General features: G+C 34.6%; 6 protein-coding genes and 1 long non-coding RNA gene across 10 annotated transcripts in view; 2 read left to right on the top strand and 5 right to left on the bottom strand.

Moving 5' to 3' along the window:
* Positions 1 to 1,596, top strand: part of LOC116028304 (protein DETOXIFICATION 43-like) — a 7,680-nt gene extending 6,084 nt beyond the window's left edge. For all 3 annotated transcript variants that reach the window (XM_031269964.1, XM_031269963.1, XM_031269965.1), the window contains exons 8-13: positions 1 to 26; positions 108 to 271; positions 447 to 518; positions 607 to 723; positions 822 to 917; positions 1,230 to 1,596. The exon at positions 1 to 26 is cut by the window's left edge and continues 75 nt beyond it. In XM_031269964.1, coding sequence (XP_031125824.1) covers positions 1 to 26; positions 108 to 271; positions 447 to 518; positions 607 to 723; positions 822 to 917; positions 1,230 to 1,424 — 670 coding nt within the window. In that variant the 3' untranslated portion in view covers positions 1,425 to 1,596. The remainder of the gene's footprint in view (positions 27 to 107; positions 272 to 446; positions 519 to 606; positions 724 to 821; positions 918 to 1,229) is intronic.
* A 1,713-nt stretch (positions 1,597 to 3,309) lies between these two features.
* On the bottom strand, positions 3,310 to 7,420 carry LOC116029284 (zinc finger CCCH domain-containing protein 30-like). The gene is made up of 2 exons (XM_031271208.1): positions 6,985 to 7,420; positions 3,310 to 6,026 (listed from the first exon to the last, which is right to left on the bottom strand). The coding sequence occupies exon 2, from the start codon at positions 6,013 to 6,015 to the stop codon at positions 3,823 to 3,825; it is 2,193 nt and encodes a 730-aa protein (XP_031127068.1). The 5' UTR covers positions 6,016 to 6,026; positions 6,985 to 7,420; the 3' UTR covers positions 3,310 to 3,822.
* A 13,967-nt stretch (positions 7,421 to 21,387) lies between these two features.
* LOC116030806 lies at positions 21,388 to 22,773 on the bottom strand. Its single transcript, XM_031273140.1, has 2 exons — positions 22,612 to 22,773; positions 21,388 to 22,034 (listed from the first exon to the last, which is right to left on the bottom strand). The coding sequence occupies exons 1-2, from the start codon at positions 22,669 to 22,671 to the stop codon at positions 21,615 to 21,617; spliced, it is 480 nt and encodes a 159-aa protein (XP_031129000.1). The 5' UTR covers positions 22,672 to 22,773; the 3' UTR covers positions 21,388 to 21,614.
* A 6,435-nt stretch (positions 22,774 to 29,208) lies between these two features.
* On the bottom strand, positions 29,209 to 37,465 carry LOC116028740 (carotenoid 9,10(9',10')-cleavage dioxygenase 1-like). The gene is made up of 14 exons (XM_031270550.1): positions 36,972 to 37,465; positions 35,499 to 35,569; positions 35,327 to 35,341; positions 34,109 to 34,220; positions 33,476 to 33,575; positions 33,321 to 33,383; positions 32,573 to 32,683; positions 31,953 to 32,137; positions 31,301 to 31,439; positions 31,080 to 31,194; positions 30,716 to 30,817; positions 30,377 to 30,628; positions 30,134 to 30,245; positions 29,209 to 29,416 (listed from the first exon to the last, which is right to left on the bottom strand). Exons 1-14 carry the CDS (start codon positions 37,359 to 37,361, stop codon positions 29,387 to 29,389), a joined length of 1,797 nt encoding a protein of 598 aa, XP_031126410.1. The 5' UTR covers positions 37,362 to 37,465; the 3' UTR covers positions 29,209 to 29,386.
* Positions 37,193 to 37,648, top strand: LOC116028742. The gene is made up of 2 exons (XR_004100202.1): positions 37,193 to 37,327; positions 37,477 to 37,648. It is a non-coding gene; the product is annotated as an uncharacterized LOC116028742 (long non-coding RNA).
* A 1,589-nt stretch (positions 37,649 to 39,237) lies between these two features.
* LOC116028741 (carotenoid 9,10(9',10')-cleavage dioxygenase 1-like) lies at positions 39,238 to 46,381 on the bottom strand. The gene is made up of 14 exons (XM_031270551.1): positions 45,900 to 46,381; positions 44,988 to 45,058; positions 44,808 to 44,822; positions 43,920 to 44,031; positions 43,383 to 43,482; positions 43,202 to 43,264; positions 42,433 to 42,543; positions 41,786 to 41,970; positions 41,153 to 41,291; positions 40,932 to 41,046; positions 40,550 to 40,651; positions 40,211 to 40,462; positions 39,946 to 40,057; positions 39,238 to 39,453 (listed from the first exon to the last, which is right to left on the bottom strand). The coding sequence occupies exons 1-14, from the start codon at positions 46,143 to 46,145 to the stop codon at positions 39,424 to 39,426; spliced, it is 1,653 nt and encodes a 550-aa protein (XP_031126411.1). The 5' UTR covers positions 46,146 to 46,381; the 3' UTR covers positions 39,238 to 39,423.
* A 7,373-nt stretch (positions 46,382 to 53,754) lies between these two features.
* On the bottom strand, positions 53,755 to 60,348 carry LOC116029953. Of its 2 annotated transcripts, none has more exons than XM_031272006.1 (13): positions 60,217 to 60,348; positions 59,745 to 60,084; positions 59,063 to 59,240; positions 58,929 to 58,978; positions 58,369 to 58,461; positions 58,195 to 58,283; positions 57,762 to 57,840; positions 57,560 to 57,642; positions 56,688 to 56,766; positions 55,890 to 56,607; positions 55,409 to 55,483; positions 54,700 to 55,312; positions 53,755 to 54,301 (listed from the first exon to the last, which is right to left on the bottom strand). In XM_031272006.1, exons 1-13 carry the CDS (start codon positions 60,246 to 60,248, stop codon positions 54,169 to 54,171), a joined length of 2,562 nt encoding a protein of 853 aa, XP_031127866.1. In that variant the 5' UTR covers positions 60,249 to 60,348; the 3' UTR covers positions 53,755 to 54,168. The 2 variants fall into 2 exon arrangements, with proteins under 2 accessions (XP_031127866.1, XP_031127867.1); XM_031272007.1 differs by having other exon boundaries at positions 54,700 to 55,306.
* Between the last annotated feature and the right edge of the window lie 11,741 nt (positions 60,349 to 72,089).

Genomic DNA, 72,089 nt, shown 5'->3' with positions numbered 1-72,089 from the left:
GCAGTTTAGTAGATTTCTCAAGAATGGTGAGTCTTGTTCATACTTATTGGAGTATTTTTATTTGAACCTACTGGTTTTCTAAAATGTTGTTGAAATTTATACCTTAGGGTTTTGGTTACTAGCAAGGGTGATAGCTGTGACCTTCTGTGTGACCTTGGGTGCTTCACTGGCTGCAAGACTTGGTGCAACAACCATGGCTGCCTTTCAGGTTTGCTTGCAGGTCTGGCTAACATCCTCTCTACTCGCCGATGGCCTGGCCGTTGCAGGACAGGTAAACAGCTAATTTATCAAACACATTTCTATAACCAGCTAATACTATCAGCTGGTCAAACCGACCAGCTAATACTATCAATTGGTCAGACCGACCAGCTAACACGATCAGCTTTAAACTATCAGCTAATTGTCAAACATCCTGTAAGTCCCGCTTCTTTCTACTCTATTTATAGGCAATTCTTGCATGTGCATTTGCTGAAAAAGACTACAAGAAGGCAAAGGCAACTGCAGCCAGGGTTCTGCAGGTATGATATAAAATCCTAGCTAGCTACATACAAACTCTGCATAATGCAGAGAAGGTGCAGATGTACTGAACCAGATTGTGTTATGCAGATGGGAGTTGTAATGGGATATGGGCTTGCCGCGGTGGTTGGAGTGGGATTGTACTTCGGGTCGGGAGTGTTTTCGAAGGACAAGAATGTTATTCGTCTCATAACCATAGGCGTGCCGGTATTCCAACAAACTCTAGGCTCACACATGATTTCTCAGTGTCTCTCTATAACACTTTTATGTCCCTTCTCTAATCTTGTTTTGGTACCCATTGCCAGTTTGTTGCAGGCACCCAGCCCATAAATTCACTGGCTTTTGTTCTTGATGGTGTTAACTTTGGAGCATCTGACTTTTCATACTCTGCATATTCAATGGTAAGCTTGCGTTACATACTGTTATGATCAAACGCTTACCATTAAGCCTCCTTATATACCGCAGCACCGGCCTCTGCCCAGCAATTCGCCTAGCCACCAATTACTGAACTTGACCCTTCATCGGCTTCTGCCCAACAAGTCCCCTAGCTATCAATTGTTGAATTTGACCCTTCATCGGTTTCTGCCCAACAATTCCCCTAACCATCAACTGCTAAACGTGACCCTTCACGGGCCTTCGTCCAACACATACCACTACTCTTATTCCTCACTTGAACTACCCACTAAGATGAAATGATGTTTATATGTATGCAGGTTCTGGTGGCAGTACTAACAGTTGTGACAGAGTTTTTGCTGTCAAAAAGCAATGGTTACATAGGAATATGGATAGCTTTGAGCATATTCATGGTTCTCCGTACAATAGCTGGTTTATGGAGGATGGGAACAGGGACAGGACCTTGGAGTTTTCTCAGGATCAAAAAACCTAACAAATTGGAATCCACTTCTTGAGTTCTACCCAGAATCCTCAGTCCTCCCTCTCACATGTTTTACCCACAGTATTTGTAGAAAATAAACACATAGGGTGTCTTTGGTTCGCTGGAAATCAGAATCGGAATGAGAATCAAATACTTGTAATGTTAATGTGTTTTAATGAAAGTATTTTGCATGTTTGATAGTATTACCATATTTGGTTATGTATGTGTAACCCTATAATAAGAATAAAAGTTTTAAAATTTTTTTAAAAAATCAAAGCAATTGATTTTAATATAATGGCATTCAAAGCACCAATATGAACCAAAAAAAATCAAAACAAAAATTTGAAAACATTAATTCAATTTAAAAATCATATTACTAATTAGATGGAATGATACTCATTTTTAATTACAAAAAGATGTTTTTAATTGACGTTTCTAATAGTTTAGGTGGAATGAGAATGATTATTAATAATTAAGGAAGGAAAATGAAACCCTTATTTAATAAGGGCATAGGTTTTCTCATTAATGGGGTATTCCAAACCCATAGTAACATTCACAAAACCTATCAACCAAACACTAACAATCACTTTTATACATATTCCTTATAACTAAACCCACCCAAACACTAACAATCACTTTTATACATATTCCTTATAACTAAACCCACCCAATCGAATCGGAATGAGAATCAAATACTTGTAATGTTTAATGTGTTTTAATGAAAGTATTGCATGTTTGATAGTATTACATATTGGTTATGTATGTGTAACCTATATAAAGAATAAAAGTTTAAAATTTTTTAAAAAATCAAGCAATTGATTTTAATATAATGGCATTCAAAGCACCAATATGAAAAAAAAATCAAAAAAAAATTGAAAACATTAATTCAATTTAAAAATCATATTCTAATTAGATGGAATGATACTCATTTTTAATTACAAAAAGAGTTTTAATTGACGTTTCTAATAGTTTAGGTGGAATGAGAATGATTATTAATAATTAAGGAAGGAAAATGAAACCTTATTTAATAAGGCATAGGTTTTCTCATTAATGGGGTATTCCAAACCCATAGTAACATCACAAAACCTATCAACAAACACTAACAATCACTTTTATACATATTCCTTATAACTAAACCCACCCAAACACTAACAATCACTTTTATACATATTCCTTATAACTAAACCCACCCAAACACTAACAATCACTTTTATACATATTCCTTATAACTAAACCCACCAACCAAACACACCCTAAGTTTATTATAATAGGCACTAAAGAAACACTAGTTCGGCACTCTGTTTTGTCCTTTCCCTAAAGAAAACCTGCAGAAGCTGATTGCTATTACCTCTATCATATCTCTATACACTCCAAAAACCAAACCATGAACTTTCCTTAAAAAAAGCAGAAGCCTCCAGATGATTGCTGCCCACCACTGAAAGCAAATACCAAACCCACAGAAAAGAGTACCTAATCAAATCCCACATTTCACTATCACAAATCTACAAGAAGGCTCTGTCAACAAAAACTATTGCTGTTGATTAAAGCCCTTAGTATCCCCCACCCACTCTGCAATGTCATTTGTTGCAGCATCCTTTGTGGTAGGGCAGACACCCTTTCAATCATAGACTCCATACACAGCATTCTATCATAGTCTAGCACCAAACATTAAAAGTAGGATTCAACTATTTCAGCAGAAGAACCCAAAACATACAATCAAATGACTTCTTACCTGCTCTAATACCAAACATATGTTTTATCTCACCGAAAAACTGATAGCGAGAGTACACATTTAAAGATAGGGATGCACATGATTTCCCAGCATGCAGTCTGGAAAGCATAATCACAATCTCAAACAGCCAGTCTAGAAGAAGAATTCAAGCAAGCACAGAAAGTAACTTAACAGACAAAATAAGTGAGAAAAAAAATAAATGGAATGAAATAATAATAATAACAATAACTTAGTTCAGTTTTACATCAAGCAAAAATTAATGCTCCCTTTCCCCGCACTAAAAAGCCCCAAAACAAGAACTAAGTGCCTTTATTCAATCTTCATCCCTTGAATTACATTATCAGAGCAATATTGCCAAGGAAAATGAGGCATCAAGATACAAAAGCTTTTAGCCTAATAGTTACAAGGGAGAATATGAAAGACAAGGGAGAATATTAATCCTAGAATTGTAAATTGCAGAGTTACACCTTACCATAACTTGACTGGGTTTCTTTGATACAGCCCAGTCAACAATTTGAGAAGTCTGTTGTAAACAAATAGATGCTGAAATTCAATAATACTTTCAGAGAGTTTTGCCCGCTTATACCCATCATGTTACTTCCAGCTTGCATTCCTTTCCACCAGCCAAAAAAGGCCCAAAATAATACTGTATAAATCCCTAAAAAAAATTGTCTAAAGCGAAAAATGAATCATCTTGTCACTAGGCTACAAGCTGATCAAGTTGCATCTGCTCAAGCCAAGCTCCTAAAACAGAATGATCAATGGAATCAGTTTGAGAATTGGATTTCAAACCCTCACCGGATGGCACAGCCCCTGAAGTTCGGGCTGTCAACTTGTCTTTCATCTCAGGTGGTGATTCCTTTACAAGAGATTGCACCCAAGACAGGTCAGGCTCATCTCCATTGCTATTGAGCTTTTCAAAGGAAGATGACTTTCTCAGGCGACCAAGTTCATCTCCATTTACAGACCAATCAATCCTTGTATTGGGAGAACCCCAATTTGACCATGAGTTACTCACTGGCGAGCCAATCATTGAGGCATTTCTAGAACCAAGATCCCGGGAACTGAGGCTACGTATCTGTTGATTCTGCTTCTCACGCTGAGCAAATGCAGAAAGTTGGGAACTCATAGGGGATTTTGGCTCCATAGTTCTTGGTGACATTATACCAGGTGATGATATGGCAAATGAAGCTTGTAAAAGAGGATGCTCAACATTTTTGGGAGAGAACACATTACCATTGGTTGGGGAGAGCATGTTCTGCTGCTGCTGAAACTGATTGAAAACAGCTGATTTATGTGAAGGTGAGAAAACACCAGAAGCCGCTGCTTGATCAGAATATCGAGGGGAAGAGGTGATCTCAGCAGAAAATAGCTCTTCAAGATTTGAAGGGGTTAGTGTTTTAGAACAGCCAGAACGACTGAAAGTTGTAGAATTAGGACGTGACTGTGAAAAATAAGCCAAGTCATTTAGAAGTAGTTGCTGGCCATCAAAATCCTGCAGCATGTTCAGATCCTCAAGAGGAATATCTCGTGCATTGAGTGATGACCTCAGGCGACTTGACTGGAGGTTGCTTCCAGGGAGATGAAGAGTCGGAACATTTGGTTGAGGCCAAGCCATAGATGAATTAGGCATTCCATTGGCAGTTGGAGACATGGGTTGATTGAATGCAGGAGACATAACAGAATGTGATGATGGTGAACCAGGCATAAGGCTCAATGCACCAGCCATGTCCATAACACTTGCTGTTGCAGCAGCAGATCTAGGTGATGGAACTGCAGAACCAGTAGAAACATACAATGGACGAAGCTCTTCAGGAGTATGGGCAAAAAAGCAAACTCGCCTATCACAGCTTATGTCATCCTTACATAATCGTGTTCGATACTGAGCTGGATGAAGCCAGCACTCAAACACTCCATGAGCATATTCACACATATCACCCCGCCTGCAGGCACCCTTACGAAAATCAGGACAAGGCACACAGCTGTAGTGGTATTTCCTAGGATCTCTTCTGCGTGCATTTTCTCCAGGGTGCACAAAAGGGCACTCAGTCCAATCATGAGAGTAGGCTCTAGAACAAGGCCTCACCTTGAATGAGAACATTCGGAACTCATCCGTTGAATATATGCTGTTCTTAATGTTTGGAAGGGATGGGTCAATAGGATATTCCTTCTTTTCTGGAGCAGAATTTGCAGGAACATCACTGAATTCTGATGCCATAGGAGAAGATACCAAGTCTGAAGGTGAACATGGGGACCCATTTTCTGGTGAGGAAGAGAGTACCGGCGAGGAAGTACTTGTAGTTATGGACACCTGCAAATGGCATTCACCAACAGGTCCATCAGACATATTGTTCAATAGCAGTTCTTCAAGAGATGCTCTAGCACCTGGAAGCTTCAGCGGAACAACAATTACATCAGCTGGTCTCTGGCCATTAACATCCTCAATATTGGGATCAGCCCCAGCTGATAGCAGCAACTTAACAACTTCAGTGGCATTGATGGAGCCACCAGAGGCAGCACAGTGAAGAGCAGTGCACCTGTCTGGGCCACAAGTTTGATTGACATCAACTCCTGGCTGAGAAATGATCAATTTCAAGACATCAACACTACCATATGTTGCAGCAACCATCAAGGGAGTCCTTTCCTCATTGACAATCTGTTTAGAGCCTTTCTTGCGAACTAACCAAAGTCCAACTTCATCAACTGCAGAAGGCTCATGCTCAATTGATCTTTTAAAAGCCTCTACATCGTTGTTAGAGGCAAGTTCAAGAAAACTTGAAAAACAATCATCAGTCACAACAGTAAGTTGGTTTGAGTCCATACTCAATTTTGTATCAGAATTAGATTGGTTGGTAGATGAGCTAGAATTGGACTGGTCTGGACCACTGCACATGCTTCAGTCAACTGCAAACCAATGAAACAGGTGTCAGAGACTCAGGGTTCCTAATGCACAAATATAAAATAAACCAATCCAAAAATCAGATATCTAGAAACATGTTGCTTTCCATTTACAAATTTCTTACTTAAACAGAACCATAATGAAATTCACAAACATTTTGTACAAACAAATAGACTATTTGCATTCCTCTAGAAATTGAAAGCCAGCCAAATATAACATGGCTCTACCTAAACAATGCATACTCAAAGGGGCAGAAATCATAAAAAGCAGATTTAGATAATAATACATAGATAGCCTAGAACTGGATATCACCTCATCAAAAAGTCAACAATACACAAAAGTCTACATACACATAAATACCATACCCACCAATTAATCCCCCCTTATTCTGATCTGAACACCTCCATTTAAATTCTTTAAAACACTCAACAAACGAATTTATACCAAAATATCAACTGAAGAATAAATTTTTATAAAAAGAATAATTCATTGAAAAGATAAGCCATAAGACATCAACAAGAATCGTATCGTATACGTGAAACATATATATTCTAAAGCGTAGTCACTATCCCGACGATTCGCAGAACATATTTACAAAAATCGCATCTTTAGAATACACAACTGCCTCAACACGTATATACATACACAATCAGAAACAAAACCCACTATACAAAAAAGGGGAAAATAAAAAAAATAAAAAAATAAAAAAAAACTTGCTAAATACGAGGTATCAAACTAGGAAATCAAATTAACAACCCAAAATTCACATTTTCATATAAACCTACATATATCTCAGTCTTCACAAAAATAAATACACGCAAATAAAATCACAGCGTCTAAGTTTACACAAGTATATTATGCAAAATCATCAAGTAAAGCAAAGTCAACTCAGAAGCTAGGCACAAAGCTTACGGAAAGCAGATCAACGAAGGAAGCGATCAGATTATCCGGAACTGAACTTACCGAAGGATAAAAACGGAAGCTTTTCAAAGATCAACAGCGGCATAGAGAGAGAGAGAAGGAACGGAGAGTAATGCGACAGCGTTTAGGCAGCGCTCTCATTCATCGACGATTGGCAGATACGTACGCATATCTAGAGAGAGAAACCCGAGTATAGCCAATCGGAGATTCGCTTCCCATATGGATCAACTCCTCTGTTACTCCAACTTCGACAACGACAGGGGGGAAAGGGGGAAATAGCAATAAAATATAAATTCGAGCATGCAATATACGTATATAACAATGTCGATTATGTAAGTATAGGCGGAGAGAGAGAGAGAAGGGGGTTTGTAGTGAAAGAGAGCGACAGAGAGAGGGAGTAGAGACTAGAGAGATCGGAGATGAAATGCAAATGGAATGTAAATGTAAATGGAAATGCAAATTGAGATGCGTGTGGAAATTCACGCGAAATGAAGTTGAAATTTGAGTCAAATGCGAGGAGATATTTGAAGTGGATGCCGCGAACAGGGGCCGGTTAGAGGGTTACCGGTTGAGCAGGTGAGAAGCTCTAGGAAACCGATTAGGCGGGTGAACGAATGCGGAACTGAGGGATAGAATGAAGTAGATTGGAATAGGAAAGTTGGAATCCGCCACGTGGAGACCGGTCACCCGAAGAGTGTTTAAATCGCGGTGTCAAATCCAAAACAGAAAAAGAGAATCGGATTGCTTTTTTATACAACTCCTTATATTTTCCCAAATTTTCATTTCACTTTGAAATAATATTTTCCTATTTCATTTTTCCGCCTAAAATTTTGTACCTTATTCCTTAAATATTAACTTATATATATATATATACACCGTATAAAAGTAAAAATCCTCATAATTCATTTTCCGCCAAAACTTTTGAAGTCAATTAATTAAATATTTTATTGGTAAAATAAGTAATAAAACTTATTTGGTAAAAAAAAATGTAAAATGCAAATTAACTAATATTCGGTATCTATTAATTGGTAATATTATTTCTATATTTATGCATTAATGCAATAACATAATATTGGAGTTAATTCCATTTTTGGTCCTAGATTTATAGGTGACATTCCACTTTTAGTCCTTTTTTTCAAAACATCTACTTTTGGTCCTAGTATTATTGTGGCATGACCATTTTTGGTCCTCCGTCAAGAAAACCATTGAAATGCCGTTAAATACAATGACATTTTGATCTTTTTTATACAAAGTATGTTGACCCGCTATATTTTTTATGTTTATTTTTTGAAAAAAAAAAATCAAAATCGAAGACTGAAATGCTCTTGTATTTGGCGAAATTTAAACTGTTTTGTTGATGGAGGACCAAAAATGGTCATGCCACAATAATATTAGGATCAAAAGTGGATGTTTAAAAAATAAAAAGACTAAAAGTGGAATGCCACCTATAAATCTAGGACCAAAAATGGAATTAACTCCATAATATTGTGTACAAAAGATATATTAATCTATACTATATATCAAAATAAAATCCTCCTAATTCATTTTTCCCACCAAAACTTTTGTAGTCAATTAATTAAATACTTTATTAGTAAAATAATTAATAAAACTTATTTGGTAAGAAAATGTAAAATGGAAATTAACTAATATCTATTACGGAGTAATTGGTAATATTGTTTTTATATTAACGTATTAACATAATAACAAAATATCGTATACAAAATATATAATAATCTATATTATATCTAGAAGTAAAATCTTCCTATTTTATTTTCCCGTCCAAACTTTTATAGTCAATTAATTAAATATTTTATTGGTCAAATAATTAATAAAACTTATTTGGTAAAAAAATGTAAAAATGTAAATTAACTAATATCTATTAATTGGTAATATTATTTTTACATTAATGTATTAACGTAATAATATAATACCATACAAAAAAGACATATTAATCTATACTATATATAAAAGTAAAATTCTTCTATTTCATTTTCCCGCTCAAACTCTTATAGTCAATTAATTAAATATTTTTTTGGTCAAATAATTACTAAAACTTATTTGGTAATAAAATTTAAAATGAAAATTAACTAATACGAAGTATCTATTAATTGGTAATATTATTTTTATAAAAAAATTTAAAATAAAAATTAACTAATATCTATTAATTGGTAATATTATTTTTATATTCACGTATTAACGTAATAACAAAATACCGTATAGAAAAGACATATTAATCTATATCTATATTATATATAAAAGTAAAATTTTCTTATTGCATTTTCACGCTCAAACTTTTGTATTCAATTAATTGAATATTTTATTGATCAAATAATTACTAAAACTTATTTGGTAAGAAAAATGAAAATGAAAATTAACTAATACTATGTATCTATTAATTTGTAATATTTTTTTTATATTCACGTATTAACGTAATAACATAATATCTTGTAGAAAGATTTATTAATATGGGAAAAGGGTCAAATAAGCCCTCCAACTTTACCTAAGGAGTCAATTAGGCTCCTGAACATTTTAAAGTAGCAATTAAACCCATCAACATTATATTTTGATGCAAAAAAGTCCATAAGCCTATTAATGACCTGTGATCACAGGTCACTAGGATTCCGGGCAAATTTTCAGCACCCATATTCCGGCACAAAAGTCAAGGGCGACCGTTCGACGGTCGCCGGTGACTCACTGGAGAAGGCAACCACTGGGTTTTGTGCCGGAATATAGCCTGAGTGTGCCGAAAATTTGCCCGGAATCTTAATGACCTGTGATCACAGGTCACTAGGATTCCGGGCAAATTTTCAGCACCCATATTCCGGCACAAAAGTCAAGGGCGACCGTTCGACGGTCGCCGGTGACTCACTGGAGAAGGCAACCACTGGGTTTTGTGCCGGAATATAGCCTGAGTGTGCCGAAAATTTGCCCGGAATCTTAATGACCTGTGATCACAGGTCACTAGGATTCCGGGCAAATTTTCAGCACCCATATTCCGGCACAAAAGTCAAGGGCGACCGTTCGACGGTCGCCGGTGACTCACTGGAGAAGGCAACCACTGGGTTTTGTGCCGGAATATAGCCTGAGTGTGCCGAAAATTTGCCCGGAATCTTAATGACCTGTGATCACAGGTCATTAACAGGTTTATGGACTTTTTTGCATCAAAATACAATGTTGATGGGTTTAATTGCTACTTTAAAATGTTCAGGGGCCTAATTGACTCCTTAGGTAAAGTTGGAGGGCTTATTTGACCCTTTTCCCTATTAATATATACTACATATAAAATTAAAATCCTTCTATTTCAATTTCCGCCCAAATTTTTGTAATCAATTAATTAAATATTTTATTTGTCAAATAATTAATAAAACTTATTTGCTAAGAAAATGTAAAATGAAAATTAACTAATATCTATTAATTGATAATATTATTTTTATATTCACATATTTACGTAATAACAAAATACCGTATACAAAACAACAAATTAATCTATACTACATATAAAAGTAAAATCCTCATAATTCATTTTCTCACCAAAACTTTTGTAGTCAATTAATTAAATATTTTAATGGTTAAATAATTAGTAAAAATTATTTGGTAAGAAAATTTAAAATGAAAATTAACTACTATCTATTAATGGGTAATATTGTTTTTATATTCACGTATTAACGTAATAATATAATACCGTATAGAAAAGACATATTAATATATACTATATATAAAAGTAAAATCCTCCTATTTCATTTTCATGCCCAAACTTTTGTAGTGAATTAATTAAATATTTTATTGGTCAAATAATTAATAAACCGTATTTAGTAATAAAATGTAAAACTGAAATTAACTAATATTTGTTAATTGGTAAGATTGTTTTGATATTTACGTATTAACGTAATAACATAATATCGTTTGGAAAAGACATATTAATTATGTAATAACATAATACTATTTGGTAATATTATGTATGATATAATTGGTCTTCTATTTTGACCAATTTCCATATGGAGGGTATATATTTTGTTTACGTTTTTTTATTTCCGTGTATATGGTAGAAAACAAGAATGGAAATCAAGAGTATTTGGATTCTTATTATATTTTCATCAATTATTCAACTCTATACGCTAGGGGATCACGAATTAATATAAGCAATTTATAATATAAGCAATTGATATATATGCTAGGGGCTCACGGTCATTACCCAAAATTGAAATTCGTGTAATATGTAATAATCTTATAATTGATTAATTATATTCATAAATACTAATATTTAATATATAATAATAATTTTAGTATATTCGAATTGATATTCCTATTAAAGAAAAATAATTAATTTACACAATGAAGAGTAAATAATATAAGTAAAATACATTTTTTTTATAAAAAAAGTGTAAATAAAATGGGATAGAGAGTGTAATAATAAGTACATACATGACATAATTTTATTTTTTCCGTAATGAAATGAAACAATAAATATAGAATATATTCCTTCTTAATTGGTGTCTATTAAAAATATCAATAAATAAAATAGAATAAGGAACGAAAATCAATTTTGAGGAAATATATTTAATATTTAATAATTATATAATATTTAATAAATTTAGTATACAGTAATAAAATAATTAATCTATATAAATATATAGAGTAAATGGCCAAGCACATTGTGCTCAGATGACATATAGTGCCTCTGACCCTTCGTGCTTTAACAGGTTGAGAAAGTATAGATGAACAGATACTACAATGTAATAGAGTCAGTAGTGTTCAGTATCAGATTTTTTTTTATATAATTTCATCTTTAATTTTATTAACTAAACATATAATAAAAAGAATTATCCGTATATAGCACGGGTAATTGGACAATTATTTGCTCTAATTCATTAGAAAACATAATCGATCCAACCAATTTCATCAATTGCACTATATAATACTGCAACAAATGATTAGATATTCAAGAGTCAACTCTGTCCTCTTCACTCTGTGGAAGTTCGGATATTGAAAGTTGAAACCCTAGCTCCGCCGAGGGAAAATGAAAAATCTCCGCATCATTATCTTTGTCACTTTGATCTCTCTAATATGGATAGTACTTGTACGATGGGCTCATTCTATTCTTGCCATCAGCTAATAGATTTAGAGGGGCATTGGATTTGGCTGTCGTGATGGACTTCGTTGACTCGGGTCGTGGCTTGGTTGTGGCTACCGGTGCTAATGCATCTGATTTGATCCGAAACATTGTTGTAGAGTGAGGTGTCGATTTTGGCTGCTAATTAGTTGAGGTTTTGAGGTTATAAACAATGTTCGAGGATTGGAGTAATCTGGGTAAGCGGTGACTTCTTCCCAGGAATTAATTTCGATAGAGCAGTGCGACAAAAATTAATCAATGAGCTTCCTGATTTCAATTCGGCGCAAGTAGCTTCAATTTCAATTTGGTGGAGAAACTTTAATTTGGCAGATTGTGAAATTGCAGCATGTTCTCAATTTTACTTTGATTTGGTGAAGGGATTGTTTGCTTTTGATTTCAATTGTTTGATTAAGGGAAAAAAATGTTTAGTAGTTAATTTTAATTGCCTAGGTACTTGATGATTTTGTCATGAATGTTTTGTATTAAGTGATTTAATGTTGGCAAATCATTGCTCGTCCCAGGGCAATTTAACACCATCCATTTCAACAGGACGAAAACCAAATCCCTCTATTGTGGTTATTGATCATTCTAGCTATGATGTCTCTAAAACTGAGAGAGAAAGAGAGAAAGATAAGCCTACAAATTTAGATTTAACAAAGGGTAAAAAAGGAAATATAATAAAAAATCTATTCCTAATAATTCAAGAATAAGTTAATACCTAAGGAGGGTTAGGAATCTCTATCAGGAACAGAAGTGTTTACCAAACAAAGGAACCTATTACTGGGAATGCTATGTCATTTCAGGCCTATTCCGCGAACCAAACAACCTATTACATTTTCATTTTATTTCAACTACTGTTTCATTCGACATTATACATACAATAGTCTTATTACACACTTTAGTCTTATTACAATACCACTACTAAATTATAATTCTAATTCAACTACGGTTTCATTGAACAATATACACTCAAATATGTGAAATTGTTATTCAGTTTCATTTTATATACATTGTAGTTTCATTACAATACAACTACGATATCATTTTGATATAAATACAGTTTCATTTGACAATATACACTCAATATATGAGACATGTTATTTAGTTTCTTTTTATACATACTATATATAGTTTCATTTCAGCAAATCTAAAGTATCATCTCTATTCAACTACACTTCTATTTGACAATATATACTCAATATGTGAGATATGTTATTCAGTTTCATTTTATACATATTACAGTTTCATTTCAACACACCCAAAGTATCATTTCAATTCAATTACAATTTCATTTGATAATATAAACACAATATGCAACACAGTTTCATTTAAGATACACTGTAGTTTCATTTTGTAATTATGAACACACAAAAATACAAGATTTGTTAAAAATTGTTGCCGTTTCTTCACTTAAAGAAACAACGTCGTTTTCGGACCATGGTCCACGATATAATAACCAGATTAAAAAAATTACCGTTAAAATAACTCTGGAAGCAATGAAAATTTAAATGATGCTGTTGGGTCGTGGTGGATAATTGATTATTAAATTAATTGTTTTAATTGGACTAATTAGACAAGTATTTATTTAATTGAGTTAATTAAATGACCCAATACAAAGCCCCATAGCTTCATGGGCACACAGTGAGCTGGTCATACTGGCTCGTGCATTCATGAAGACGAAATAGTTCGGCTTCATAGTAGTAAATTTTTTTGAGTACTATCTTGAGCTATTGCATTTGCGATGACGATGGGTTGCTGACACCTTGCCCCCTCTCTGAAAAAAATTAAATGACCCAATAAATAACTAATTGGTCTAATTACTTAATTAAGAGTAATTGTTTAATGGATTGTTCGGCCCAAATTAAAGAAATATTTAATTGAGTTGGATCGAGCTATTTGGATTAATTGGACTCTTAATTGACAGGTTTCTACTTCATTTGGTCCATCAAGAATATATGTGGACTATATGATTTTAAGAATTATGGATAATTTCAATTGATTTAGAGATAGGATGGATCATGAATGTAGTCCTGATGGTGTAGATACATTTCTCATGATATTTAATTCAAATAATTTTGAGGATTACCCAAAAGGATAAAGTTTGTTAGAGTTTTCTTACATTCACCATTATAAATAGTGGGTTCATTTTTGAGGAAATAGAGCTCTAAAGATTTGTATACCGAAGCTTTGCCGGAATCTTGTCAGGAACACGCCGTTTAAGAACCGGAAACCATTCTTTGAAGATCAAGCTACATATAAGCCCTTCATTGAATAACAAGGTACTTAACTCTGAATGTCATTCAGCAAGAAACTAGGATGATTCGACATACTTCTAGTAGAGAATCAGAGAACTTCTCACATCTAGAGATTGTACCCCTTCTTATTTGACATATACTTGTAACCGATACTTTGAATTTAATATATACAATTCAAATTTTTGCATTTACAACTCATTGATTCGAATTAAATTCTTACTTATCCAATTACAATTTAAAAGAAAAATAAAAACAATGAAATTGAGATGTTCTATCAACTAGTCAACTAGAATAAATGTTATATGTCAAATGAGATTTTTAAAAAAAATTAAAAATTAAAATAGAGACATTTTATTGGAATAAACGCCCCTCTCAACCCTCATACAGTAGGACCTGTAAATTGAAAACAGATTGGTTGATTCAAGTATAAGGACCAATAAATGGACACTTTCATTATTTGGCATGCGACATTAATAATTTTAATTTGTATGGAAATGGTGAAAGTATCTACTAATCTATTAAATAAATAAAAGTTAATAATTTTAAAGTTATAATAGAAATAAAAGTTGTGTTAATGTAATAAATTGTATTAATAACTTGTACCTTATATGTTTTATCTTATACTAATATAAATAAATTTTAATGTTACATCTCATCTTTTAAGTTTTTCTTTAACACCGTTAAATTTAATTGTTAAATTATAATTAATTGAAATTAGAACTATGTTTGTATTGGTTGCATTGACAACTTATACATTGTGCTTTCTTTCATTCTTATACCTTTACAAATAATTTCTGATTTTACAATTTTATTCTTAGTTTTATCTACACCATTTCAACCTTAAGGATTTATTAAAATTTTAAAAAACCTTTCAATGGATTTTGTTGATATTTATTTTCTAATTGTAATTTTTTTAAACTGCATAATTTTTTATAATGTTGGTATACATAAAACTTTTAACTTTCAAATTTAATATTTTTTTCTTTTATTTATTTGAGTTTCAACAAAATGAAGTAATTCATTATTCAATTACATATGATTATATATATATATATATATATATATATATATATATATTGATAGTGTAAATTGTTGAATGTTAAATATGATTGATAAATATTTCAATTACTTAATATATTATTCCATTTATATGAATATTTTGTTAGAATAAAATATGATAAATAGATATATAATTTTAAAATAAATTAACAGTTCAATTACCAATTGTATTTGAAGCTATAGCAATTTTTATTTATTTATTTTGATTATGTAATTATACAATTTATTTTTAATATTGGACATTTATTTAATTGCAAAAGGCGCTTCATTTAACTAGTGTTAAAATACAGGGTAATATATATTATCAACATAGGCATCTTATTTCAAAAAACATAGGCATCTTATTTCTAGGTCAAATAAATTTAAAGGGAAATTACCATTTCGGTCCCTCAATTGTTTTATCAACTGTCGACGTAGTCCATAGTTTTTAATTTCAATTAATTTGATCATTGAATTGTTTAAAATTTCGTAAATTAAACCCTTCAAGGATCAAATTGACAAAATGTTAAAAATGAGGAAATCACCATTTTTGTCTCTCAAAAGGGTTTAATTGACAAAATTTTAAACAATTTGAGAATCAAATTAGTTGAAATTTTAAACTAGAGACTACATTAACAGTTGATAAAGAATTGAAGGACCAAAATTATGATTTTTCCCAAATCTAATTTGTTCAATGTAGAACAATTTATTCTTTTTAATCCATTTTGGCTCTGTTTGGTAAATAATTAGCCTATCAGCCAATTTTGGTCTATTTGACCACTATTAGTTGTTTGACTTGGTTAAAAAATCAATATAAGTGTTTGGTTAATAAGCTTTTTGTAACTCTAAAATAAAATTCAAAAGGATATTCAAAGCAACATTTTCAATTAGCTTTTTGAAAAAATAAATTATACTAACAGCTATCAACTAACAACTAATTTACCAAATACATTTCTACAATCAGCTAATGTTATCAACTAATCATACCTTCTAACCCAATCAGCTAACAACCATTTACCAAATAGTGGGTTCGTTTTTGTTCCGAGATGCAATTAATTATATTAGAGTAAAGCTGGAACCTAAATATAATAGAGTAAAACGAGAAAGAAAAAAATAAAATATAATAAAGAGACAATGACATAATGAGAGATAGATTTTTTCTTCTTTTTTTTAGGCATTTAGATTTCATCACTATAATGATACCTCTATTCCTTTTTATAAATGTAAGAAACCTAATCTACCTCACCAAAAAAAAAAAGAAAAGAAAAGAAAAGAAACATAATCTAAAAAGACATAATTAAGATAGTAGTACGATTAGAAGACGTAGAAAAGCTCTATAACGGAGGTAATTGGGTCCAAATTCATTTGGACTTAAGTTATTGTATTCTATCACAATAAAAATGTAATAAATATTTTTTTGTCCAAATATAATGCATAAAAATTCAACAAAGAGAAAAATATATAATTCAAAATTTAAGTTAAAAGTGACATTTTTAGTGCATATTTAAATACAAAATATTCATCAAACTTTTGATGTCAATTCATTCTAAAATATTGTTTTCAATTACAATTAAGACCAATCTATGGACTATTGGATTCTAAAAAAAATTATCAAATATAAAAATAACAAATTATATATAAAATATTCTTTTAAAAATTGGCCCCCAAAAATTGGGGGTCTTGTGCCATCACCTTGGCTGCACGTGACTCGGGCTTTGAGTGGTCACAAGATCGAACCCCGAGAAAGTATAAAATAGATACTATCAGTATTATGTTATGTAATAAGAATGTTATCGTACCATAAATAGAAATGGGATGATGACATTTTTTGTAAATATTTAAAACAAAATGTCTAATTTATAAAATATATAAAAATGTTAAAATAAGACAAGCAAATAGGAGTATATATAGTTAATATGGTTTCATTTTTAAAAAAAAATACAATAGAAGAAAATAAAAAAGACTATAAATTACACATATCATGGCAAAGTTTTGCCAACAAGATCTTCAAACAAAAGAGGGTATAGCTCCGTAGGTGGAGACTCAAAAAGGTGTAACCCAAGCTGAGTAATTTTAAAACTAGATGTCATTCAATCAATACATCTAGTTAATTCCGTTTTTATTAGTAAACATAACATGTAAAATTGAATGAATAGGGTAAATAAACAACATTTAGGTGGAAATTAAAAGTGCCACTTGATAGAGTAAAATACGAGTCAAATATACTGTATTTATACTGAATCGGGTACAAGTAGGAATACCCTATACGAAACCGGGCTACGTGACAGTGGGTCAGAGGTTCCCGGTCTCTTTAGCTATTGTAGTAGAAGAAATAGCCAAAAGTCCTTTAGGTTGCAATAAATGCGCCTTTTATAGGGGCTCCAGTGAAGGATTCCGGTCTGACGGCATGTGGGACGCATGGCGAGCATGCACCGGTCAGTGTGTCGGCCCAATCCGCCCACGGGTAAGTGCGCGGGTTTAGGAGGTTCATGGTTCGAATCACCACGGGGGCCTATACCGAGTCCGGGACACAACACTGCCCGGTCTGGACTGACTGGGAAGGGGGTCCTGAAGGGTCAAGACCGCCTCTTATTGTAGAAAATAGTCCGGGAGACCGGGAGTCGTAGACCGGAAATTTATCCCTATCACCACTCGTTATAATTTTAAAATACGCTTACTTCAGTTTTTCGATTGTCTTTTCTATAATTTTTAATTTCTCCACTTTTTTAGTCTTCACTTTTCTAATTGAAAAAAAAAAAATACACACACAAAGTAAATACGTTTTGTGTTTTCCTTTCCGTCAGTTCTTCATTTTTTTTTGAAAAAGAAAAACAAAAGAAAAATTTCTCCAATTAATAAACACATTACATTTTACACTAATATGTTTTTTTCAAACAAAAAAAAAAAAGATTTGTGAATTGGTAAACCTACTTCATCTAAACTACAAAAGATTAGAAGACAAATAAAATTAACTTTTTGTAGTTGTAATGCAAAGGGCAAACCAAAAGGGGATGGATATGGGGATGGAAGGTTATAAATGTTGAAGCTAAGGTCCCCATGCAAACTCACAATCTCTCTTTGGTGGACAGTGACATTCAAATCAGCTTCCTTATCTAGCTCCCCTTAAAGGGAACCAAAGGGATGGGGCTAAGATCAATCATGCGCACTTCTGGACATGATGCGTTGTATGTTCTTTTAAAACTTTAACATCCCATACTAAATGGGAAATCATTCGATGCATTTTGTCTACTGTAGTTTTAGCTAGCAAAGCAAGTACAATTGCCTCTTCTATCCAAATACGTTGTATGTATATGAATGTCCATCTTAACCCAAAACTAATGGATTGACTCGATAATAACAATTTTTTTTAGAGTTAGGATAAAACTTTTTTTTAACACGATATATAAACTCGATGAACAATGATCAGTGATAAAGTTTACTACTTTTATGGTGTATTAATTGGCTAATTTTGAATTAAAAGTACTTTAATTGTGTTTAATGGGACCAATATCTTGTTTTGAAGGTAAAAAATATCATATATATCAACGGCAATTTGAAGCAAAATGGACAAAAATAAGAGAAATGCTAAATAATGAAATCGTCACAAGTTGTGTCACTCCGTGAAGGAGCTCGTGATAGCAGAACTTTGGTATCACACACCAAGTCACGCACGATGTGAAGAGGTTTGTGAGGAGGTAGGCCCGGTTTTGGGCAAGGGCAGGCTGAGCCCTTGCTCCTTGCCCAGGGCCTATGCTGGGGCCCACCCACCCCAACCCTTATATATATATATACACTAATTTTTCTTATGCGCGATGCGCAAAAAATAGGTGCCCAATATTAGTATTTTATATTAAAATTTTAAATTTATTTAAATTTTAATATAGTAAATAATAATAATAATAATAATAATGTAAAATATTTTTATAAATTGTATATTTATATTTTTAAAAATAACTAACATATCACTCTAATAGTTTATGTGTATATTTTTATATTATTATTGGAGAAGATAAGAAAATATATGGTGGATGCATGTGCATAGTAACAATAGTGGAAAAGATAACGGAAGTTATAATAGTAGGGGTATATTTGTCCAAAATATTATGTAGTACAACTTTTATAACATAATGTAAAAAAAAAACTTAATGAAAAAAAACGGACATAAATAAAGGGTATAACATTCATTCACATTTATTATGTTTTTAGATAAAAGTAAATTATATACACAAATTTTAAATAAAAACCCAGTTACTTAGTAGGTCATGCAATTTGTTGTTAACACTATTTTTTTCTATACTCAATAAGAGTAATTTAACCACACTTTCAATAATTTTTCTCTACCCTCTAGAAGAGTAATTTAATACTTATATTTATTTCACTTTAATAAATTTCCCCCTACACTCTAGAAGTGTAATTTAATATTTATATTTATAACATGTATTTTTTCATGAGCATTATAATGACTTATGAATTGAAAATATTATTTAATTATTTGATTAATTATTTTATATGAAATATATGTTGTGATCCAGTTCTTGAAAAAACAAATTAAAAGATAGTTTTGTTTTTTTTTTTTTTTAACATGAATCATCTAGTCAATGTCATATCAATATAAAAAAATATGTGATTTATAATGTTTTTCTATTCGAATCATTTTATCCAATTAATTATGTGTGAGATGTCAACTGGTCGCAATCTCCATCGACCAGAGAAGCTGACCAAGTTGGTTGCTTTCTCCTCTACTGGAGAAGGCAACCAAGTTGGTCGTCTTATTTGGTAGAACGTGATCGGCGACCGTTAACAGTCGCCGATTGTTGATATTTGACATAACTTGTCGGAATTTTGTTAGAATTTTAACGGAGGTTTGTCGGACCCTTATTGACCTTCAATTACAGGTCGCCAACATGTTAGTGGTTTCATTGCTAAAAAATACCGAGTAATATGTTTGTAGATGTAATTGCAATTTTCAAAAGTTCAATGGCCTAATTGACTTCTTACCTAAAGTTTGAGGGTGCATTTGATCTTTTTCCCTTATTATTATACAAAAATTGTGTTAGACCTCTCATAGATCCTTGTCTGGGAAACAAGTTGGATTATGATAAAAATGCAATACTTATATTTTAAAATATAGTACTTATACTTGAAAATGTAATATTAATCAGGAATAAAGTGTTTGTGTTTGTTACTTATAAAAAAATATTAATACTTTAAAGAAAAATGTAATACTTTAATATTTTTGATTTAAAAGTGTTACATTTTTTCTCAACCTTATAAATAACAAATATACTCGACCAATCTCACAGATAAAGATCAGATAAAAATTTATAAGACGATCTCATAAGAGTAACTTTTATTATTATTATTATTATTATTATTATTATTATTATTATTACAAAATATAGGATACAAAGTGTGAAATTGTATAAATATAAAAAATTAATACCAGACTTTATCTGGCGATTAATTTGACAGATGACATAATTAACAAGATAATATCTACTGAAGCACAAAGAGTTCAAACCCACTCCCCTCCATGTGAGAGTTTAAACCGAATGCCACTAGACCACAAGATAACATCAATAGTAAGACGATTAAAAAAAACAACCTTTTTATATATATTAAAATAATCGATAGGACCCAACTGATATTAACTCAGCATACAAATTTGGTAACAAGGTTTAGAGTTTTTTTTTTTTTTTTTTTTGAAACAAGGTTTAGAGTTAATTAGCTCATACACATAACAAAAAACACACTTACACAACAAAAATTATCCCGTGGGTGATGGTTTCTTTCAATTCTTTGTCAACCAAAAAAAAAGAAAAAAGAAAAATTATGAGATTAAAATATCTCTTTTAATTATTCTTCTAACGACTCCTAATCTCAATAAACCTTTCAAACACAGCCACCTAAAATCACAAACTACCTATTTTATTGAAATCAACAAGAAATTTTACGAGCACTACAAATTGAAACCCACTGCTTCTAATCTAACTGTACTTTAGTCGATTTTGAAGTAATTTAAAAAAAAAAGAAGAATTAAGAAGACCCAATATATATAGTTTAGTAATTAAGACTGGAATTAGTCCAAACAAAACATACATAATTAGGTCGCTTCACTCCATAGTTGATTCGTCAACTGAATAAAGCTCATGAATAGCCTGACTTAAAGATCGAGGTCTAACCGTGAGCTGATTGCTGAAATCGACCAAATTGAGATTACCTAAATTAAATAAAAACAAAATACATACATACATACATATAATATTGCATTATCCTCTTCCTTTTTCCTTTCCTTTCACACAAGACTTCACGAAGCTCTTGAAACCCTTCTTGGGCGACTTGTGCGCCGCCGCAGGCGGCGGCGGAGCGGTGGTCGTGGTGGTGTGCATGGTGGCCTCTTTAGTGGTCTTGAGAGCCTCCAATTCTTGGTGGAGGTGCATGCAGAGTTTGGCCACGCGCTCTTCTACGTTCACCAGCCTTTCAATCAGGGTGCCTTTCGCCTCTGCCTCCATTATCACATCATCAATCGGACGGCAATGCTTCTCCAAGCTTTTCGGAGAAAACTCAGCGGATGACGACGCCGCCGCCGCCTGCCCTTCGCTGCTTGTCGCCGTAGACGACGACGCTGTGGAGCTCTTCGCCGGGGATTGATTCCCGCCGCCGCCTCTCATTGCCTCCACTTGTTTAAGCTGTCGTATTATTATGTTGATTAGTTTTTTTTAAAAAACAATTGACTGAATAAATTAACTCAATAATTAATAAATAAATAATAAATACAAGATATTAAGTAAGAAAGATAAATCTTTGTATTAATGATTTGGAGTTAATGACTGATTTGGTCCCAGATTATAACAAAATTATTGATTTAGTCCTCGATTATCTTTTTTACCAAATTAATTCCTTAATTTCAAAAATTTTACCCAATTTTACTTTTGTTATCATCGTATGACTCAAATTAATTAGCATTTTACAGCTCAAATTGATGAGAATACGAAATTAGATAAGATATTCAAAATTGAAGATTTTTTTGAGTACTACAAACTCTGTTACAGTGTAGTATTTGTTCATAGCTACTTTTTCAATTTGATGAGAATGATAATCGATGACTGAATCAATAATTTTAGTATAGTCAACAGACTAAATCAATCATTAATTCAATGATTCGTGAGAGTATAAGATATGTAATTTCAATACCAAATGACCCTCCAATATATCAATTACCAATACCTATAAAACGTTGGATTATTTTGGGTAGGGTGTACTTACGATGTTGTCAAGGCGTTGGAGTCTACATAGAATTGGTTCTTCTACGACCAAAGTTGTCATCGCTTAATTAGCAGCTTCAATTCGTTACGTTGTTGATCTTTTCTTCAGTTCTGATCTGTGTTTGTTGAGTATACACGGCGAGGATGGGGTGGAGAGGGTGGTTTCCCAAGAAGATAAATAAGGGAGGTGGTCATTCAATTCCATCAATGGCGGCTTATTGAATTTCGAGAAGGTAACTTACATGTGGCGGTTGGCAGGTGATGACGATTGATGCAGCATGGGGAATTGGGGATGATGCATGCTTTCTTGGTTACACAATCTAAGGACACGTTATCATTCACATGCACTGGCTTGGCTCAACCCACGTAGTACATTAATTCATTAATAAATATAATCTGAAAAAATTGCACTTTTCGTCCATAAGTTATAAAATAATGGTAGATATTGTCCTTAAGTTGGGCTAAGTGTTGGCCATACTCTAAGTTATCATTGACGTTGCACTTTTCGTCCATATACTAATAAAACATTAATTAGGGAAAAAATTTACAATTCTAGTATAATTCAGGGACGAAAAATGAGCACGACAAAAAATACTACATTAATGATAACTTAGGCACGAAAAGTGAGCATGCCCGATATTATCCTTATTTAGAGGGAATTCTATCAATGATAGGAATCAAAACTAAAAAAAAAAATTAAAAATTAAACGTAGGAATCACCGTAAGTAAAAACCAATGGTGGACGAACTCTAATTGGTGTCAATAGATGAAGAAAACAATGGCGAGTTTTTTTTCTATTTTCTACTGGTGTAACACCCCCAATTTCGACTAATAGAACCTAGTTTTAACTTTCAATTTAATTTAATATATAAAAAGAGACTTAATTAAATATCAAGGTCTAAACCCAAAGGGAAAGAATTCAAAATAGAGGGGATGCTACCACCGCAGACACTAACACCAAGGTGCCTACAAGGCTAAAGTATCTAAAATCCTAAAACATAATAGTCATCAACAACATGGACACACAAGCCTGGTGTCCTAAGCACCATAAAAAACATCATAGTAATAATAATACTACAAGTCAAAAGGAATCCATAGTCACTAAAGCTAAACAATAGGAGGGATCTAAAGGGGAGCTAGAACAAAAGAGATATACACATCTAACTCCACTATGCGCTCTCATCAATCAAATATCCACGCCTGAAAGGGGTTAATAAAACAAGTAGAAAACAAACCTGTTAGCATGAAATGCTATGTATAAACCACTCAACCCCGTAAAATAATTATAGAATAGGTTTTGAAAATAGGTGGTTTAGCATGAAAGCACAAAGATAACATAATCATCAAGTAACAAGTATTATCAAGAAGAGAATTCAATAGACAATATGTATAGAGTATGGGTAAATACATGTATATAAGTATAGTAGTAACTTACACCCATATGAATAAGAATGTAAGAATATAAATAAGAAGATAACATGCTCAATAGACAACCCACACTTTTATAAGGGAAAGACCATAGTCACATATAAATCTTTATACTATCACATGGATAATTCTTGCAAAGGATAGTAATAGTAATTCTCAAAACATACTCATTATATTCTTATAAAAATAGGTTTATACATAAGTATATCTCATAAACATGGTAAGGGTAAACCCCTCAAATTCATTTGGTAATGAATATCACTCTCAAAAGAATAATCATACTTTAATATAAATTATAATACTGGAGGATCTAATCATTCATTCCCATCATTCTAGAGAAGAAGAGAATCTCGAATAACTCTGTAGGGGACCCAGCCCCGAAGAACATCTCCCAAATCAATCAATCTCATCAATTATTTCATTTATATCAATCTAGAGAGGAAGATTTCATTAGCAATACATGCATGATTCTGTAGGGGACCCAGTCCCAAAAAACATCTCCCTAAGGGAAGAAGAGTTTCACCAAAGGTGAAAGACTCCGTAGGGGACCAAGTCTCGAAGAACATCTCCTTACCATTTCTGTACTGAAATCAATGCATCAAGAAGAAAAAAAGCGTTAATGAATCACCTTGCTTTTGGAGTTTGCATATTTAATTCTTCCCCAAGAGTAAAATGAAAAATTTAAGAAGCAAATTAAACTCTTTTATTCCAAAAGACCCCACACCGCTTGAAATGTTCAGAACAAATCCTCATGAGAACTAAAGAACTACATAATTAATACAAATGAAACTTTCATAATTTTATGATTTCATGAAGCTTTTGCTGCATAAACCTGGCTTTAATCCACATACAGATTGCCATGGAGCAACATAGCCAACATTATGTAGAATAGAAATACTTACTCCACTGGAATCAATGCCATTGTCAGACTCATTCAAGCTTGAAATTGATTCTTTGATGGTCACCAACTGCATCTAATTGGCTAGCATATGTTGTGATGACTGTAACGAAAATGATTCTCGAAATTCAATAGAAAAAGGAAAATACAACGAAAAATATCCACGAAGGATAATAACACAGGAAAATAAAACCTACAAAAAGTTGAATAAACCTGAAAAAACCAACGGATGAAAATCGGACGATCTCAGGATGGTTGGAAGCACGAGTCGTGTTGCCACTATCCTTAAAACCTTATTTACCGCTTCTCGAGGTGCTGGAGCGTTGCGGTCTAGGTTTCCCAGGATAAAACGTACTACGATCCTACGTTTGAGCACACAAACTTGGATCCAGCGAACTAGGGCGTGGAATGAACGCAGGTGGCTAGAAGGAATTATGAGCAGTGTTTTGAGGGAGAAAACCAGTGTATTTCGTGAGTTCTTGGTGTGTTTCTTCGTGTCTTCAAAAACTGCTGCTCACCTACGAATATATAGTAGAGGAGAGTGGATCATAACATTAATCATGGCATTGATAATCCATTAGTAACCTCCACCCACTAGCAGAAAATTAATTCTGCCACTAACCAATATTTACACCCACTACCAAGTCCATTATTCACAAAATAACTTTGAAAATAATGATTGGAATTAATCAATTTAATTCTGTAATACCAAGAGTCATTTTTGAATTTTGAACGGACACAATAGGTGAAACGTCGCGTTCGAGAGGTCACTGGAGTCGCAGTGCGAGACATGGTCTAGTCTGCGAACCATCGAGACATCGCCCGTGCCGCGAGACATCAAGTAGTGCATGCTTCAAGACATCGGACGCGCGACAGCGCACTCGCACGCGAACGACCTCTCGCTGCCGCGAGACATCAAGTAGTGCATGCTTCAAGACATCGGACGCGCGACAGCGCACTCGCACGCGAACGACCTCTCGCGAGAGGTCGACTCTGCTTCTGATCTCATGTGGTTCTGAGATGGAAAACTTGTTCGAAAATATGGCATAGCTTAGCCCGCAGGTGCCGGTGTACACGAGTCAAGCCTTTTCAAGCTCAGTTTGGGATTTGATTTGCACCCCCTGCGCGCGAGAGAGAGCCTCTATGCCATACAAGTCAATTAGCCTAAAAAAAGCTCTTGTATTTATAGTGGGGCAAATCTTCCTTCCAAACCAATGTGGGACAAAGCTACATAAGCTTTTCCTCACTTCAAATTTCATCTCAAATGGGTTTACTTTGAGAACCAATTTCTCATTCACCCATTATCCATTTTGAGCATACAATATATGGATCTCTTCGTCTCACTACGAAGAACCCGAATCCACTTTGACCCGACCCAAATCGGTTGTGAACCCCACTTAAAATTGTACCACAAAATGGCCACTTAAATGCCATTTTAGTGCTATTTTTCCAACAATGACTTCATCAACCTTATGGAGTATTGAAGCAAACATAGAAGACGAGGGAGTGGCAACAATTGGTTGAGCCTCACCAACCAAGATCTTTGATTCCTAAGACATTTAATTGGCCAATATTGCTTTCCTCCTCAACTGATTCTATCAAGATAAGTGGCGGCTCATATTATATACTTAATAACAACAATGTTTATGGTTCAGTCCCCTTTGTTCTGTCAAGTGAAAAAAAAAAAGTAGTATAATTGTAGCTTCATACAAATCAGATTTCAAGATTGATTCTTCCATGGTGGGGGAATTTGTGAGCTTTCAAGTGTTTTTTTGGTTTGGCGAATTAGATTGAAGATAATGTGCATCATTGACTCCCTTTAATTTAGTCCTCTCTTGAATATAAGTGAAAGAGATATACCGATGCTATGATTTTGCCCATTCTCTATCACTTCTTTTGGTATATTTTCAACATTCAATTTGTGCAAGTAATGCATACTCATTCTTCTTAGGCTTTTCATGTTTGCAACTCATATAACGTAACAAAGCCAACATTTTAAAATTCAATATAATTATGAAACTGAAACAATAATCACCCAAAAATAACAATAATATTGTTGACCTATTTTAGATTCAAATATGTGGTTTTTGCAAACTAGCACAAATAAACTAATTGCATATAAAACACTACCAACAAAAAAAAGCAGACAAGCAATGAACACGACTACAATGACAAACCTATCAAAAAACGAATTAACAAAACTTAAAGTAATTCTAATCAAAAGTAGTATTTGCTACCTAATAAATATTTAGATAATTGTTATTAGAAAAGTACAAACATTAATTTTGATGCTAACTATAATAAGCTTATCATATATAATCTTACATTGATATACTTGGAATTACTTATTTAAATATAAACATTGAACATTAATTAAATCTACAATGTCCATCGAAAGCTAGTACAAAAATAAATTTTAGTAACACATTGTCATCAATCACTAGCTCCAGCTTTTATATGTGAATGGGATCTCGTAAGCACTGAAAATTACAACAGCCTCGAAAGGGTTTTCATCTACTGCTCTTTCCCTACGGCGAAAAGGTTCATCTCTTAGATATGTTTGTAATATTTTATTTTTCGAAGTTCGTTTTTTTTAGACTGGTTTATTCGTTCTGATTCTCTCATATATGGGCAATTCCGTGAGAAAGTTTTGATCTTTGAGATATGATTGATTGGCAATAAATAGTTATAAGAAAAAATAGAAAAAAAGATTGAGTCTTGACTCCTGTATTCTAATATGCTCAAATTGAATATTTTTGGATTGAATTTCTGTGAGTGTACTTGTTAACCATTGGATTTTAATGCCTCTATGATTTTGAACTCTTGGCAAAATTATACTCCGTAACTGATTACCCACAAAGCACGTAGGAGGAGATAAATGTCCACTTTAGGCATAATCCACACACTGCTGCTGCCAAGTTTCAAACTTGGTCTCTTCTCCCAAATCCTGCATACTAAACCACTAAGCTAAGCCGGTATGGACGGTGTCTTGATCTTCTGATGACATGAATAGTGGGATCATTTAATATACGTAATTAGTTGAGAATTTGTAGCATTAGTTGTCAACTTTCCAGGTTTTAATTCCCTCTGTTTTTGCAATTTGCTAAGTAATGTTGTTATTTGATCATTCATGACTCCTGGGAGAATAATGCAAGAATGCCTGCTATGGTTAAACGTTAAAGCCATCCAATAGAGACTGGAGAGCCAAGTATCATACAATCGACTGTGTAAATGCAACCCTGGTGGTGTGGTTTTGGCAGCAATGGTACAACTTCCTTTAGGCACGAAGGAAATGAGCCTATTACTGATGGGACAATCTAGTCTCGGGGAAATGCAAAAGAGTAATACGGTAATGGCTCCCATTTTGGTATACTTACTGCTCTGCTGTTCCCAAATGGAACTTGTGGGTCATTCAATTGTAAGCTAGTTGTTGCTAGTTGTGGTACATAGATTAAAACTTAATGGTAAGTTGGGGATAAGTGGAGGGTGTTGAAACCAATAATTGCAAGGGATTAGTCACTGTATTGGACGGTGAAAATCTTAGGTACACCCAATAAAATGTAGGGTTTTTTTACTGAAATGTGAAAAAATGTAGTGTAGGAGACAAAAATAAGAAGTATCTTTTTTTTTTTTTTGACAAAAATAGGAAAAACGAGTTTGGGAAATGCGTGTAGCTTCAGAAATGCATTTCCCAAACTCGAATGACCTTTTATTAATGACGCATGGTCGCCTTCTCCTGCGTATGATCTGCGTATTTAAAAAAAAAGATCATTCGAGTTTGAGAAATGCGTTTCTGAAGCCACACACATTTTCCAAACTCGTTTTTCCTATTTTTATCCCAAAAGAAAAAAAAAACCTTCCAATTTTTGTCTCCTACACTATATTTTGTCACATTTAAGTCAAAAATCCAAAAATGTAGAGGGATCTCTCCAGCATCATCTTTATGGTTGTATGGTTTATCCTACTTACACAATTGCGGTGCTCGGGCAATTCATTCTTGGCTTTGGTTACTTACGTGCGTGGGAGATCTGAAGAAAGGAACGGATGGTTTCAGATTGTTGTTCAGTTGGCCATCTATATCTATTTCCTTGACATCTTACCATTCTGTGTATAAAGATTCAAATCTGTTGTTATGTGAGCCTGTGCGTTTGTAACCTTCATCAGCCAATACTGTGTGCCAGTTGACAAAGGCAATGTGAATATGCCTGATCTCAAACATATATACTATTTCATTTTAATATACTTATGTACTATAACTATAATTAGAGACCATTTCTCTTAGTGTAAAGATATTAAAATGTTGAAAATGAAATCTGGAGTGTTGGGATATCTCTGCATATTAATAATCAGTAGCCATTTGCATTTTACAACAGGCACTTTAATTTGGATACATAAATGAAGTGCAGAAGGTGCCTTTGCCTATATATGTTTCTACTGCATTGACATAATCTCAGGTTTGTGCTTGTCTTTGAAGTTGTTCCTGAAAAATGAATGTATCATGATTTTAGCAAAACACCCTAACTTGAAGTTGTACATAAAATGTCTGCAATCTTAGGGTAACGAGGGAAACCCGCAGGCACTACCCCTGCCTTGCGACCCTAGTCTGCACAGGATTACAAGGAGGTAAACCAGCCTACGTTGCCCATAGCGGTTCAAACTGAGAAGGCTGAGATTCAAACTCGTGACATTGTGGTTACAAGTCTATATCTTTAGCCATCTTGGCTAGGGTAACCCCCAAATGTCTGCAGTCTTAGGGTAACGAGGGAAACCCACAGCCACTACCCTTGCCTTATGACCCTAGTCGGCAAAGAACCACAATAAAGTAAACCAGCCTAGGTTGCCCATAGCTGACATATTCAAACCAAAAAGGCTGGGATTCGAACTTGTGACATTGTGGTTACAAGTCTATATCCTCAGTCATCTTGGCTAGGGTAATCCCCAAATGTCTTCAGTCTTAGGGTGATGAGGGAAACCCGCAGCCACTACCCCTACCTTGCACCATAGTTGGCAAAGGACCACAAAGAGATAAACCAACCTAGGTTGTCAATAGCTAGCCGGTTCACACAAAAAATGTTAGGATTCAAACTCGTAACATTGTGGTTACAAGTCTATATCTTTAGCCAACTTGGTTAGGATAACCCCAAATGTCTGTAGTCTTACTCTTAGGCAAAGATGTGAAATAAAGCAGAGAGCTGACCTCATTCACAAAGAAGGCATGGAATCCGTAAGGAACTCTGTTGGGCAATTCAACAACAGCAACTGGATCAGCTGACATTGTTTTTGCATCAATTACATTCACTGCTGATTTCCTGATACAAGTTATGAGATAACATAACTGATTTGGTCAAGATGGTTTACACTTCAAAAACACAAGACCAGTGCCATTGTTGGTGGTTTAGTCAAATGCAAATGCAAAAAGAGGTGGATGAGGTGAATGTACCCGGTGTTCTCATCATGCACAAACAATATCAAGTAGCCATCATCTTCATCACATGTGGAACTCGCCTCCCGGGGAACAAAGATAGCCTCTGAACCAAATCGCCCCGGTCCTAAGTCGAAGATGCCTTTGATATTCCCTCCAACTTCAAGCTTTGTTTTCCCTGTCTCTGGCTCAGCATGCAAGTCAAATTTGACAATCCCTTTCACCTTGGCAAGGTCACTCAACATGGTTGCGTATACATATCGTTGCTTCCTACATTTCAACAACACTGGATTGAGAGCTCTCTTCTAAAAACTAGTTTGTTTGAACTCTCAGAAAATAACAAGGATGGTAGTATACCTGCCAATGTAATTCTCATTCACTCGTGGAAAATCAACTGCAGATTCTGATAATTTTTTCTGGGAAGCAAGACCTGTTTTCATGTTAAACCTCATTTCGTACCTGACAAGTATGGCCGAAATTAGGGACAGAGGAAGTAATAAATAGGATCGGGATTTATCACAAGTGTTAGGACCAAGTCCAGCACTAGGTGGCTAGGGGTCGAGATTGTTATGCGGAAGCCTGAAGGGCCAAGTCCTGTACCTTGCCTCTTGAAAATGTGACGGTATAAAGAAATAAAGTTATGTCTTCGCTACAAGTTATAGCTTTTGGCATAGTTGTAAGAACTTGATTCTAACAAAAAGCTCAGACAGAGTTCACGTACAGTTCGTTTACGAAATCAAGGGAGTCTTTGACAGTTCCACTAGCCATGTCTAAATCTGGGTTTTGGATGCGGCAGCTAATCATAACAACTTCATCTCCCTCCTCCCATGCATTGGCTAGTAAACAAGTACCAAAAAGGAAAAGACAGGGAAAGCTAAAATGCTGAGTTTATTGTGTGTAATATTATGCTTACATGTAAGTACATAGATTGCAAACTCTCACCATTGTGAAATATGAAGCAGTTGGGAAGCTCAAACCATTTGATCAGGAGTTCATTCTTCGCATAGTGTGGGAGGACTCCAAAACGCGCCTTTTTGGTAGCATCAAATTTGTACGCAAATTGCTTTTTTGTCACCATTTCCTAAACTTATAATGAAACTAAATCAGAAAACTTAACTCTGTAGCTAGTAGCGAAGAAACAACTTTATTTTTTTATATACCGCCACACAGTTTTGAGAGACAGGGTGCTTGACTTAACCCTTGATGCTTCCGCCTAACAATTCCCTAGTCACTGAGTGCAGGACTTGGCCCTTTATCGGCCTTAGCTCTGATACCTCTTATTAGAAATAAGCGCTTATCACTACAACAAAAGTTATAGCTAGTACCGAAGGTGCAACTTTATTTCCTTATACCGCCGCACGTTTTTGAGAGGCAGGGTGTGGGTTGAGCCCGAACTTGGCCCTTCATGCTTCTACCCAACAATCTCCCTAACAACCGGGTGTTGAACTTAGCCTTTTACCGGCCTCCGCCCGACAGTGTGTGTGTTACTTTCCAGATTTGATACTCCTTTTTTCATTAAAACTCAACCAACATTGATGTCACAAAGAATCACATTGAAAAAGAGAAAAAAAAAATCAGAAAACTGGCAAACCACCTTTGGCTGGAAGTAAAGAGGCAGATCCATGAAAATTGCATAGTTTTCAGTAATAGCAAAATCATGCATCATTATAGATGCTGGTATTGTTATTGGAACTGGATCATGCATTAACCCATCCTTTGATATAACTCTGTATGTCACAAACGGGGCTTTTAGCGCATAACCGAAGGTAAACATCTCTCCTGCATCCAAAAATTACAAAGTGAAGCCAAGACAAATATTTTTTCAGAAAATAAATATATGCAGTTCATCATGTATCAATTTTGTATCCCTGATTGAGTTTTCAGAATGTTAATTCTAAGATCGCTAATTATTTTGGCATAAACATTCAAATGGACTGTTTTGGAATCAAGCACTTACTAATGCACTAAAAGCTATAGCTCATAACGAAAGCGTAACTATATTTTCTTATAGATGCCCTTTTCCGGCCTCCACCCGACAATTCCCTTAGCCACCAATTGCTGGACTCAGCCAGTTATCGGCCTTTACCCAACAGACTGCTCATAGCATTAACCCCCAAGACTAATGTTTACATAATACTATGATATAATCATCTTCTCGGTTAACTTATATTTATAAGCAATGTATAATTAGCATTAATGTGGCATTATTCTTACCAGTTACTGGGTCAACCTTTGGATGAGCAGTGAATGCATGTTCCAATCTTTTGTCATAATCCAACATGCCAAGTGTTTGTAGATCACCGTCCTCCAAAACCTTAATTGCATCTATAGAGTATGAGAAGCCACCATTAACACTGTTAGAAGAAACCAAATAAAAATAAAAATAAAAAAACAGCAAAAAGCTTATTATGTGCTTCTATCAGGGGCTTCTTAACCACAAGAACAAACATACAACAGAGAAAGCTAATACAGTGTTGGCATTGCCAAGCCTAGAGTATGTTTAAGAAACAAGAAAACATTTAGATTGTTGGGTGGAGGCCGGTGAAAGGCCAAATCCAGCAATTAGTGGCTAAAGGGATTATTGGACGAAGGTGAGTGAAGGGTCAAGTTCAACACCTGCCTCTGGAAAATGTGATGGCGGTATAAGGAAATAAAGTTGCACCTTTGTTCTGAGCTATAACTTTTGGCATAATAATAAGTGTTTGATCCTAACAAGCGATATCTGAGCTGGGGAGAGAGGATTGTTGGACGGAAACGAAGTGCCAAGTCCAACAATTGGTGGTAGTGATAAACACTTGATCCTAACAAGTGGTATCTAAGCAAGAGTAAAAGTTGTGCTAGGAGGAAAATTTCTTAGGCAGAAACCGGTGAAGAGCCAAGTCCAACACCATTGGTAAGGGCTTAATCCTAACACAATAAAAGATAGCGTTGAATATGGAAGAAAGGAGGCGTGACGACTTACATGGTTTATCTGCCTCGTGAAGTGCCAAAAGCCTCCCACCATGATATATTAGAGCTGTATTGGCTGAAAGAAAGTGAAAAATTCTTGCAATGAGAAATAAAGAAAAGCTATGTTGGACCAAACTGCATGCAAACCCACCATGACCCCCCACATACCTGTTCCATCTCCATAAGAATTATCAAGTACTTTTAGCTTGATTCTCAGCATTTCCAGGTAGACTGTGAGTAGTCCAAACATCCCTTTTAGATCCCCAATCTGCAGATGTTGTATCAAACAAAATAGGCAAAAACTTGTGTGAGACGGATCTTTATTCGTGAGACGGGTTGAGTCAATATGAAATGTAATACTTATACTAGCAAATGCAATACTAAATCATGAACAAAATATTACAGTACATTTTATCTTGATCCGACTCGTCTCACAGATAATGGTCTCACACAAGTGTGACCCAACAAAATATATAGCATGTATGACTTGATAGTGGTCATATTTGGTAATATAGTAAGCTTATCAATCATTTTTTTTTATTTGACCACTATTAATTGTTTGACTTGGTTAAACAATCAATACAAGTATTTCATTAATTAGCTTTTTGTAACAGTTTATTGCTCCAATAAAATTCAAAAAGTTGTTCAAAGTATTGTTTTTTCGATCAACTTTTTGATAAAGTCATTTTGCATGCAATAAGATATCAGTTAACAGCCAATTTATAAAACACATTAGCTCACTAACTCAATCAGTTAACAACTAGCTATCAGCTAATAGATGTAACCGAGATGCATGCTCGCCTTCATAAACATCGCTCTTCCAAAAAACTCTTCTTGTTTAAGACGTGATGTCTTCACAAATCGTGACACATACGTTGCTTTTCCATCTTTAATGCGCAAGCCATGGATCATCCTGCAAATCGGAAATTCATCCGTTAAGCATCCATATATTAAAAATATAAGAGAAAACATATGAGTTTATAACAATTACTAGTTTTTCTTATGCGATGCGCAAAAAATAGGTGCCTAATATTATTATTTTATATTTTAAATTTATTTAAATTTTAAAATAGTAAATAATAATAATAATAATAATAATAATAATAATAATGTAAAATATTTTTATAAATTAGATATTTACATTTTAAAAAATAATTAACATATAACTCTAATATTTAATGTGTATATATTATTATTATTGAAGAAGATAAGAAAATATATGGTGGATGCATGTGCATAGTAACAATAGTGGAAAAGATAACGGAAGTTATAACGTTAGGGGTATATTTGTCCAAAATATTATGTAGTACAACTTTTATAGCATAATGTACAAAAAAAAAAACTTAACGGAAAAAACGGACATAAATGAGGGGTATAACATTCATTCACATTTATTATGTTTTTAGATTATACAATGAATCATGATTCACACACCGCTATGTGAACCATTATCTAATACAATTGTCAAATTAAACTTGTAGTATGTAATGCAATCATTACGGTCCACACAGTTGTGTGGATCACGGTCCAAAAACACATTAAGTACGTTATTCTAACTCATAAAATACATTATTCCAACACATCAAGTACATTATTCTACCTCATAAAATACATTATTCAAACATATAAAGTATATTATTATAACTCATAAAATACATCATCTTACCTCAGAAATTTCATTATTTTAACACATAAAATACATTATATATTATTCTAACTTATAAAATACATTATCTTACCCAAAAAAATTTTATTATTTAACACATATAAAGTACATTATTCTAACTCATAAAATACATTATTTTATCCCAAAATGTTCATTATTCTAACATGTGCATGGAATAATGAATTTTTTAACATTAAAACTACGTTGTATTGGACCGTAGTACACACAATAATTGACATTATAGCCTAATTAAGTGATATTGACCCAAACAACTACACTTCTTCTCCATAAACAAATTAAATGAATTAAAATGTGCTTCGAATAAGCTAAGGAGTATGAAGAAAAGAACTTACCCATCTCCATCAAACCTGCAAAAATGGAGAACAAGGATAAGCTTTGGAACAGACAATAAAAATTTGATCTGTTTATCAGTGAGAATACAATATATTGATTTTCATGAATACTTCGTTTTTCCAAAAGCTTAGGAATATTATTGAGAATATATTTGACTACAAAGAACCATACCAATGATATCCAGCCACAGGAGCAAATTTTGGGTTGGAACCAACCCTCACAAACTCACCATTCAGGCATTCCTACAATGAAAAGACATACGTTGTACTAATTACTCAGTATATAATATTCACATTACATTGTCATTTGAAGTAGTGAGGGACAAGAGGAAGGCAAAAAACAGTGGGAAAAATGACTGAAATGATCTAAAATGGAGAAGAAGAGATCAAAATATGACAGTATTCAAAATTGTACAATATAGGAAAATGGAAAATTTGTAATTTATACATCTCCATCATAGGTCAATTATCAATGTCACTTCTGAATTATTAATACTATAAATATTGTCCATCAATTTCAAAACGGTACATATATCGTCCTTCCCGTAGTGTAAATGTTGCGATTCACGGTACATATATTGTTCCTTCCGTAGTGTAAATGTTGCGATTCACGGTACATATATTGCCCCTCCCGTAGTGTAAATGTTGCGACTCACGGTACATATATTGTCCCTCCCGTAGTGTAAATGTTGCGATTCACGGTACATATATTGTTCCTCCCGTAGTGTAAATGTTGCGATTCACGGTACATATATTGTCCCTCCAGTATGGTACAGAAGAGACAATATATATACCGTTTTGAATCACTAAAAATTCATGAGTGACATTGATATATAATTGACATATTATAGAGGGATATAAATTACAATTTTTTCTAGGGAAAAACTCATTTGAGACTTGAGTTTCTTGTCAGAAACGTTAGTCGCAAATGAATTTCTTAAAAATTCAAAATGATTTTTTTTCGTAAAATACGAGAAACAGCGCGTTTCTTGTATATATATCTCGTATTTTAACGAAAAAAATTCATTTATGCTCGTTTCTTGTATTTATACGTCTTATATTCTAAAGAAAAAAATTTCATTTATCTGAACATGAAGGAAGAAATAGAGTCGTTAGAACGGACTTAGTCCGTCCCACTCCGTCAAAAAGGTGAGACAAACTTTAAATTTTATTGTCCGTATTTTGGTGGGCTTTTTAGCCCGCTTGTCAAAATGATAGACTTTGACGGCAAATTATTGTGTGGACCATGGTCCATGCAGCTGTGTGAACCATAATAAAAAGTACATTAAAAAATGTACTAAATGTACATTATTTTTGTACTGAATGTACATTATTTTTATACTATAAAAATAATGTACATTCAGTACACAAATAATGTACATCCCCTGAATATAATGTACATTATTTTTATATTGAATGTACATTATTTAATAGTATGGTCCACACAACTATGTGGACCATGGTCCACACAATAATGATTGGACTTCGACAAGGTTAGCTAGGCGGGCCGCCCTCCCTGGCAAGCTTTGACGGGTCTCGCTCCCGTCAGCCTGTTTCGATTGGTCTAAGAAGAAAACAGTGAAGAAAATTTGAAAGGAGAAAAAAAAAAAACAAATAAAAAGAAGAAATTATGAAGTGGACTTACAGGGAGATGGCCAATAACAGGAAGGTCCTTACAAGGAGGAGTCTCTTGAGTGGGACCAAAATTACCAGAAAGATAATGGAGCGTGGATGATGAAGATGAAGATGAAGAATGATGCATTAGCTTCACTAACACCCACTCCAACCACTCTATGCCCTTTGCAGCAATTCCATTCCTCGGCTTTGGATTCACCGCCACCACCGCCTCTCCCCCTTCCCTCTCCCCTTCTCCATTGTCTGCTAATTTCTTCCCCATTTCTGTCTCTCTCTCTATACAACTATGAATTGTATGCGCATATATGTACTGAGACATACAGAGCAGAGCAGGTAGATTAAGTATACGGAATGATGGAATCCGAGGTAATGCTACTGCGCACGTTGTCTCATTTCCCATTCTTAATTGTTATTTGTCAATCAAATCCAAATGTCGGACGCCAAAAACAAGGCCGGCCGGTCATCTCCTTTCTTGTAATTTCCTCTTTAATTTTTATTTATTTTTTCTGTGGCAGAGGAGGGTTTTGAAGGAGGTATCATGAGGACAACGAATCAATTTTTCTTGACTGAATTTCATTTTTGGTCTTATTATTATAGAGACATGTACACTTTTAGTCCACCTTACTTAATTTTATCGTATTGCAAGTTAACAACAACTATTATTTAACGTGTTTCACATTTAGTCCACCGTTAGTATTTTCGTTAGTTGGCCGTGTAATTCAAGGACATTTTCATTTTGTTAATATCTTTACGATTATTAGATTTTATATAATATAAATTTAAGGGATAAGAGATAAGATAAGATAAGATATGTTTATAGCACAATTATGTAAGTTATACTAGTTGTAAAATTCTTTCAGAGACAAATATACAAAAATTAAATTTAATATCACATTGTCATCAACCAGACAACCACTAGCTCCAGCTTTCATATGTGAATGGGATCTTCGTAAGCACTGAAAATTACAACAGCCTCGAAAGGGTTTTCATCTACTGCTAGGTTCATCTCTTTAGATATGTTTGTAATATTTTATTTTTTAAAGTTCATTTTTTTTTTGAAATTGGTTTATTCGTTCTGATTCTCTCATATATGGGCAATTGATATATGATTGATTGGCAAGAAATAGTTATAAGAAAACGTAGAAAAAAATATCGAGTCTTGACTCCTGTATTCTAATATGCTCAAATTGAATTCAATTGCTTGCTTTTTTGGATTGATTTCTGGTTGGAAAAATAGCATGAAATGACATTGAAAATGATTATTTTGTGGTACAAATATTAGTGGGGTACACTTCTGTTTTGGGTTGGGCCAAAGCAGATTCGAGTCTTTCGTCTAAGATTGATATATTGTAGCGGTTAATGAGTAAATGAGAAATCGATTCTCAAAATAAATCAGTTTGATTTGGAAAATAGAGGTGGAAAGGGTTTAAAATAGCCTTTGTCCCACATTCTATAGGATAGAGGCTATCTTGCGCGCGCAGGTGCACATTGGAATCTATTGTTACAAATCATTGGAAGTATATTTAGTACACAAATAATGTACTTTTTGTTATAGTCCACAATAATTTATTGTAGTATGTGACAAATTATTGTGCGGACCATAGTCCACATAATACTGTGTAGATCATAAAAAAAAAGTACATTTTTAATATACTAAATGTACATTATTTGTATACTGATTGTACGTTATATAATATAATGTACATTCAATATACAAATAATATACCTCCTCTGAATACAATGTATATTTTTAATATACTAAATGTACATTATTTGATAGTATGATTTACACAGCTGTGTGAACCATGGTACACGCAATAATAATTGACGCTGGGTGGGCCAGATTAATTATATTGCAATCCAAATTATTCTGAAAATCCATTTTTTTTCTTAGTAGCTGACTAGAGGGATCTCTCCAGCATCATTTTTATGGTTGTATGGTTTATCCTACTTACACGATTGCGGTGCTCGGGCAATTCATTCTTGGCTTTGGTTACTTACGTGGGAGATGCGAAGAAAGGAACAGATGGTTTCAGATTGTGTTTCAGTTGGCCATCTATATCTATTACCTTGACATCTTACCATTCTGTATATATAAAGATTCAAATCTGTTGTTATGTGATCCTGTGTGTTTGTAACCTTCATCAGGCACTACTTTGTGCCAGTTGACAAAGGCAATGGGAATATGCCTGATCTCAAACATATATACTATTTCATTTTAATGTACTACAACTGTAATCAGCGACCATTTCTTTGAGTGTAAAGATATTATAATGTTGAAAATGAAATTTGGAGTGTTGGGATATCTCTACATATTAATAATCAGTAGCCATTTAATTTGCATTTTACAACAGGCACTTTGGATACATAAATGAAGTGCAGAAGGTGCCTTTGCCTATATATGTTTCTGCTGCATTGACATGATCTCAGGTTTGTGCTTGTCTTGCTGCATTGACATGATCTCAGGTTTGTGCTTGTCTTTGAAGTTGTTCCTACACAATGAATGTATCATGATTTTAGCAAAACACCCTAACTTGAAGTTGTACATAAAATGTCTGCAGTATTAGGGTGACAAGAAAAACCGGCAGCCACTAAACCTGCCTTGTGACCCTAGGTAAATCAGCCTAGGTTGCTCATAGAGTCATAGCTGACCGGTTCAAACCAAGAAGGTTGAAATTCGAACTCGTGACATTGTAGTTACAAGTTTATATCCTTAGCTATCTTGGCTAGGGTAACCACTAAATGTCTGCATTCTTAGGGTGACGAGGGAAACTCGTACCTATTACCCCTGCCTTGTGACCCTAGTCAGCAAAGGATGTAAACCAGACCATAGCTGACCAGTTCAAACCAAGAAGGCTGGGATTTGATGAACTCGTGACATTGTGGTTACAAGTCTATATCCTTAACCGTCTTGGTTAGGGTAACCCCCAAAGTTCTGCAGTCTTAATCTTAGACAAAGATGTGAAATAAAGCAGAGAGCTGACCTCATTCACAAAGAAGGCATGGAATCCATAAGGAACTCTGTTGGGCAATTCAACAACAGCAACTGGATCAGCTGACATTGTTTTTGCATCAATTACATTCACTGCTGATTTCCTGATGCAAGTTATAAGATAACATAACTGATTTGGTCAACATGTTTACACTTCAAAAACCACAAAACCAGTGCCATTGCTGAAGTTTTAGTCAAATGCAAATGCAAATAAAATAAAATTAAAAAAAAAAAAAAGGTGGATGAGGTGAATGTACCCGGTGTTCTCATCATGCACAAACAATATCAAGTAGCCATCATCTTCATCACATGTGGTACTCGCCTCCCGGGGAACAAAGATAGCCTCTGAACCAAATCGCCCCGGTCCTAAGTCGAAGATGCCTTCAACATTCCCTCCAACCTCAATCTTTGTTTTCCCCGTCTCAGGCTCAGCATGCAAGTCAAATTTGACAATCCCTTTCACCTTGGCAAGGTCACTCAACATGGTTGCGTATACATATCGTTGCTTCCTGCATTTCAACGACAATTGAGAGCTCTCTTCTAAACACTAGTTTGTTTGAACTCTCAGAAAATAACAAGGGTGGTACTATATATACCTGCCAGTGTAATTTTCATTCACTCGTGGAAAATCAACTGCAGATTCTGATAATTTTTTTTGGGAAGCAAGACCTGTTTTCATGCTAAACCTCATTTCGTACCTGACAAGTATGGCCGAAATTAGGGACAGGAAGCAATAAATAGGATCACGATTTATCACAATGTGTTGGACAGAGGCAGGTGAAGGACCAAGTCCAGCACTAGGTGACTAGGGATCGAGATTGTTATGCAAAGACTGAAAAGCCAAGCCTAGCGCCTTGCCTCTTGAAAATGTGGTAGTATAAGGAAATAAAGTTACGCCTTCGCTACAATCTATATATAGCTTTTGGCGTAGTGGTAAGCACTTGATCCTAACAAGAAGCTCAGATAGAGTTCACTTACAGCTCGTTTACGAAATCAAGGGAGTCTTTGACAGTTCCACTAGCCATGTCTAAATCTGGGTTTTGGATGCGGCAGCTAATCATAACAACTTCATCTCCCTCCTCCCATGCATTGGCTAGTAAACAAGTACCGAAAAGGAAAAGACAGGGCAAGCTAAAATGCTGAGTTTATTGTGTGTAATATTATGCTTACATGTAAGTAAATAGATTGCAGACTCTCACCAGTGTGAAATATGAAGCAGTTGGGAAGCTCAAACCATTTGATCAGGAGTTCATTCTTCGCATAGCGTGGGAGGACTCCGAAACGCGCCTTTTTGGTAGCATCAAATTTGTACGCAAGTTGCTTTTTTGTCACCATCTCCTGAACTTATAACTGAACTAAATCAGGAAACTTAGCCCTATAGCTAGTAACGAAAACGCAACTTTATTTCTTTATACCGTCACACATTTTCAAGAGACAGGGTGCTGGACTTGACATTTCAGGACTCCGCCCAACAATCTCCTAGCCACCGGGTGCTGGACTTGGTCCTTTACCGACCTCTGCCCAACAATTCTCCCAATTGGGTCTGATTTCCCTTGTTAGGATCAAGTGTTTACCACTACCCCAAAAGCTATAACTAGTAGTGAAGGTTCAATTTTATTTCCTTATACCACCACACGTTTTTGAGAGGCAGGGTGCTGAGCTTGGCCCGAACTTGGCCCTTCATGCCTATGCCCAACAATCTCCCTAACCACCGGTTGTTGGACTTGGCCTTTTACCGGCCTCCGCCCAACAGTGTGTGTGTTACTTTCCAGATTTGATACTCCTTTTTTCATTAAAACTCAACCAACATTGATGTCACAAAGAATCACCACCTTTGGTTGGAAGTAAAGAGGCAGATCCATGAAAATTGCATAGTTTTCAGTAATAGCAAAATCATGCATCATTATAGATGCTGGTATTGTTATTGGAACTGGATCATGCATTAACCCATCCTTTGATATAACTCTGTATGTCACAAACGGAGCTTTTTGCGCATAACCGAAGGTAAACATCTCTCCTGCATCCAAAAATTACAAAGTGAAGCCAAGACAAATATTGTGTCAGAAAAGAAATGTATGCAGTTCATCATGTATCAATTTTGTATCCCTGATTGATTGTTCAGAATGTTAATTCTAAGATCACTAATTATTTTGGCATAATATTCAAATGGACTGTTTTAGGATCAAGCGTTTACTACTACACCAAAAGCTATAGTTGATAGCGAAAGCATAACTTCATTTTCTTATAGACCGCCATTACATTTTCGAGAGGCATGGTGTTGGACTTGACCCTCTGACCTCCATCCAACAATTCCCTTAGCCACCAATTGCTAGACTTGGCCCGTTCCCGACCTCTGCCCAACAGACTGCTCATACCCGCAAGACTAATGTTTACATAATATATATGATATAAGCATCTTCTTAGTTAACTTATATTTATAAGCAGTGTAGAATTAGCATTAATGTGGCATTATTCTTACCAGTTACTGGGTCAACCTTTGGATGAGCAGTGAATGCATGTTCCAATCTTTTGTCATAATCCAACATGCCAAGTGTTTGCAGATCACCATCCTCCAAAACCTTAATTGCATCTATAGAGTATGAGAAGCCACCATTAATTAACACTTAGAAGAAAAAAAAAAAAAGCAATAAGCTTATTATGTGCTTCTATCAGGGGCTTCCTAACCACAAGAACAAACATACAACAGAGAAAGCTAATACAGTGTTGGCATTGCCAAACCTATCTAGAGTATGTTTAAGAAACAAGAAAACATTAAGATTGTTGGGCAGAGGCCGGTGAAACGCTAAGTTCAGCAATTGGTGGCTAAGAGGATTGTTCGACGGAAGCGAGTGAAAGGTCAAGTCCAACACCTGCCTCTGAAAAATGTGATGATTGTATAAGGAAATAAAGTTGCATCTTTGCTATGAGCTATAACTTTTAACATAGTGGTAAGCATTTGATCCTAACAAGTGGTATTTGAGCTAGGTCAGGTGCTGGGAGGGGGATTGTTGGGAGGAGACAAAGTGCCAAGTCTAGCAACTGGTAGTAGTGGTAATCACTTGTCCTAACAAATGGTATTTTTTTTTTCAAAAAACAACAAATAGTGTTTAAGTGAGTAAAAATTGTGCAGTTAAGACTGACATGTCTTGAGAGGAAAAATTCTTAGGTGGAGACCGGTGAAGGGTCAAGTTCAGCACGTTGTGGTAAGCGCTTAGATCCTAACACAGATAAAAGATATCGTTGCTTACATGGTTTATCTCCCTCGTGAAGTGCCAAGAGCTTCCCATCATGATATATTAGAGCTGTATTGGCTGAAAGAAAGTGAAAAATTCTTGCAATGAGAAATAAAGCTAGCTAGCTATTCCATTAATGTGGACAGGAAAAGCTGTGTTGGACCAAACTGCAAGCCCACCATGACCCCCCACATACCTGTTCCATTTCCATAAGAATTATCGAGTACTTTTAGCTTGATTCTCAGCATTTGCAGGTACACTGTGAGTAGTCCAAACATCCCTTTTAGATCCCCAATCTGCAGATGTTGTATGTATCAAACAAAATATATAGCATGTATCACTTGATAGTGGCCCTATTTGGTAATATACTTAGCTTATCAGCTAATTTTGACTTATTTGACTACTATTAACTGTTTGACTTGGTTAAACAGTCAATATAAGTGTTTAATTAATTGGCTTTTTGTAGCAGCTTATTGAAAGTTAGAATTCAAAAAGCTGCTCAAAGTAGTTTTGTTGATCAGCTTTTTGAGAAAAGTCAGTTTGCATATAATTAACTATCAGCTAACAATCAATTACCAAACATCTTTCTACAATAAGCTAATATTATCAACTAGTCGAACTCACTAACTCAATCAATTAACAACTATTTACCAAAAGAGGAAAGTAAAAGGAAGTAGATAAGAGGTAAAGAAAAATAAATCTCAAAAATGAAAGATGTAAGTGAGATGCTCGCCTTCATAAACTTTGCTCTTCCAAAAAACTCTTCTTGTTTAAGACGTGATGTCTTCACAAATCGTGACACATACGTTGCTTTTCCATCTTTAATGCGCAAGCCATGGATCATTCTACAGATCCGAAATTCATTTGTTAAGAGTTCATATTAAAAATATAAGAGAATATAAGAGAGAACATATATATAAGTTTATAAGCAATTGTTATGCAGTGGAGTAGTGAACCATGATCCACACAATTCTATGTGAACCATTGTCTAATCATTATTGCGTGGATCGTGGTCCACGGTCCAAAAACACATAAAGTAGATTATTCTAACTCCAAAAACACATAAAGTAAATTATTATAATTCATAAAATACATTATTCCAACACATAAAGTACAATATTCTAACTCATGAAATACATTATTCCAACACATAAAGTACATAATTCTAACTTATAAAATACATTATCTTACCCCAAAAATTTCATTATTTTAATACAAAGTACATTATAGATTATTCTTATTCATAAAATACATTATTCAACTTATAAAATGCATTATCTTACCCCAGAAATTGTATTATTTTAACGCATAAAGTATATTACTTTAACTCATAAAATACATTATCTTACCCCAAAATATTCATTATTCTAACACGTGGAACAATGAATTTTTTTAATATCAAAACCACGTCGTTTTGTAATGTGGTCCACACAATAATTTATCGAATGAATGACCATGAGCTAATTGATTAGATTTAATATTTTTGTATAGTGTGACCTATATGTATTATAGGCCAGTTAAGTGACATTGAACCAAACAATTGTACTTCTTCTCCATAAACAAATTAAATGAATTAAAATGTGCTTCGAATAAGCAAAGGAGTATGAAGAAAAGAACTTACCCATCTCCATCAAACCTGCAAAAATGGAGAACAAGGATAAGCTTTGGAACAGACAATAAAAATTTGATCCTTTTATCAGTGAGAATACAATATGTTGATGTTCATGAATACTTTGTTTTTTCAAAAGCTTACGATTATAAACATCTTATTGAGAATATATTTGACTACAAAGAACCATACCAATGATATCCAGCCACAGGAGCAAATTTTGGGTTGGGACCAGCCCTGACAAACTCACCATTCAGGCATTCCTACAATGAAAAGACATACATTGTACTAATTACTCTGTATATAATATTGATATTATAGTCATTTGAAGTAGTGAGGGCCAAGAGGAAGGCAAAAAACTGTGGGAAAATGACCGAAATGATCTAAAATGGAGAAGAAGAAATCAAAATAGGACAATTTTCAAAGTTGTACAATATAGGGAAAAAAAATTGTATGCCAATTGTTAATCCCTCCTAAATTATTAGTGGTGTAAATGTTACTCTTCAATTTTTAAGACGGTACATATACTGTCCCTCCCAGTGTAAATATTGCCCCTCACTATACACTCATGTACGGTACGGGAGAGACAATATATATATTGTTTTGAAAATAAAGGGCAACATTTAACATATTACATATTATAGAGAGGAACATAAATTACAATTTTTTATAGGGAAAAAACTCATTTGGGACTGAGTTTCTTATCAGTTTCTTTCATAAAATACGAGAAAGGGCGATGATTGAGAAATGCATGTGGGCATGCATTTTTTGTATTTATACGTCTCGTATTTTAGCAAAAAAAAAAAAAATTATTAAAGCATGTATGTAGAAAGAAATAGAGCCTGACTTAGCGCGTCCGGCCCATTCAAAAAGACAAGACAGACTTCGAATTTTATGACCCGTATTTTGGTGGACCTTTTAGCCCGCTCTGTCAAAATGACAGGCTTTGGCAAGATGGGCTAGGCGGGTCGACCTCCCTGGCAGACTTTGACGGGTCTCATCCCCGTCCGCCTGTTTCGATTGCCCTAAGAAGAAAGCAGTGAAGAAAATTTGAAAAGAAGAAAACAACAAATTAAAAAAGAAGGAACTATTATGTGGACTTACAGGGAGATGACCAATAACAGGAAGGTCCTTGCAAGGAGGAGTCTCTTGAGTGGGACCAAAATTACCAGAAAGGTAATGGAGCGTGGATGATGAAGATGAAGAATGATGCATTAGCTTCACTAACACCCACTCCAACCACTCTATGCCCTTCGCAGCAATGCCATTCCTCGGCTTTGGATTCACCGCCACCACCGCCTCTCCCCCTTCCCTCTCCGCTTCTCCATTCTCAGCTAATTTCTTCCCCATCTCTCTCTCTCTCTTTTACTCTCTCTACAACTATGAATTGCCCTGCACATATATGTACTGACACACACAGAGCAGAGCAGGAAGGGCAGGCAGATTAAGTATACGGCATGATGGAATCTGAGGTAATGCTACTGCCCACGTCGTCTCATCTCCCATTCTTGTCATTCATCAATCAAATGCAAATGTCGCACGCCAAAAACAAGGCCAGCCGGTCATCTCCTTTCTTGTAATTTCCCCTTTAATTTTTCTGTGGCAAAGGAGGGTTTTGAAGGAGGTATCATGTGGAGTGTGGACAACGAATCAATTTTTCTTTAACAATATCATAATAAATTTATTTTTAAAGAATAAGGATCAAATAGACACCCAAATTATATGTTATAATGTACTTGGGTCACTAAATTTTAAAAAATTGTAATTAGATCACTAAATTAACCAATTTCTTTCAATTAATCCAATTTGTCGTTTATCAAATTTCTAACTAGTTACCCATAGAGTCGTCAAAACGGACTTAACTCACCGAGTTATCCCTCCCCGCGAAAAAGACAGGACGGACTTTGATATATTGGGCTCGTATTTTGGCGCGCTTTTTAGCCCGCTCCGCCTGACTCGTGGATTTTGACTTGGTGGGCCGGCGGGGGCTATATATATAATTTACGTTTACAGTAAACTGTAAACCAAATTCAATTACACTTGAATGTTTGTTTGCAATTTACTTAAACTCAAGTTCAATATATATAATCAAGTTAAAAAATTTTAGTATATTGCATAAATGATTTGTTATTTACTTATGGATTAATACATTATGTATTTCATTTATTAGTTATTATTATGTTTAAAAAATTACAAATGAATCAATTTTTCTTTTACAATATCATACTAAATTTATTTAAGGAATAATGGTTAAATAGACCACCAAATTACGTGTTATAATGTACTTGGGCCATTGAATTTTAAAAAATTGTTATTAGATCTCTGTATTAACTAATTTCTTTCAATTAATCCAATTTGTCAGTTTATCAAGTTTCTAACTAGTTACCCCTAGAGCCGTCAAAGCGGGTTTAACCCGCTGAGTTACCCCGCCCTACACCACAAAAAGGACGGCGCAGGCTTTGATATTTTGGGCTTGTATTTTTGCGGCACACCTCGCCTAACTCGCGAGTTTTGGCTTGACGGGCCGGCGAGGGCTATATATATAACACAATTGAATTTTAGTTAACACAAATTCAATATATATATATATATATATATATATAATCAAGTTAAAAAAAATTTAGTATATTGTATAAATGATTTGTTATTTATTTATGGATTAATACATTATGTATTTGATTATTTATTAGTTATTATTATGTTTAAAATATTACAAATGCATTAATATATGTTTAAACTATCCAAATTATTTTAGTATACACTTTTTTTTTATTAATTTCTATTTAAATTTAAAACTTTTAAAATTTGGCGAGCCCCTGCCAAGGCCCGCAGGCTTAAAGCTAGACGGGGCAGGCCGACCTCCCATAGGCCCGTATTTTGGCAAGCTTTTTAGCCCGCCCTCGCCATATGGCGGACCCGTCCCGCCGGCCCATTTCGACAACTCTAGTTACCCCTCCACCTAGGATGTTGACGTGGAATTTTTTTTAAAAAAAATATTTTCTTTTTAAATTAATTTGTTTTGTTTACCTTTGTTTTAATTTGTTTGCCCGGCCTATCGTAGGCATACTCCCATTGCCGGCACTCTAAGGGGAAGCTGTTGAGCTGATTTGGGTTCCTGGTGACTGTATTGTATATGATAATTTAAATTTAGAGCTACGCACCAAAAGTTCTATGACTATTTAACATATAAAGGAGCAATTAAGACATAGTTCAACTCGCTAAGATAAAATGTATTCTCTTTATAATACGTACACCATTGAATGTTAACCATGTAGGTTACAAATGAGTGTTTGTACGAAATAGAAATAAGAATGATGAGGGTGTGTGTGATATAAAGCAAGTTTTATAGCCCAAGGATTCACGTAGAGACCCAAAATTGGTTTTGACCAAATACACTCTCCCACAATATATGGCATTAAGTTTTGCTACATATTATCATTGGCAGAATAACAAATTTAGATATGCAACTAATATTTATTTTTGAAAAGTCCCAGATGGATTTAAAGTTCTCAAAATGAAAATGAGAGAAAATGAAAATCGCAACATGTATAATGTTAAGTTATGAAGGTTTTATGTGTCTTGGAATAGTCAATAGTTGATTGAGTGTTTTCCTCCTAAAGAAGGAATATGCAAATAATATGTGTCATTATGTGTTAATTAAGCAATTGCTAATGGAGTTATTTATTTGCTTATTTATTATCAGATGAGTTTATGCATAACTATTTTTCAATCACATATATAGAGAGTTTGATGATATTAGCTCATGCCTAAAGACGGAGTTTGAAATGAAAAACTTGTGAAAACCAAGTATTGTCTCGGCTTGCAGATCAAGAATTTCCTTGAAGAAATTTTATGCACTAGTGAGCCTACTTGAAAAACGTCTTGAAGATGTTTTATATGGATAAATATCATGTACTTATCACACTAACGGTTGTCCAATCTCTTGAAGCAAATAAGAAACCATTTAAACTCGAAGATGATAATAAGAATATCCTAAGACCAAAGTCTATTACTTCATTGTCATTGGAGAACTACTTTGGGACCAGAAGTTCCATAATCGCATCGGGCTTGAAATTATATTTGCAGTGAAATTGCTAACAACATTTAGCACTCATCTTACAATTAAATATTGGAATAGGGCTTAACATATCCTCTAGTATCTTTGAGATACAAAGATTTGACATTTATGTGAGAAACCAAGATTTGGTTTTTGATTGGCTACTTGGGTACTGGCTATTCTGTTTGATCCCAATCATGCCAAGTCTTAAACTGGTTATGCAATGAATCACCCCTAATGTTCTAAATGAGGACAATAATGGTTGGGTTGCACAAATGATAAATGGGTATGTTTATGAATATTTGACAAAGCATATGTAGTGTCAAAATTAAACTCACATGCGCTCCAGAAGGGTTACAAGATTATTGTACAAAAGATTTACTCAAGTGACAATCCAGCAGATTTGTTCACAAAGTCTATTGCTACACTTATTTCTAGAAAGATGTCTTTATGTGTAGGCTTTGAAGATCGTTATCTTTAGGGGAGTGGCATATACTTGGACTAATCCTAAAGATTGGACTTGAATCAATCCTGGAGATTGGGTCACGAAGACCAACAACTGTACTCTTTTTCTTTTGATTGAGTTTTGATGTTGTTTTCTTAATTAAAGGTTTCCTTTGAGTTAGATTATGATTCCCTATCTTAGTCTCCCTATGGCTACCTCTTATATATATACCTGCAATCTCTGTATCTTTGTAATTATTCTCATTCAATACAATACCACCGTTCTCATCTGGTATCAGCTAGCTAGGGTTTCTTGTTCCTATGGCTGAAGGATTTGTTAATTCCTATAAACAGACCGTTTCAGATGTAGTTGTATCGTCCATGTCTACCGTCATCACCTCCTCATCCACTGACCATCACTTTATCAGTATTAAACTAACCTACAAAAAATTCTTGTTTTGGAGGACTCAAGTTGTTCCGTTTCTTCGTGGACATGATTTAATGGGATTCGTAGATGGCAGCAACCCATGCCCCGAGGCGTTTCTTCCTACGGCCGCCGGTAACACTGCGCCCCCCACCCTAAATCCAGCTACGCTGCATGGGTTCGTCAAGATCAAACATTACTCTCTATGCTTATATCCTCGCTGTCCGAGGAAGTTATGCCCCTTGCGATTAGTCGCCGAACATCCAAAGCTGTTTGGGATGCCATTGAACAAGCTTTGGTGTCTTCATCGCGGGCTAGGTCTTTGAATTTTCTTAGTCAACTTCAGGCTCTTCACCAAGGAGATTCATCAATTGCAGATTATATTGGGCGAGCTCAAGTGGTGATTGAGGATCTTACGCTCGCTAGTCGACCGGTCTCCCTTGATGAACAAAACTTTTTTTGATACATTCAGCCCAATGGTTAAACTGACTAATGTCAAGTTACTTTTATCTTTGGCTTTATATTCTGGCTGGGTCATTAGATAACTTGATGTTCATAATGCCTTTTTAAATGGAAATTTAACTGAGACTATCTACATGCATTAGCCACCTGGCTATATTGATACATAGTTCCTTGATTATGTCTGTTTGTTAAAACGTTCGTTGTATGGGTTAAAACAGGCTCCTAAAGCTTTGTTTAATCGTCTACACAGATTTCTTCTATTTGTTGGTTTTAAAGCTTCAAAGAAAGATGTATAATTATTTCATTATTCACTGTGATAGATACCCAACATGAGTACCCAGTCGGTACCACCTAATAGGCAGTCGAGCCTCAGACTCGGCAGTCAGCACTCGAGACGTGACCAGTCGACTCTTCAACTATCTTTCCATAACCTACAAATTATTACACAATTATTGTGCATTTATTAACCAATTATTACCCCACTACCTCCCATTTATCACTCATTAACCACTAATTAATTACCTATTCATTACCTATTATTACCCATAAACACTCCATTATTAGGGGATAATCACTCAGCATGTGCACCACCCTCTATTCTACTATAAAAGAATGAGTCAGAAACCAGGTTGGGTGGGACATTTTTTGAATATAGAGAAGAGCCCACGAGTCCACATTATATGTACAAAATTCTTATACAAAATAGTGAATTTTGGCTTGGCACTACCCAAAAAAGCGCGCCCATGGTTGTTACCCTTTCGATTTTCACATTAAAATTATGGTGTTCACTCTTGTCTCTATTTATTCATTTTTACATTTTATGGATTCAATCGGTTGTGTTGGCCCGCCGAGTGACCACCCCGGGGTCACAAAACTATCACACTAAAATTTGACTTTATGTACATCTTGGTTTATGTTGATGATATATTTGTGATAGGGAGTGATCAAAATCTAGTGAATGTTATTGTCAAAACTGTCTACTGGTTTTAAGATTAGATATCTTGGTGAGCCTGATTTTTTTCTTGGTATTGAGACAATTAAAAGTGATGATGGAGTGTTACTTTCTCAACAGCGTTACATGACAGATATTTTAAAACGTGCTGGTATGACAGATTGCAAGACTTTATCCACCCCTATTCCTATCTCGAAATCTATCCATATTAATGCAGATATATGTGATGATCCTACTAATTAAGTACAAGAGTTTAGCTATGGCACTGTAGTACCTCATAGTCACACGCCCAGACCTGTCATTTGCAGTCAATCACTCAATCAGCTTTGCCAGCATTTTCAAAAAAAAAAAATCAGCTTTGCCAGTATATGCATGCGCCTACAGTTTCCTATTGGGAGCAATTGAAACGCGTATTGAGGTATGTTAAGGGGGCTATTACGTATGACATTCGTATTAGGAAATCTGTGTCTAGAGATTTGCGTGCCTTTTCTGATTCTTACTAGGCTGGCTGACCTAAAGTTTGTAAGTCAACTAGTGGGTATGCTGTGTTTCTAGGATCAAATCTTATTTCTTAGGTCTGCAAGAAGCAAAGAACTATTGCTAGATCTTCTATAGAGGTTGAGTACAAAGCTCTAGTATATGTCTGTGCTGAGGTAATCTGGATCTTATCACTACTACGTGAGATTAATGTTACCAATAATATTTCTGTTCCCAAGTTATGGTGTTGCAATCTTGGTGCTAAATACATGTGTGCAAATCCAATTTTTCATGCTCGTACCAAACATGTGGAGATTGACAATCACTTTGTTAGAGACAGAGTTGCTTCTAGAGATATTCAAGTGAACTTTATTTCAACCAAAGATCAACTTGCTGATATTTTTACTAAGGCTCTGTCTAGTCCTAGATTTTCTTTTCTTAGAGACAAGCTATATGTTACTAACTTACCCTGTGCTTGAGGGGGACTATTAGGACTCTATGTATTTGAGTTAGATTATGATTCTCTATCCTAGTCTCTATGTGACTCTCTCTTGTATATATACCTGTGATCTCTGTATCTCTGTAATTATTCTTATTCAATACAATACCACAGTTCTCATCGTTCGTGTGTGTGTGTGTGTGTGTATTCTTTCTCTTTCCATTATTTGTTTTCGCTTTATTCCATTATATTCCTAACAAGTATTCGTAGATCAAAGTTTATGAGTATGCAAGTAACATAATGTACTTTCAGTTTATATACCTATAATTCACACATTATGTACATACATTAAACATATTATGAACTAAAAGTACATAATATATGGTGTTTGGCAAATAGTTGTTAGTGGTTAGTGGATTATGTTAGCGAGTTTGAATAGCTGATAGCATTAACTGGTTGTAGGAAAATGTTTAGTAAATTAGATGTTAGCTGATAACTAATTACATGTAAAATGACATTTAAGGATATGAGTGTATTGTGTTATTTTAACCTATAATAATAATAATAATAATAATACAATTGCTATTATTATTATTATTATAGAATTTATATATAAACAAAATAAACATATGTTCACAGGCTTAGGAAGCCTGTGAACACTAATCAATAATCACATGTTCTTTTGCTAATTATCTTCACAATATTAGGCAATGCGCTTATGAGCCCCGAAGACGGGTTGAAGCACCCCGTTGTCTAGTGTTGTAAAGAGACAATGAGAGTAACAGGACTGGCAAACAAGACTGTTGAACCCGTCTACACAGTCTCTTTTTTTTTATAAAAAATAAATTATTTAGGGGGTTTTGAAGAAAATAATTTATTTTCTCAAAACGTTGAGCAATAAGCTGTTATAAATAATTGAATAACCACACACGCATATCAAATCATACTGCTAATACTGATCAAATAAGTCAAAATTGACTTATAAGCTATTTTACCAAACAAAACCAATACTGCAAGTACATAATCTAGACATAAATTTATAATACGCATGGCAAACCTTGGTCCAGAATATACTTTGCAATTAATCACAATACAATATAAATCAAATACTCTATTTCTCTCTCTCTCTCTCTCTCTATATATATATATATATAATCAAATAGTCACAATTAAATTTTCAGGTAAGTTTCTACTCCTCAAAACAGTAGCTCAGTCCTTACCAACCTATGCAATGAGCATATTTCTCTTGCCCACAACCTTATGCTCTGAACTGGAGATCCTAATGAATGGCTACTGGTGGAAGGGGAGAGATTACAAAAACAGAGGTATCCGATGGTAATCATGGGATCGGCTAAGCATACCAAAGAGAATGGGAGGGATGGGTTTAGGCATTCACAACTTCAACCTGGCTCTTTTAGCTAAACAAGGTTGGCGGCTGATAACGTCTCCTTCAAGCTTGATGGCTAGAGTTGAAAGCAAGGTATTTTCCAAACTCTAAATCACCAAACCAGATCGCCCACACATTAGCCATTAGCTAGGGCAGCGGGCTCTCAAAGCTTGACTCCTGTACTTGGGACCAGGTTTCCTCTGATTGTATCATTCCCTTTTTACCCAATTCATGAAATAATACTCTTTTGGGTTTTCAAAAAAAAAAAAAAAAAAAATTCAAGTTTCACTAATTATATAATGTAAAATATTATCAAATTTAAATAAAGTTAATATTTAGCACATTTAAAATAAATGTCCATCCAAGCTTATATTATAACTACATAGTATATCAACTGGAGCACTGCAACGGCTCTCATTGCTAACCAAATTTACAGTCCCAAGTCCCAACTAGAGTTTAAGCATGTAAAAAGAGTTCCCAAAACATGCATTCTGAACTTAACTACATAAGAGAGCAATTTTTTTTTGTTTTGTTTTGAAACATCTACATAAGAAAACTAGAAACTGGAAAAGCAACATAGAAAACAAGATGGAGAAGTTTGTGAGACCAAAGGAAATAATCCTCCAACCCAAAATAGACCTGTCTGTCTTCTTGGAGAGCTGCAACTGGACCACCACCCTAAACCCCCTGAAATCCTCCAATATACAAGTAACATCCAATCCAATATAAAATTATCGCATTTGCTTTTGAGGGACAAACCTAATTCCTTGTTTTCCTAGTTCTATGTTCTCGGTCTTTCCATCATCCAAGGTAACAGCAACAACTGAGGGTCCTTCAAAGAATTCTGTTACTTTTCCTCTGTGCCTGGGGATAAGGGAAACCGAGAAGACAAGTGCACAATCAATAGAGGAAATGCAATGAAACCCAGACAGAATCTCAGCTTCATAATAAATATCGTAAAGAGAAAAACATGTAAGCCCTGTTTGGTAAATGACTGTTAACTGATAACTGTTAGCTGATTGGGTTAGAAGGTATGATTAGTTGATAACATTAGCTGATTGTAGAAAAGTGTTTGGTAAATTAGTTGTTAGTTGATAGCTGTTTGGTATAATTTCTTTTCTCAAAAAGCTAATTGAAAAGGTTACTTTGAGTAGCCTTTTGAATTTTAGTATTTTGGAATTACAAAAAACTTATTAATAAAACACTTATATTGATTTTATTTTCATTTTGGAAAGCTGAGCACTGTCAAGATAGGAACTTACCAAGTATTATCAGATTGCTGATGAACTTCCACTCGCTTTCCTATTGCGTCTTTTCCCAACTTCTGCAGTATCCAATTAGCGTCCATCATCTCATCCATCGAATTGTCTTCATACCACCTCGGATCAGCAGTAGCTGAGGATTTCTCCCCAGAGGGCAATGGTCTCTTTCGTTTTGACCTTTGACCCTTGATCACACCCTTCTCGTCTTCCGTAGAAGCCCACGCATTATGACCATCCGGATAAGGATTCTTGAATTTAAGTTTCAACAGTGGTTTAGGGTCCTTTTGCACGGGATGAGTTGGAGGCGTGCTATTCCTGTCATCAGCACGCGAATCATCAGTGACACCAGGTTCGCCACCGGCATGTCTCGCTGAAGACACTTTGTTGCCTCTACTACCAGGAATCTGGATCACAGTCCTCGGAGCAGCCACGCTACCCTCGTTGCTTCTTTTTCCCGCAACTATAGGTGCATTCAGTGGGGAAGCAGATGACCCGTTTCCAGGTTTGACAGTACCATCAGCAGTTTCTGGACTAGGTTTCTTGATCTTTATTACGTGACCCTCTTTTCCCCTAACTTTTTGTCCTTGCATTTGATCTGCTCTATGCCCTGTGGCTTATTATAGAGACGTAAAATAAAATAATGAGCCTAAAAGATGGACCAACAAAAATTAGAATGGAATTATCACGAGACTTGATAGAGATTCATTACCTTTTCCTCCGGTGGCTACAATTTCCTTCCTTTCTGTGTACTCATTCAGTTTCTGCTGACCCAAATCCTCACTACCTATTGAGCACATGGAGGAAATAAATATATAAGGATTCAAGAAGGACAACTGCATTACCAAGCACTCCATCTATTTTTGAAATTTCATTTTGAACCATTATCAGTTGTCCACACTCCAAATGCAAAAATGAATTTCAAAGATGTTTTCATCTCATTTTTCTACCGCACCATGAAAGTCGAAAATAGCTTAGAGATTCAATGCTATTTCCGGAAATCTTTTCAATTTTAGGCCCTAGGATTGGAAAACCATTGATACATGCAACTTTGAAACTCAATTAAGCACAAGGTCTACTTGCAATCTATCAGCCGGGTTTTGGCTGATTGGCTCCATTTTGTGCCCAAGCAGAGAACAGAGAGGAGCCCATAGTAATAGACAGTAAAAAAAAAAGTACCATAGAGGCCATACCATTTGAAGTAGTCAAGTTTTGTTCTCTTGGACAGCTTGAAGCCTCAGACTTAGGAGAACCGGTTAGATTTTTATTCCATGTACCCAAATGTATAACAAGCTTTGTTCCTTTAGTGGTCTTAGACGTTGTATGAGTTCCAACATCATCATCACTTGTACTGTGATGCTTGTTGCCTTTTATTTGGACCATTCTAGATGCCCTGTTCCCATTGTTAGCAGTAACCTCGTCGATAAATTTGTGTTTTACAACCCCTGCCTCATTAACTGAACATATCCCCTCCGTCAAGCTACCAGCAATAGCAGGAGAAAAACAATCACGCTCTCCACTTTTGCAAGCCCTAATTTCTTCATTTGTTATAATATCACCAGATGGAGCATCAGTATGCCCTTCGAAGCCCAGATGTGATTCTGCTTTACCAGTTGAAGATATCTGATGCCCTTTATTCTTACCGTACTTCTTGCTTGAAGATTTCTTCCCATATTCCTTGCTCTTCTTGGGGGATTTTTCAGCTAGACCTTTGAGAGAGAACTTCAAAGAACGGCCATATTCATTCTTTGATACCACAGGACTGTCCTCATCATCAGAGAAAGGTGAAATCGAAAATATTTCTTCCTGAGTGGGCAATCCAGCAGCTGCCCTCAAGCTTGCAATCAAACCCTTGTCAGCTTCGTCTTTCCTCCTCCAAAGCTCCTGAACAGCTTCCTCAAGATTCCTAACCTGGAAACATCGGGAGAAATATATTACAGTAATGGCAGTGGAAAACTTTTTTCGAAAAAGCAGTCATATTTGAAACACACCTGATAACAGTCCCCACGACAAGTTGGACATGCATACTGGAGATTTCCATCTACTTGAAACTGCAAATATTTCTCATCACTGCAAGGAAAATTGCCACTAAGGTAAAGCAATCGTGAATTAAATATCCACGCAAAATGCTCTTATGTGATACATTCATGGGAGAGTTGCTAAGACTTAATGTTATCATAGCAAAAAGAATAAAGTACTTCAAGTAAGATCAGCAAGCCATAAAAGAACATAGAACCTAAAAGCTATGTGAAAAACAAAACAGTAATAATCCAGGACAAGATTAAGCAATCAACTTATACCATCAACAAAACAGAAATGTTCCACAAATTTACCCATAGGTGTAGCAAGGAAGCTTTTTGAATAACTTGTCCAAAGAATAGCACCGTAATGTGCTTTAGGAAATATGATAACAATGCACAAATCAATAAAGAAAAGAAAATCTTGGGAAACTGGAGATAGAAACTAGTTTCACATGCTGTACAGAGTTTAATCAGTTTATGTTTTGGAGACTCACAAAACTATCTGTTTGATATTATTTCAAAAAACCCTTCTTCTGACTTTTTTTTTTGTTTTCACAACACAACAATCATAAAGTTGATGTAAGAGCAGATAAATAATTATGAATTAGTAAGGGCAACCTTATTACTATATGGGTTTTTTTAAATTGGGAGGAGCAAATTACTAGTATAAAGTATAGGGTTCACAATATAACTTGTTAAAACTATACACACGTATAATTTCTCAAATTTGAGTTGGGGCAAGTGCCCCCACTATTAATCTAGTTCAGCCTTGGACTAAGGGTTCACCCAAAAAAACAGAGGTCCAGCATATTACTAATCAGGATAAAAGATAAAATGCATACCTAATGCCATCACATTGGCAGTGCACCCAGCGCTGGCAAATATCACAACAAACCATAGGTGTTGATTCAGAATCTCTATAGACCTGCAATTCAAACAAGTCAATTAACTTATACTTTGAATTCAGATGAAATATAGACGTTGGATCAGCAACTTTTTCATAGAATTGTATTAATATTCCATAGAATCATCCTGATATCCTACCTTCAAACAAACAGGGCAATAGTTGCCCTTCACAAACAATCTTCCACAAGCATCACAACAAGTGTACCCCAGAAACCATCTGCAACATCTCATGGCTATTATCAATTTTCAGACTAAACATAACGTGGGAGCAGTAAAACTTTTGTGTTTGTCAGGAAAAAGAAATGGAATAATAACAATTCTAAAATTATAATGCATCAAAACTTTCAGTCTTAATTAGGAATTGGTCCAACAAAATGGCTTAACTCACAACTTAAACAAATCAATGAAACACAAAAGTAATCCCCCAAACCACAAAAAGAAATTGTTTCTATACAAGATGTTATACTAAATGGAACTGAAGTCTGCACTTATTAGAGCATTCAAATTGATTCAACCAATAGAAACCGTATCATCTTTCACAAAGCTCCAAAGAGTGCTTAAAACTACATACCTTACACTTAGACCATTCCCTGGAACAGAAGAATTACAACTGTGACACCTTGTGTGCTTTGGGCACAAATAAGGTCCACTGCTAACATTCTGCACCAAAAAATAAATTATACAAACAAAACTTCTCCATCTTACGATTATATAAAATAGAAAAAAGCAAGGAATAAAAATCCACCTTGTGTGGAGGGTGCATACAGTAGCAATGGTATGCTGCATCACATCTTTTGCAGAACATGAACTTATTTGGATCTCCAGATCGTCGACAGGCCTAATAGACAATGAGAATGGTCAAAGCAGTGTAAACATATAGGCAAGCGGCAAAGGAGACATTGTGTGAAACTCATAGCTCATCCATTGGGTGTTTAAGTCACTAGTTTATAGGCATTTTTCCTCCCTTTCTCCCATCTACCAGAACAAAGAAATATGGGCAGAAGGCACTAATTTCTTCAAAAGATGTCTTCCTATGTATCAGTCAGCCAGTCTAGTTTTATATTTCTTGGGTGCTCTGCAGATTTCAATAGTAAAATGTAGTTTGAAGGTGGACTACAATGCTACCTATCAAATCAAAAGAAATATATGCCATGAACCTATGAGTCCTGGAAAGGTGCTCAATCCCTACTATGTTACACCAAATCACTACCCTTACTAACAGCCTCAAGAAGATATTACTCTTAAAGAATTCACATAGCATAAGCATAGCCTTTCCTAAATAAAAGAAACATGAAGAACATTCACCTCACAAATCCGGCACGATGGGCATGTCCAGGAACTCCAATGAAAAAGATCTGGAGAAAAAAATAAAGCAAAATAAATTTACCAAACACATACAGTTCAACAAGTCAAATTCCTGAGGGGGCCTCTAGAAGAACCTCTATTTTGAGCCCAAGTTTTCAAGCAGCTGCGGTGATACTTCTTGCCACAAGTTTTGCATGACAACATTTTCTTTGCCTTTTCACTTCCATCATTTTCACCGCGAAAGCATAGTCTACACATTATTTTGGCATTTGATTGAGTAAGTTCTTCTCCAGCAGTATCTTTCACAGGCTCCTGCCAGTAGAAAATTTATGATTATGTCAATACAAGAGATAAATATGAATTAACTAGGTCATGCCTCAGCTGTTCTCCCAGCAGTATTTTTCACCCCAATTTGACTTTAAAAAATAAAAATTAGCAGCCAAAGGACAATTGAAATTCTTAGAATTACTCACGGGGACAAACATACTGTGTTCTTGCAAGCATCACATATAAACTCCTCTAACAAAATTGAACATACCCAAGATGAAAAAACATAAATAAATACATAAAAACAAAAGTAAAAGAAAGTCAAAACAGCATAAACCTGTATTCCAACATCAAGAATTCAAGATCAGTAAGCAGCATATCCAAATGGAAACAACACACCACTCTTTCCATCGATTTCATATCAAGCAAACCCGATATACAACAGACCAACAAAAAAGCCCCACTATTTCACATTTAACCAATTAAATTCCTCAAAAAAAAAAATTAATGCCACATGCACTTTCTAGAAAAAAAAATGGAGAAACCCACCACTAAATCCCCAGACTCAAAACGCCTAGCATAATCCTCAGCCACCAAGGACGCAGCCGCGGCCTTCTTCTGCAACACGGCCCGCTTGGTCTGCGCCGACAACATCGCGGCCGCCTCCTCCGCATCCGTGCCAGCATCACCGACAGCTAGCGACTGAGGGGGAGGAGCAACGACAACTTTAGGAACCTTTACCTGAATTGTGGCATTCTCCCTAGCCCTAAGCAGCCAAGGGTCCTTGAGAAACTCCTCAAGCTTACCCACCTCCTCCAAGAACTCATTTTTCCCCTTTTCGCCCTGCAACCCCCTCGCAAACCCAAGCGGGCAGTAGCAAATCTTCCGACTGCGCACAAAAACACACTCAACAGCCTGAAAAAACGCCACAGAAAGAGAGAGAGAGAAAAGAAAATTGGGGGAGAGAGAAAGAGGGAGAGGGAAAATTTATGAAATGAAAGAGGGAGAGGTGTTACTGTACCAGGTAATTGGGCAAGCTACATGAAAGGCCATACGAGGAGGATTTTGGCTTTGTCAAAATTTTCAAGTGAGTTTAAGGAGTGTTGGCAAATATTAGATTTATTACGAGAAAAAATACTTGGGAATAAGGAGAGAAGGAGGCAATGGAGTTAGGGATTGGAGATTTGAGGGGCTCCGATATAAATAATGTCACCTTATAACTTCACCAAATTCATAATTTCGCCCCCATACTTTTCAACTCTTTCACATTGGGCTGCTACTCCCACTACTACAAACTCATTGTATTGTAAAACTATGCAAAAGGATTACAACAATAATAATATTACAATAATCCTTTTGATTACAATATACTCAAAAGGATTACAATAATAATAATATTATTAACTAACTAACAAGTGTTGGAATAGATTTACCAAGCAACTCTACATATGTTACATAGGAAAGAATTAAAAGGGGTAGTGTAGCACTCATGGAATGGAATGAAAATTCTTTCCATTACATAATTATAAGCTAGGAGACATTTTCAAAGAAAAATTAAACCTAACATTATATTAATTCTTGCGTGAGTATAGTGAAAGTTGTATTGATAGGGAAGATAAAGTTCAAGAAAGAACTTGAGAGATTGTGTTTTTTTCTTAATACAACTGACTTTATTACATTGTAGTATATGTTCATGTCATATTGTAGCCACATTGTAGTATCTGTCCATATTGAAGCACAAAGAGTCAACATCGTCTCTACTGAGACCCAATCTCATGACTTCCCATACAGGAATCACTACATGCCATCTGAGCACAAGGTGCTTGGCACTTGAGAGATTGTTAGACAGTTAGGAATTATATAACAATATTGGAAGATCGAGGTAGATATGAAAAAAATAGTTATATACTAGGGTTAGTGAAAAGTGAATAAGCATCAAATTTTAAAACCTAAAAGATGAAATATATTTTTAAGCGATCTGCGAATCGTGCTGCCCACATTGATGCTCGGGAAGACGTTTTTTTGTTAGGTTGCAGGGAGTGGTTTGATACTTCTCCTCTTTATCTTGTTGATTGCATTTTATCTGATTTAATGAATTATGTTCTTTTTCTCAAAAAAAAAAGATGAAATATATTGTTGAGATTGTAATCATGGTTGTTAAAAGCAATGTGATCAATGTCTTATCGATTCGTGCCAGTGAATCGCAGAAAAAACATGTAAGAAAGTATTTCTAATCACAAAAAATTAGAAATCATGTGTGTTTTTTTTTTTTGTCAATTCAGTTGTAAAAACATGTAATTTTATTATATTCTTATGAATTGAAGTGTACAAAAGGCATATATTTATACAAACATTAAACCAATCTCATTCGCATTAGGAATAGGTCTAGGGTTTCTACTTTCACACTCTCACTCAAGATGAGTGTATGGATTGTATGCACCAAACTATCTTGTTGCAAATATATCAAGTTTTATGATCTCTAAGAGACTTAGTCAAGCTATCTACTAATTGATTAGCAAAATTAACAAAATCAATTGTAATACATCCACATCAAGGAAGCGCAAATCACAACAAATTGAATGATTTCTTTCTCAATAGCAAGTTAAATACAAGCTACAAGGTTTTTAGGGTTCTAAAGAAATTACCTGGTTCAATCCACTCCGTTTGCGATTGAGACTTGTAGCTCTATTTTTCATTTTCCCGATCCAACAAGTGTAGCTTCCAACATATGTGAATATATAAGGTTCCCTTTTAAGCTTCTTAATAACGAGCAGATCTACTTCTTCATTTATCTTTTTCAACTTAGATTGGGTTTTTTTTTTCGGAAGATAGGGTTTGATCTTCTATATTTTGATATGAGAATCTGAGATAGTAGCCTATCCAATAAAGGTTTTGACTACTAAATAGTTGCCCGTCAAATAGGCAGTCAAGTAGAGTAAGAGTTTCTTTCTCTCTGTCTTTTTTTATTATTAATTTTATTAAACCTATTTGATTACAAATCTTACCATTTTTAACTATTGTACCTCTCTAACATTTGATATATGACAACTAAATTCGTATCACTTTTGATTATTTTGATCAATTTCTCAACCAACCTAAGCTGGAATTGTCTACGTGACAGTCATGTTACTTATTTAGAATGACATTTTGTTGAATGTATATGTCATAAGAGTCAAAGACCTTATGGTCTAGTGGCACTCGGTGTCCCGGTTTACATTCCCACATGGATGATGGGAGTGGATTCGAGCCTCGGTAAAGGTAATTGTTGACTCTTTGTGCTTCAGTAGGTAAAAAGAGTCAATATATTGTATATTAAGGTAAACGAACATAAATGAACAAATTTTAGAGTTCAGTTCCTAACATTAGTGGTGTATACCGCACCGATCACATGGGAAGGTGCGGCCGCATTTGAGTATATATATATATATATATATATATATAATAGTTGGTGTGTTGTTTGTTTGGTTATTGTTTGTGAACATAGATTATTTCTTGTTCACGAACGAATTGTGATTGTGAACATGTGCATGTGTTTAGTTATTAAACGTTCATGAACGTATTCACGAACATATTCGCAAGCATTCACGAACGTTAACGAACAGTAACGAACGCTTAATTAACAAACGAACACGAACAGAATTTTCAAGAACCTTAACAAACGATCACGAACACTCAAAAAATCTTAACAAACGAGCACGAACAACCTCCGTTTGATCATGTTCGGTTCATTAATAGTCATACGCTTAATTAACAAACGAACACAAACACGAACACTCAAAAAATCTTAACAAACGAATGCGAACAACCTCCATTTGATCATGGTCGGTTCATTAACAACCCTAATTAGTGATTGCAGATTTATCTATCACACACACACACACATGGAAGCACTCCAGTGAGAACGAGCGCCAAGCAATGAGGTAATGATGGGTTTCAATTTGCTCGTCTAAGAATACCGAACATCTAGCCATGACAAGCTCTTCAACGAGCACCTGAGCACGACCAAGGTATTCTGAAGGCAAACTATCCCTTTGCCGCAGCGCTTGTAACTGCCCAAGCAAGCTAAAAGCACATGCACGCAGGGAGGAACCGAACACGTTCTCCACCGCCTCCTAAGTACATAACCTCATCCGACAACGATGAAACAAGCATGGAAAAGATCAATTGATCCTGCTGAACCCAAGCCATGAACGCTGCATTCACCGCCAAAAAAGAACCATCGAAAGATGCTATGGTCGCTGGATGACATGGGTGCAAGCTGTCAACATATTTGAGGAGATTTTGGCCACATAGGAAAGAAACTAACCGGGTGCGCCAAGACAGATAGTTTCGGGAAGTTATCTTGATCGATAAAAAATGATGAACCGACGAGAGACAAGTCGAAGCAACCGCTAGAGCAGAAAAGTGATCACCAGTCGTAACAGTGCATTCACGGGATGCTTCAAAGACCCTGTACTGTTGTGCGCTGGAGGAAGAGAAGAAGCCATTGCCAAGAACAAACCAAGCTAACTGATACCAGATGAGTGTTACGGAAAATCAATGTATTAGATTAGCTGTAAAATATCACTATACATATGATTAGACTATACAGATATACAACTGATAGAAGTAGAAGTAGAAACACACAAGTACACAAACTATAGAGTCCTAATAAAGATAAATGTATTTTATAAGTTAGAATAATGTACTTTATGTGTTAGAATAATGTATTTTATAAGTTAGAATAATATATTTTAGAGTTTATTACCGAAATGGTCCCTCGACTATTGCAAAATTACCAATTTGGTCCTCGAAAATTTTTCGTGCCCAATTAAGTCCCTCGACTTTGAAAAATTTAACCAATTTGGTCCTCCGTTTATTTTGTCGTTAAACATCCGTTAAATCAGGGCCAAATTGGTAATTTTGCTATAGTCAAGGGACCATTTCAGTGAAAAATTAATTACCAATTTGGTCCCTTGGCTATAGCAAAATTATTAATTTGGTCCCGATTTAACGGAAGTTTAACGAAAAAATAAACGGAGGACCAAATTGGTTAAATTTTTCAAAGTCGAGGGACTTAATTGGTCACGAAAAATTGTTGAGGACCAAATTGGTAATTTCGCAATAGTCGAAGGACCATTTTGGTAACAAACTCTATATTTTATGTGTTTTGGACTATAATCCACACAGTTGTATGGACCACGGTCCACGCAATAGTGATCCTTAATGAGATGATCCTCGTTTGGATGCTGGTTGGCTGGTTGACGGTTGGCAAATAACAGGGTGCTTGGTTGGCATGTGCGTACGTACTTACGGAAGATATAACCTATTTATTTATTTTCTTTTAATGCATTTTCCTTTTTTTTTTTTGAGTACTTTAATGCATTTTCCTTTTTTCACAACAATTGTCATTAGCGTTACCATTTTTGCATACGAAACAGATGGCCTATCCATTAATTTGATATTAATGCATTTCCCTTTTTCACCACTATTTGTGGTCGGCAATTAGCGTTTGTTTGTTACCTTTAATTATAACTCATTTTAATTAATGGTAATAACCGTTTGAAAACATTTTGGTTAAATTTGACCCAAGTAGTAGTTTAGCATTCTTATTCTAAAATGTTGAATCCCCCATCTCAAAATTCCCTTGGAGATGTCAAATAGTCGTAGTTTAGCACTCTTAGTATTAGGGATGTCAATCTCATTTGTCTCCGATAGAGATATGGATGAGTGAAAATCCAAACAAATTTGAGTAGGGATGAAAAATGTTTTCAATTCCCGTTGGGAATGGGGATAGGACAAGCAAACCCCTCTACACTCGCCCAATGTCATCCTTGACTTAATAATAATAATAATAATAATAATAATAATAATAAGAAATAATGATAAATATTATAGCACATTTGGTTCATGAAATTTCACGACTTGGTAATCTATATCTATACTATATATAAAAGCATTATCCTCCTCTAGAATTTTCCAGCCCAAATGTAGGGGTATTTTAGTAATATGGTAATAATAGTAATAATATTATTATTATTACTAGTATTTTCACCCGTGCGATGCACGGAATGGATTTGTTATAATATATTAAGAATATTTGGATCGATATATAATTATAATTATATAAATTATAACATCAAATATTATATAGTACAATTGAAGATATGTTTTGGATTGATTATGTTTTCTGATACTATCCTTGTTTGAATTCCAGCAAATAATTGCTTAATTAATAGCTAATGTGTAGATGTACGCATGCGGTGCTGAAATTTTAGAGATTTTATATATCATTGTTTAGGATTTTTATAAATTGAGCAAATATGCTCGTTCTCTAGTAACTCAGTTCTAGAAATCAATTGTTATTCTAACTCATATGTTTGGAAGATATATTTTTGTGTAGATATATAGCAATTTTTCCATCTTGAAAAAAATATAATATCACCGGTTGTATTTACACATTATTGAAAACCTCTTTGTAGACAACATCGGTAGTAGCAACACAATCTTGTCCATCCTCGTCTAGAACTAATTAACACTTTCAGGCCATCAAGATGGGTGACCCGGGAGAAAGCCATGTACAATTGATCGTGATTAAAAATTGGTTTTTTCAGCAATAACCCAACGTGAGTTAGTGTTCGGCCCTAACTTTTGTTGATAGTCATGGCATATGCAAGCATCAATGAGAATTATTTATGCTGGAACTTGAAGAGTAATCTCGTATTAGAAAGAGTGAGAGACATTCGAGGGATAAAAACTTTGGTTCCTTCATGTGTCTCATTAACTATTTTTGCTTCAACAATGTGATCTGCCAATCTTGTGATGATGAGTCGCGTACCGTTATAAAGATCAAGAGAATGGTCTATCTTCCGCAATAGCATAACAGGTGCACCGACATTTAATTAATGTCAATGAATGATTAAGAAAATCATACAATCTCAAACTATTTAAGAATTTAGGAGTGTGTACTTCTAATATATTTTCACCGTCTGGTTCTGCTTTACACAAAGAATTACAACTTAAATGTGTTCGTCCTTTTGCAATATTCATGTCGCACATGTACTGATTAATTTGATCAACGACATCTAAAATCGGCGAGCAGATCACTGACCTTTCAGCTGCGACTCATCAAGCGTGCCATATCTTGAGCTTGAAATTTTAAAAAATCACTTTTAATGTAATCAAAACATTGAATCATGTTTTCAAAAAAATAAAAAAGCATTGAGTCATAACAATTAATAGGAACCAGGACACATGGAATCCAATAAGGGTTTATAGTGTGCTCATCACAACAACTCGTGCCAAGCATCCCAAGAAAAAGTTACATGAGCGAGATAAAGCACAAAGTGAGCTTGCTTATTTGTCTTTCATTGAAGATTTGGATTCGAGGATGAATCCTTTTGAAGAAGAGGTTGGGAACCAGCACACACGGAATCCAATAAGGGTCCATAGTGTGCTCATCACAAGGCCCATCACTACATCCTTAAAGCATCATTGGTGGAAGAAACAAGAAAGCCCAAGAATAATTCCATTTGATAGAGGGAAGAATTATAGTGGCCCATTTCAAGTGATACCAGGGATCGAAGATAGTGCTTATAAGATTCGAGGTCGAATCATTTTCAAGAAGGGGAGGATGATGCGGCCCAACATAACGAAGATCCATTAAGTGTATCAATTGGGCCAATCACAAGGCCCAAGTCCAAACAATTAAGGCAACTCTTCATTGGTTATGTTCAAAGATGGTGGAAACCCAAGTCAAGCCCATTTGCAAAAGATGAAGAAGAACTCAAGGCTTTTTATAATTCTTTAAGTGCTGATTTTGGGAATTAAATTAGGCCCAAATCAGCCCTATTATTTTTGGTCATCATTATTTTAAATTGTTTGGCATGAAAGAGAAAACACTAGTTTGTATTTAGAAAGGATTCCTTAAATCCCTTTCTAAATAGGACTATATTTACTTGCTTTTTAGATTAGGTTTAGGACTCTTTTTCCAATTGTATTTAGGATTATAATGATGTCCCTATACCTATAAATAGGGCACAATCATATCAGTTTAGAAAGGCTTTCATTCAATAAAATTCTTAAGTTTTTCTTTACACTTGTGTAAGAAACCTTATAGCTAATTGTGGACTCAATTAGTGGCTAGTCGTGGACTCAACTAGCAAATTGATTCGTGGACTCGAATCAATCTTCCTTTCTTCAACCTTAGATTTAGGTTCGTGGACTCGTTCTTGAATCGAAGGAAACTAGATCCGACTCTTGTTGATTGAAGATTGCATCATCGAGGTACTTGAAGCTACAATGGGATTCTTCTAAGTCTTTGAGGATTCGAGACTAAGGGTTTCTTGTGAGGTCTAAGGTATTTCGATCCATCTCTATCCTTACTTTGGGAGCTATCTTAGGACAATACTCCATCTTTATTTGAACCTTGGACTAGGTTCATATCAATTTGGTATTCAGAGCCTAGGTTTATCTCATAATCATTACAAATTTGGTTCCCTAGGTTTCTTAGGATTTGTTAAAAAAAAAAAAAAAAACATCATTCCTATCTTACTTATCCTTTCTTATATACATAAAAAAAAAAAAAAACCCAATTTTTTTTCTTGCATTCTTGATTGTGTTCTTTAATCTTGATATTTGTTATTGAGTTTCTTGAAAAACTATCCCACAATAGTTTTCCAATTTTCCCACCCAATATCAACGAAAACCCACACCTCCCAACCACTATGTTATCATAAATTCTACCGGTTAGTTCTAGGAGCCATCAATTTGGTAAGATGGTTGAACAGGTTCCAAAGCCACCTCAGACGTTAGACCAAAAAATAAATGCTCTAGCCTTTGCCATGGAAGGGTTAAGCACTCGAATAACTAATCTGGAGCAACACCATCAGCAAGTGCAACCGCAACTCTATACTAGGGGAAACATTTATGGAAAGGGATGCCTTGTCATTATCAACTCAGATCGTTGTATGAATTTGGCTAGTGCAGCCATGGTGGACTACCTTAAGTTACCTCTTATCGATCACCCACAACCATATATTCTTATTGATTCAGGGGATGTGAGAGTGACTAAACAAGCTTTTATTCCTTTTTGTATTGGCAAGTATTATGATGAGGTTCTATGTGATATTGTGCCAATGCGTACTGCACATGTTTTGCTTGGAAGGTCTTGGCAACATGATAGACATTTTTACTATAATGAACTCAACTACACATGCAATGTCACCTACAATGGATTTATGCATATGCTTAAGCCTCTCCTTCCAAAACAAGTAGAAGAAATCCACCTGAGGTTGAAGCAAGCTCTCAAACCAGCCTTGAAGAAAGAAGAAATCAAAGAGATCAAAGTGGAACCACCACGTATGGAATTGGAGTCGCCACTCCAATCCTCTAACTCGGTTTGTAGCCAAACAAATGGACCACAATCAGTGATACAATTGAAAGGACCAGCCCAAGGTGTCAAAGTGCAGCCTATCTTGGTAACTAAAAAGGATAGTAACCAAGAGAAAAGAAGGATAAAGTTAACTAGAGCAACTCATGTCAAGCATCCTAAGAGAAAGTTGCATGAGCGTGATAAAGCAGAAAGTGATCTTGCTTATTTGTCTTGCATTGAAGATTTGGATTCGAGGACGAATCCTTTTCAGGAAGGGGAGAATAATAGGAACCAGGACACATGGAATCCAATAAGGGTCTATAGTGTGCTCATCACAACAACTCGTGCCAAGCATCCCAAGAAAAAGTTACATGAGCGAGATAAAGCACAAAGTGAGCTTGCTTATTTGTCTTTCATTGAAGATTTGGATTCGAGGATGAATCCTTTTGAAGAAGAGGTTAGGAACCAGCACACACGGAATCCAATAAGGGTCCATAGTGTGCTCATCACAAGGCCCATCACTACATCCTTAAAGCATCATTGGTGGAAGAAACAAGAAAGCCCAAGAATAATTCCATTTGATAGAGGGAAGAATTATAGTGGCCCATTTCAAGTGATACCAGGGATCGAAGATAGTGCTTATAAGATTCGAGGTCGAATCATTTTCAAGAAGGGGAGGATGATGCGGCCCAACATAACGAAGATCCATTAAGTGTATCAATTGGGCCAATCACAAGGCCCAAGTCCAAACAATTAAGGCAACTCTTCATTGGTTATGTTCAAAGATGGTGGAAACCCAAGTCAAGCCCATTTGCAAAAGATGAAGAAGAACTCAAGGCTTTTTATAATTCTTTAAGTGCTGATTTTGGGAATTAAATTAGGCCCAAATCAGCCCTATTATTTTTGGTCATCATTATTTTAAATTGTTTGGCATGAAAGAGAAAACACTAGTTTGTATTTAGAAAGGATTCCTTAAATCCCTTTCTAAATAGGACTATATTTACTTGCTTTTTAGATTAGGTTTAGGACTCTTTTTCCAATTGTATTTAGGATTATAATGATGTCCCTATACCTATAAATAGGGCACAATCATATCAGTTTAGAAAGGCTTTCATTCAATAAAATTCTTAAGTTTTTATTTACACTTGTGTAAGAAATCTTATAGCTAATTGTGGACTCAATTAGTGGCTAGTCGTGGACTCAACTAGCAAATTGATTCGTGGACTCGAATCAATCTTCCATTCTTCAACCTTAGATTTAGGTTCGTGGACTCGTTCTTGAATCGAAGGAAACTAGATCCGACTCTTGTTGATTGAAGATTGCATCATCGAGGTACTTGAAGCTACAATGTTGATTGAAGATTGCATCATCGAGGTACTTGAAGCTACAATGGGATTCTTCTAAGTCTTTGAGGATTCGAGACTAAGGGTTTCTTGTGAGGTATAAGGTATTTCGATCCATCTTTATCCTTACTTTGGGAGCTATCTTAGGACAATACTTCATCTTTATTTGAACCTTGGACTAGGTTCATATCACATCTCTATCCTTACTTTGGGAGCTATCTTAGGACAATACTTCATCTTTATTTGAACCTTGGACTAGGTTCATATCAACAATATTGACATTGAAATTTTAATTTTATAATCTACATGTATATATTCTGTGATTTTTTCCATAAAATTAGTTTTGATAGTCAAACTGTAAAACATATTGATTTTACCAATTACTAAATTTCAAAATGTTTCAGATTCCTAGGTATATATAAGTAAAACTCACATCTAAAGCCTAATTTTTTTGTCAATAATTCATATATATAAAGCATGTCTCTGACTATTGTGAGAAGTTAGTAACCTTGAGTTTAACATACAACATAAAGCATTGTGTGATAGTGGGTAGTAACTTTGAGGTAAGACCATTCAAGCATATAAGCATGTTTCGAGCGTCGCGAAGTTAAAGTTGAGGATATTGTTTTTATTAATAGTATAGATTGCATTGTAGGTAAATATATGTACTGTATTATTATGATTAGTAATTTTCATCAAAAATTGTATTACTAATAGGAACGTAGAGAAGAATATATATTTTATTAGAAATTGTATTACCATATTTTAATGTACAATTTTATTACGAATAAGAATTGTATTACCATATTTTACAATATTACGCAATCCTTAATAGCATAGGAATGTTTTGGGCGGGAAGTTAAAGTTGAAGATATTGTTTTTATTAATAGTATAGATAGATTGCATTGCAGGGAAATATATGTACAGTATTATTATATTTAGTAATTTTAATCAAGAATCCTATTACTAATAGGAACGTAGAGAAGAATATATGTTATTAGAAATATTATTACCATATTTTAATGTACAATTTTATTACGAATAGGAATTGTATTACCATATTTTACAATATTACGCAATCCTTAATAGTATAGGAGTGTTTTGGGCGGGAAGTTAAAATTGAGGATATTGTTTTTATTAATAGTATATATTGCATTGCAGGAAAAATATATGAACTGTATTATTACGATTAGTAATTTTAATAAAAAATTCTATAACGAATAGGAACATAGGGAAAAAATATATTTTATTTAAAATTGTATTACCATATTTAAATGTACAAATTCATTACGAATAGGAATTGTATAACCGTATTTTACAATATTACGCAATCCTTAATAGTATAGGAGTGTTTTGGGCGAGAAGTTAAAGTTGAGGATTTTGTTTTTATTAATAGTATAGATTAAATATTAATAATATTAATTATTATTATAGAATAATATTAATGATAGAATAATATTAATTATAATTGGTTATAATAGGTTATTACTAATTATGGTAATTATTATAATATTATAATGGGTTATAATATGTTATTACTAATTATGATAATTATTATGATAGAATAATATTAATGAGATAAGAATGTGGTTTTGATTGTTACAATTTTTTGTAATATTTATCTAAATGTACTTATATTCTGGCTGAGATACAAAAATTATGAATGTCAATCATATTTATTATATTATATATGCTAATCTACTATACTAATAAGAGCCAAAGAGAGTTAGGCCTAAAATGGGTAGAAAAAATGGCGGTCAAATTATTTAATCAAATGGATGGTTCAGATGAATTATTTAATCAAATAGATGGTTAAGATAATTCAGATTAATATTATTCATAGAAATTACCTAATTTAACCTTACTTTTATGATTATCTATTAAGTTTTCCGTTAAATATTCTCTTCTCCGTTAATATTCCGTTAACTTTTAACTTACCCATTAATTCCTATAAGAAAGGTCTTAGGTTAAAACTTAAAACCTCATCTCAATCAAATTTGACATAATTAAGTTTCTCACTCTATTTACTCTTATTAAATTAAATAAATTAGTAGCTACAACAAAAAATGATACATATGTATTTCTTTAATTTAGAATTATGTTTCTACAATACCTTTATTTGAAAAAATTATTCATTATCCAAAAATTAAATTAAATAAGAGAAATAATTTCATTAGTTATATTGTCTTTATTTTCTCT

This window comes from Ipomoea triloba, chromosome 9, assembly GCF_003576645.1.
Source record: "Ipomoea triloba cultivar NCNSP0323 chromosome 9, ASM357664v1".
NCBI lineage: Eukaryota > Viridiplantae > Streptophyta > Magnoliopsida > Solanales > Convolvulaceae > Ipomoea > Ipomoea triloba.
This window is presented reverse-complemented; position numbering and strand designations above follow the sequence as displayed.

Coding starts and splice junctions, on each gene's coding strand:
- LOC116028740 (XM_031270550.1), bottom strand. CDS start 37,361: ATGGGAAATGAGACAACGTGCGCAGTAGCATTACCTCGGATTCCATCA. Junction 35,570..36,971: donor CTGTTATTGGCCATCTCCCT/GTAAGTCCACTT, acceptor TTTTCATTGTAG/GAATGCCTGAATGGTGAGTT. Junction 33,576..34,108: donor GAAGAGCGATGTTTATGAAG/GCGAGCATGCAT, acceptor CAACATCTGCAG/ATTGGGGATCTAAAAGGGAT.
- LOC116030806 (XM_031273140.1), bottom strand. CDS start 22,671: ATGACAACTTTGGTCGTAGAAGAACCAATTCTATGTAGACTCCAACGC. Junction 22,035..22,611: donor TCCAACGCCTTGACAACATC/GTAAGTACACCC, acceptor ATAATACGACAG/CTTAAACAAGTGGAGGCAAT.
- LOC116029284 (XM_031271208.1), bottom strand. CDS start 6,015: ATGTGCAGTGGTCCAGACCAGTCCAATTCTAGCTCATCTACCAACCAA.
- LOC116029953 (XM_031272006.1), bottom strand. CDS start 60,248: ATGGCCTTTCATGTAGCTTGCCCAATTACCTG. Junction 58,979..59,062: donor AACTTGGGCTCAAAATAGAG/GTTCTTCTAGAG, acceptor TTTTTTCTCCAG/ATCTTTTTCATTGGAGTTCC. Junction 55,313..55,408: donor TGTAGCCACCGGAGGAAAAG/GTAATGAATCTC, acceptor CTCTATAATAAG/CCACAGGGCATAGAGCAGAT.
- LOC116028741 (XM_031270551.1), bottom strand. CDS start 46,145: ATGGGGAAGAAATTAGCTGAGAATGGAGAAGCGGAGAGGGAAGGGGGA. Junction 43,483..43,919: donor GAAGAGCAAAGTTTATGAAG/GCGAGCATCTCA, acceptor CAACATCTGCAG/ATTGGGGATCTAAAAGGGAT. Junction 40,652..40,931: donor CTTGATTTCGTAAACGAGCT/GTAAGTGAACTC, acceptor CATACTTGTCAG/GTACGAAATGAGGTTTAGCA.